We start from the raw sequence: 72089 nt of genomic DNA, 5'->3' as shown, positions 1-72089 counted from the left end.
ATCCACAAAGAAGCTCGATGATGTCCTTTCCTCTCAAAAATCTTTTTCTGACAGAACCGAATTAGGATACACCAGAGAAAGTAGCTCAACTGTGAATACCTCCAAAGAAGTGAAGTTTGTGAAGGCCAAAGAGCCGGCTGTAGTTGCCTCTGTTAGTATTAGTGCCCTTAAATCCTATTGTATGATGCTATGTATGATATTATGCATGACATTATGTATGACATGATGTATGACTTAATATTGTGGTTGATAAAGTTATTTTATTATTATCTAAAATAATGGTAACATGAATATGGGACATTATCATATAGTCCATGAGATGCATTGTATGTGATTTATGTGAAAAGTCATAGAAGATGTAAATCACAAGTTCTTTGTAAACTCAGAATTTATAGTTCGTAGTCGGTGATGAAATTGGGCATTTCATCTGCGAAGACTATAACGTGTCAACTAAGATGATTTGTCTTGATCATGGAAGTGGAGACTTCTAGTTGATATGTTGATATGTTTTAAGAGTTAAGACATATTGAACAGGACCGCTGTGAGATTTATTATTCTCCTAACGACTGTCAAATGAATAATAAATCTCACGACTTCTATTTGCATGAACTCTTAATCCTGAGAGAGTAATGGACATGATCATGAAGTGTAGGTTGCTTTGATATATCAAGAGTGAGATCTGAAGTGACGATCAAAACCTCAGTATGTTGGGCAACCACATTTAGTGTTGATGGAACATATATTCTCAAGATGGAATTCATAGTCTCTTGATGGAGATATAAAATATTCCCTTGAGATAAGTTTAATGGGTTCAGTTATTCAGAGAGTTAGGCCTAACCACTTTAGTAAGAAATTGCTAAAGTATATATTTATGAAATTGGATTTCATAAATATATAATGAATAACTTTAAAGAATTAAACCGGGTACTCAAGGATAAGATGTAGTAATTTACAAAGTGGCAGTCTACATTTATGACTTTGTGTTACTACAAATATTTTATGAAGGGGTTACGTGTATAATAAAGTCTTGGGATATAATTTATTAATAAGGCCTAGAGTGCAATTATATTTATATAGTGGTATTAAATATAATTAATGGTAACTTTGGACTTGTCAAGAGTTGACGGAAAAGCCCAAGGCCCATTGGAGCTAGTGTCTTATTGGTCCCTTTTGGTCCCACTCCAAGCCACACACTAAAGCCCAATTGGAAAGGCCCAATAGGCCAACCCAATTAGATAATCAGTTAGTTATAAAGGGAGAAACATACAGAATTTTTATAAGAAGAGATTAGAAAAGAAAAAGAAACGATGTGTGAGAAAGTGTGAGACACACTTTCATTCTCCCTTTTGAAAAACTAATTGAGAGACCACACATCTTGGGCGTAAAGTGGAATTGGAGTGAAGATTAAAAGTGTTCCCAAGTGCTTCTAATCTTTGTTTTGAAATTCTCCATACCAAGGTACGCTATCTTGTTCTTAAATTCTGAAATTTACATTGTGCATGTTATCAATCATGAATGAAATAGACCCTAGTTCGTTGCTTCCGCTGTGGGTTTTGCATGAGATGCAAAACCGGAATTTTTCCTTCAGCCCCAACTGTGGAGAAGGCAAAGGTTGAGAAGAAGAATAATGTAGTTGACTAATGGATGTTGAACAAGTCCCGTAATCAATCTGTGGTCAGGTCTGAAGCTAGAGCAAAATCTCTTCCACGATAGCAAAGAGGTCCTAGAACGAACCATCCATGTCATCGTTGCGGACTTCAAGGGCACACCCGACCCAATTGTCATAAGCTGAGAGCATTAAGGAATGCTAGTGATCAAAGGTCAAGAGGACCAAGAAATGACAAAAGAACTTGGGCTGTTGAGCCATCAAGAGGTCGAAATGGTAATCCCAGAATGATGGACATGATGAAGATGATTCGTGCATTCACCAACTACTTGGAAAGCTTCACAAGAAAGTTTGAAAGTCCTAACTCTCGTACCCAATTCTATAGGGATATCACCCCAAACGCACGTGTCGTGTGGGTGAAAAAGAGCACTCATGCATAAGCATTACAACATGTCCATGCATTAATACTTCCTATGTTGTGTGAATATGCTTAATTGTATGCTTATTGTTTGTGTTAGTTAAAAAATTGGTTGTTTGTTTGTTTTCGCTTTAAATGTTTTTACATTGCTGCTTTTGATCAATCTTTTCTTGTTTTTGTCAAAAATCCAAAAACACATAAAAAGTAGAAAATCCTAAAAGTTTGATCATCTTTGTTGAGTTTTGTCTCAAAACATGTTTTGCCTTGTACTTTTGTACTAATGGCCTTGTGCATCTACGAGCATAGCTTGTTCCCTATGCACTCATATCATTGAGGGAGAAATCTTGACATCTATGTGACTATTGTAAATAGATCTTCAAACTTGTCATGAATGATTAGTGAATTGTTTTGTCAATCTTAAGACATGCATAGACTTGTGCCTATATATCTTCCCACTCTTTTATTTATTTTTTTTGCTTAAAAGAGCTCACCAAATGTAAATCTCCAAATGAAAAGAGATATTGAGCTGCAAAAGCCTGTCGCACATACTAGTATTTGACTAGGAAAAAAGGAAAGAGACCTTTATAAAATTGTATGATGCCAAAAAAGCTAAAGGCTATCTCATCAATTGAAATATCAGAATTTCTCGCATCGATATCACAATGAGATGTATTGATTCAAAAAGATCAAATGATATGATGTATATGGAGCCAAATGAAAAGCTTCATCTTATGCTATCAAGTTTTGTGGGAGGTCATATATGCATACTTCTATAATTGAGATAGGTCACATTATCTAGTGCTAATTGTGTATGTCTTGGTTGAATTGATCATTGAAGCTTCATATTAGACTAAGGACTATCTCATTGTTGATATCCACACACATCACACAAGTCTATGATCAATGAATGGCATATTCATTTGTGTGATTGTACTTGCTTAAATGTGTTTTCACATGCTCAATCTTTGTTGATCAAACACAAAAATATTTTTGAGTGTTTTAAGTTGTGTTTGGAAAGTATTTTGTTCTTTTAAAAAGTGTCAAAATTTCAACAAAAAAAAAAAAACAGTGGTTCCCTGTTTTGGCGACTCAGTCGCAGGTTGGTCCAGTCGCATGCCCCAGTCGCGAGCCCATACAGAGATTTCTCGCAACTCACTGGCAGGTAAATGTCCCAGTCGCGAAAAATACTTAGAATATTTTTCAAAATTTGGGTCTTTATGTTTTTTGCGGCTTATAGTGGCAACTTGTTCGCAGGTGGAAGGTCCAGTCGCGGGGGGTACACAAAGATTTTTGTGGCTTACTTCGCGACTTCCTCGTGGGTAGAACTTCCAGTCGCAAAAAACACTTAAAAAAGTTTCAAAAATTTTGTTTTAAGTGTTCTAGCGACTGGCCCTAGCAACTTGCACCCAACTTGACTCAGTCGCGAAAAACACGTGTTTTTCGTTTTAAGGTCAGTTTTTAAACCTTTTTAGTTTTCCCTCGAACTTTTGTGACTTTTCATTATCTTCCTAACCTGAAACTCTCTCAAACTCACCGTGTCTCTATCGAAAAACTTCCATTTTTGTATCTGTTCAACTTCAAATCATCAAGAAAAAGGTAAGGGTTTTCTCTTTCTCACTACATATTTCATGTTTTAAGCTTTATTTTCTTGAATCTATGAGTTGTGGTTATGATTTGTGATATCTGTAATTTCGGATATAGGTTGGGTTCATGTGTGTTGTGTTTGGGTGTTTGGGTTTGGTTGATCTTGTTCCTAGGATACTAAATATGGTCGTTATCATGTTTTAGTTTCACTGTTTGAGTTTGTAAGTTGTTTTTGTGTTAGGTGGTAAATCTCAAACCCATGATAATATGTTTCATTGTCATATGCTATTTGTTTAGGTTTACTATGATATACTCTATTTGTGAGTATGGTTGGTTCAATATGGTTGAGTTTTGATAGTTGGGTTATAATGTTTTGACTTCAATTGCTATAGATTATTGTTATCATGTGTGTTGCTTCTGCCTTGAGGATATTGTCTGCTCTATGTTGGTTTGATCATCTCATACTCATTAAGATATGTCTCATAGACATATGCTTTTCTTATGGACTGAATGGTGGTATAGTTCTATGTTCTTTTCTATTATACTAACCTGTTACTAATGGTTGAATTTCCATCTATTGTGCTTTTTTTTTTTTGTGGCCCTTTCTGCTATGTTTGCAGATGACTCCTACCAAGAAGAAAACCACTGCCAAGAAGGGTGACAAAAGGTTGAAAATGGACAACACCAAGTTTAGATCACCTTAACACTTTGAGAGATATAGAGATTTCTACTTAAAGGCAACCATCATTCAAGAAAGATTTGTAGACTTGGTGGATTTGAAGGACACCTTCATTCCAAACTGTTTTGAGGGCAAAGGTTAGGATAAGTTGCCAAGTGACTTGCATGGAGTGTGTGAGCCTCTTATCAGAGAATTTTATGAAAATGTTGTGCTAAGAGAAGATGAGTTAAATTGTTGGATGAGAGGAAAGGAATTCACTATAGATGCAGGTGATATAGATAAGGTGCTAGGTCTGGAAGGTTTAGATGACCATGACTTCACCAACTTCAAGGACGGGATGTTGTCCATAGAAACTGTCCAATCTTGCATTGGTGGAGCAAGAAAGGGGAGATGCCTCAACACTACTACCTTCCCTGCTAACATGAGGTGTCTAACCACCATCATGATGTTCAATTTGTACCCAGTTAGGAAGCTGACTACAATCAATAATGCCAAAGCTATATTTCTCATGGAGCTCAAGGAAAACACCTTCATAGACATTAGCTCTCACATCTTTGACACCATTGTGGATGAGACTAGAACAACCTCTAGGGCCAAGCTGATTTTTCCTAGCCTTCTTATGAGGCTGTTCAGACTAAAAGGTGTTGTCATCCCTCAAGATATCAGTCCCATGCCTATATCGTCAGCCATCAACAAACTGACCATCACAAGGATACAAGTTCGTCTCCCAGGTGATGAAGAGGAAGGTGAACAAGCTAAAGGTGAACCCATGGACACTGAGACAGAGCTGCAGGACAAGCTTCAAGCTTAAGAGGCCACGACAAAAGGAGCAGAGCTTCATCTTCATCAGCAATACCTCCAGATGCATTCCAGATCATCCTAGAGATGATTGATGGACTCAAAGATGTCCAGAATGAACAATCTGACAGGCAAGCTGCAATACAAGATCAGATGAACATCCTCTCAGCAAAGTTTGATAGCTTCTCCGCTCATCAGTGACCCTTTGGCCATTCTGGTCAAAAAAGGGGAGAAATTTTTGAAGGGCAGCTCTTGAGGGGGAGCATGCCAAAAACTCATTTTAAGCTATTTAGTTTATGCTTTTGTTATCTATAGTTTCTGGTGGTGTGTTTTGGATAATGTTTTTAATTATGGATTTGCTGCATACTTTGTTAAATATTTTGGTTATTTTGCTGGTTTAAACTCATGGATGTTTTTAAAACTTTTGGATATATATATGTTCTGTTTGTACCCATGTTGCTTTTGTAAGCTTTTAGGGTTTGTTTTCTATGTTTTGTAGGCTTTTATGGTTTGTACCATGCTTATGCAGCCTTTATGTTTTTGTACCTATGCTTTGTAGCTTATGTACTTAATGTTATGCTATGCACTACTTTAAGTACACCACTCTTATGCTCTAGTAGGATCTTGTTCCTAGATGCATATACTTCATGTATTGTGCATTGGTTGAGTGTTGGACATGCAAATGATACTTTGCATTTAAGCTTATTAGCTTGCATGTCCGGATTTTCATTCCAAGTGTGAATGAGCACTGTGGTCACTATTTTATAGTGATTGCTTGTATGGTCAAGCTTTGGTTTATTACTTTACTCCATCTTACTTGATCACATTATGCTTGTCTCATATGCATTATAAGTTTTTTCCTGCATACAATGATCATATTATATTGTTGAGTTTCAAGAGACACTTGTACTTATGATTCAAGAGCTACATAGATTCTAGAGTTAGGTGTGAGTGAGTTTTGTTCAACTGTTCCTAACTCACATGTTAAGTCTAGAGTTTGTTTTAGGGTTTTGTCACGGAATAGCCAAAGGGGGAGATTGTAAAGTTGAAATTTATCAACCATTTTGTTGGTTTTATTCCGTGCCAATTTGCTTGTAATTCAGCACTTAGAAGCCCTATATTTAGGTGGGATTCATGTAAGGGTAGTGTGTGAGAGAGCGTGAAGAAATGCTCAAGACTGTGCAATGAAACAGGGACTCGCGGCTGGATCTTGCGGGTGGCTCGCGGCTTGCAAGCCGCTAGATGATGCACACAAGTGAAGCATGCAGATAAGATGAACAGTCACGCCAGCTGGAGCACTACAAGACAAAAAGTCCAATCTGGCCATTCTGTTTGCTCGTGGCTTGAACTTGCGACTCAGTCAAGTCGCGAGGCCACGTCACTAGACAGCTCTATTTTGGAAAAACTAACTCTTTGCATTCCTTTCTCTCTCCAGTATAAATACCCCTTATACCCACAAAATGTAGAGAGCTTCTAGAGAGAATTTTAAGAGAGAAACCCTCGAGAAAAACAAGATTGACTCATCCACAATCTTCACATAGAGACTCTTCAAATTCCTCCACTCTCTTCCTCTCCATTGTTACATCCTTGAGAGGTACATTACCAAAACCTTTTCTCACCATACCCATATCTATGAGAAAGTTGTTTGGTGCTTTGGGAAGCAGTTAGGAAGGGACCAATTTCATATTGGTTGATGCTATAAGCTATAGCGGAATCCAGTAAGCTAAAGAAGAAATAGGTTCGGTGCAACCTCGTTGGAGTAAGAGCTTTGAGGGCTTAGGTACACTAGGTAGATTAGGCTTGGAGGGTCTTCTGCTGTTCATGTACCCCAACTATATTCTTTAGTGGATTATTGACCGCTTAGAGGGCGGCGGAGAGGTTTTACACCGAGGGCTTCGGTTTCCTCTTCGATAACACATCGTTGTGTTGTCCTTGTGTTTGCATCTCTCTTTCCTTAATCTTTGCCATTTAATTTCTGTTGTGGATGTGATTTTATTTGGTTTAGATTGTTTATCAATTCTGTTATAAGCTTATATTCATTTTCCGCACATACTTTGTTTGATATTAAGCTTGAATTGGTAAATTGTAATTTGGGGGTCTAAACGTTCATAGGTATTTTATACACATTTTGAACTTTCAAACTAAACATTTGTGCTCGAAAGGTACAGGTGGATAAAGGCGTAAGGATTCGCATATCACTCCATGGAGATAAATTAGCTTACTTATTTCATCTATGTTAAAATCCTTCGACTTTCCGTTGTCCAACAAATGCTCCTTGATCTCTTCTAGTATTTTTGCTTCCACATGTGGGTGTGTTGCAACAATCCAAAAAAGCCAAGTGAGGCCTGCACTTATGGTATCTCTCCCGGCTACCATGAGATTAAATGCTATGTCCCTTAGAAACTTGTCGGATTTTATAATACCACCAATTTTTCTACTTGTTCCCCTAAAGCTGTCAACAAGTCAAATTTTTCTTCCTCGGTCTTTGGGGCTTTACTTTGGCTTAGTTCTTCTTGCCTAGATGAGATGCATTTGTATATAAATTGATTAAAAAAAAAATTCCAAGCACTGCTTAACTTCTTCTCAATTCCAATTTGAAGCCATCTTTGTTGCTTCCAACAGCTTTCTGGCACAATGTGCCGGTATAATAAACATTCCTCTAATTGATCAAAAGCTTTTGCATGGGAAACATCTGGGAATTCAATGGAGAGACAGTTTGGATCAAAACCCAAAACCACTAAGCAAGCAGTATCAAATGTGAACCGTTGAAAAATGTCTTGTAAATCCACCTCGATTCCAAAACTTGAGACATGATCAAGAGCAGGAATGAGGCTCTTTTCCACTTTTCCCTTGATAAATTGCTCAAAGAACAACTTAAACTTGTTGTCTTTTAACACTGTATGAAGTAGCTTCCTCTGATATGTTCACGAGTTAGAATCAGAATTGAAAATCCCATCTCCCAGAACATCAAAAATATCCTGGAACTTTTGCCCTTTTGGGTAGTTAGAAAATTTTTTGCTAAACATGTGGTGGATGTTCATGGGATCACTCGTGACCATGAAGGTCATGTTAGTGAGCCAAGGACCCTTAAACTTGAATGTGCCCCCATTTTGTTTTAGGAGCCAGGTAACATACTCGTACACATTGGATGCATTTTGAAGAAGGCCTGGGAGCATTCTGACAACACGCCAATTTGTTATGGTTCGGCTTTTGTTCCATCTCCTCAAATGACAAACAAAAAGGAGGCATAGAAATATTGCTACAAGTATCTCTGGGTACAAAAGTGTGGCCATCGGAGTTGTATGAAGTTTTCTTTAGGCCCCAAAGTTGTATGAAGTTTTTAGGCTTGCATAGAAGAGTCTTTGCCTACCCTTCTATTGAAGTAAAATATCAGTTAGGATATAAAGAAATAAGTCCACTTGTTTGTTATCTAGTTCAGATAAGGAAGAAATCTTCTACAAGATCAAGTCCAAATGGGGATTGGAGCAGGTCAAACTGTAGGTTGATATTTTAAGATAGGCTTGGCAGTGTTAAGATTCCTTATACTTGTAACCGCTTGTTCTTGCTTAGTGGATTCTTGGGAGTGGTGACCTGAAATTCACCCGGTAGGGTTTCGCGTTGCGAAAGATTTTCTCTCTATTCGTCAACAAATCATTGTGTCTATTTTATTTTCAATGCACTTAGTTTATTTGGTGATTTGTTGGTGCCCCACGATTTGCATATAATTTGATCTAATTAATCAACTTGAGTAATTGAATTAATTAACCAAGGTCAATCTACTATAACCTAACATAGACAAAAATAAAATAAAATAAAATAAAAAATAAAAAACCTCTTTCCGAAACCAACACTGAAACCATAAACTAGATTAATATTTGTTGTACAAGATGCACAATAAACCCTCCAAGCCTAACGCTATCCTCATACTTGAACTCTCCAAGTTCTAGCTAACAACCTATTATGCCGGGTCATTTCTTCATCTAGTTGCGAGATTTGCAAGTTAAGCCACCAACCGCAAGCAGCCAAGTCTCCTTGGATTTGTGGTATTGCTACAATGATTCCTAGTTTCAAAAAACTCTCAACACTCAAGTATGGTGAAGATAGTGATGAAAATAGTCTCCTCTCATTGATATGGAAATGGGGAGAGGGAAAGAGAAGAGAGAAAGGTTGTGCATGACTCTCTCTCTCTCTCTCTCTCTCTCTCTCTCTCTCTCTCTCTCTCTCTCTCTCTCTCTCTCTCTCTCTCTCTCTCAAATGGGAAATTTGAAAGGCTGTGTAAAAATCTAATATTGAACACTAGTACCAAATGAATAATGTAAAAATAAGGACTTGAGCACCAGATTCTTATTAAATTTAATCCATTTTTCCATCTCAATTTTTCGATTCAATTTCTTGGAAAATTCTTTATTGTTGTGAAAGGGTCATGACTCATGAGCATTGGCATTTATATAGGACTAATACATCACCTCGACTTATAGAAATTACAATGAAACATAAAACTAAATAAGGAAATACATATATAGCCGAAGTTGGTTTGAAGGGTCATGAGTGATCATTTCCCTAAATGCAACTTTAGCTAGTACTAAAATTTCTTTGTCAAACATATCTCTTGTTGATCCTCACCTTCAAACCATGTTTCATATGAAGAACAATGGAAATACTTGATGAAACAGGATGATCTTCAACCACATGAACATGGTATTTCCAAATGAAGGCACTTGTAATTATTTTCATTTGAACGAAAGCTATATCTTTACCTAAACAAGTCCTCGCTCCCGCATTAAATGCTATGAACTTGAAAGATGGTACATGCACTATTCCTCCAAACTCTGTAATCCATCTCTTTGGCTTGAAGTCCAAGCAATCTTCACCCCATATGCTTTCCATCCTTCCCATTGAGTATAAAGAGTATAACATTGTTGTATTTGGCCTCATAGAGTGACCACTAGGAAGAATGTTAGATTGAGCTGAACATTTGTGCTCAAAAGGTAAAGGTGGAAAAAGGCGTAAGGATTCGATTGTTGCTGCTCTTTTTAATTGGTAGGTATCTTAGGCTAGGGGTTCGCATTTTGTTTGAGGCATAGACTTCCAATTTTAAACACTATTAAAAAATTATATTGGGTTGGACAAATACTTATTAAATTAATGGTAATATACCAGCTGTATTCACCAATATCCACATTTTATTTTAGTAATCAATTCAAAAAAAAAAAATTTAAATAGCCCCAAATCTCTTATTCAACTTTCAAAAACTTTACCAATTGAGGTAACTGGAACCCACAAATGAAAATGAACTTTGATATGGTATTAACAACATTGCTTCAACTGAAAAAAGAATCAACTCCATTTGAAATGGATCTGTTTCATAATTTCAAATTAGATCTAAAATATACTTTCTTCAATCTAATAAAATAGAGAGGATCTTGTTTGGCTTCGACCATTTGAACATAACAGTCTTAAGTAATTGTTTCACCCTTTCGTAGGTAAAAGTTTCGCACAATGTTCATACATTCTCAACAAGTACCTAAAATCTAAACATAATTTAAAAGAATGTCGAAATGTTGTAAAAGAGTAATGTAAAACAATCAAAGCCCTTTTCATTTATTGAAATTACATCCAACCCAAATCATGTGGCTCCTATATATATATAGTAAATGCTTACATGAAGAATTGCAAGTGCACAATCCAAGTAAATCACACAACTATATTTATTCGGAAACAATACTTTCAACTATATTTATTGGGTGACAAGGTAAACTCCCTTGCCACCAATGAGCTTTAGCAAGTAGTACAATTTCTTTGTCAAGCAAATCTTTTGCGGATTCTCACCTTCAAACCATGCTTCATGTGAAGTATAACCGAGATACTAGGTGATACAGGATGACCTTCAACCACTTGAACACTGTAATTCCAAAGGATGGCAATTGCGATTATTTTCATTTGAATGAAGGTTATATCCTTAACTAGACAAGTTCTTGGCCCTGCATTAAATGCTATGAACTTGAAAGATGGTACATGCACTATTCCTCCACGCTCTGAAATCCATCTCTCTGGCTTGAAGCCCAAGCAATCTTGACCCCATATGCTCTCCATCCTTCCCATTGAGTATAAAGAGTATATCATTGTTGTATTTGGCCTGATAGAGTGACCACTAGGAAGAATATCAGATTGAACTGAACATTTGTGCTCGAAAGGTACAGGTGGATAAAGGCGTAAGGATTCACATATCGCTCCATGGAGATAAACTAGCTTACTTAGCTCATCTATGCTAAAATCTTTCAACTTTCCTTTGTCCAACAAATGCTCCTTGATCTCTCCTAGAATTTTAGCTTCCACAGAAGGGTGTGTTGCAACAATCCAAAAAAGCCAAGTGAGGCCTGCACTTACAGTATCTCTCCCAGCTGCCAAGAGATTAAATGCAATGTCCCTTAGAAACTTGTCAGATTTTATAATACCTCCAATTTCTTCTGCTTGTTCCCCAATAGCTGTCAACAAGTCGAACTTTTCTTCCTCAGCCTTTGGGACTCTACTTTGGCTTAGTTCTTCATGCCTGGATGAGATGCAATTGTATATAAATTGATCTAAAATTTTCCAAGCAATGCTGAACTTCTTCTCACTTCCGATTTGAAGCCATCTTTGTAGCTTCCAGTAGCTTTCTGGCACAATGTGTCGGTAGAACGCACCTTCCTCTAATTGATCAAACGCTTTTGCGTGGGAAACATGTGGGAATTCAATGGAGAGGCATTTTGGATCAAAACCCAAAGCCACTAAGCAAACACTATCGAAAGTGAACCGGTGAAAAATGTCTTGTAATTAATCCACCTCAATTCCGAAACTTGAGACATGATTAAGGACTGGAATGAGGCTCTTGTCCACAATTCCCTTGACAACTTGCTGAAAGAACAACTCAAACTTTCTGTGCTTTATCAATGACTGAAGTAGCTTCCTCTGATATCTCCACGAGTCTGACTCAGAATTGAAAATCCCATCTCCCAGAACATCAAAATTTCATGGAACTTCTGCCCTTTTATGTAGTTAGAGAAGTTTTTGCTCAACATGAGGTGGATGTTCATGGGATCACTCGTGACCATGAAGTTCATGTTAGTGAACCAAGGGCCCTTAAACTCGAAAGTGCCCCCATTTTGTTTTAGGACCCAAGTAACATACTCGTGCAAATTGTATGCATTTTGAAGTAGGCCCGTGAGCATTCCGACAACAGGCCAATTTGTGATGGCGCTTCGGGTTTTGCTCCATCTCCATTGACAAAGAAAAAGGAAGCATAGAAATATTACTACAAGTATCTCGGGGTACAAAAGTAGTATGGCCATTGGAGTTAATACAAGCTTTGTGGTTTCATAATAAGTCGCAGAGATCGATGGGTTTTTTTAATCAGTTTGATATTGAGAGCTACCCACCCTTGGTGGATGGAAGTACCCTTCAACCCATGGACACGGGGCAAGCATAGGGGGACAGATCAACAGCCACCTCTCCCACCTAGAGGTTCCACCATACATTCAACTACTTTAATGCCCTAATTTGATTACAAGCTTACGTACTAAGCTCGGCAGAGATGGATAGGTTTTATTACTGTAATTGTATAACACTAACATTATTCATTTTGCATTTAGTTTTTTTATTCTTTTTTTATGTATCCTAAGAGAAAAAGTATGTAAAATAGAGAAACAATTAATGAAAGGTATGGTTTATTGTAAAGTAAACAATTAATCAATGAAATGTATTATAAAATAAATAATCTAATGTGAGGTGTTTTAAAAAGTATGTAAAATATAAATAAATAAAAAAAGGTATGGTTTATTGTAAAGTAAACAAAAATTTTGTATTAACTGAGGTGAATACTCTTAAACTGGTTATATTTATTTACTGACAGAGTGTAGGATGGTTAGGCTTGTGGTTTGGTTTCAAAGCACACCTATTTCATAGGTAGAACTTTGTACTATTCGAGTTTTAAAGTATGTACTAACATTAATTTAAGTTTAAATTTGAATTTTGAAGTACGTACTAACATTAATTTAAGTTTGAAAACAATCTAGCGTAACAGAATTGAAATCCCACCACCATGTTTTAGAAGTCAAGCAAAGAAGGCCAAACACAAAAAAAAAAAAAAAAAAGATAACACAAGAACAAGGATGAACAAGGATAACACAAAAGACAAACAAAAATAGATAACTTGGAGGCACAAAATTGCTATCCTTATACAATATTTGCCCCCACACTCTTGTTACTAAATGGTTATCATAAACTTGCCCCCATAATATAACCAAGTTGTTGGGTTCTACAAATAGCAATTCTAGAGAATAATCATATGATTTCAAGTGAACATAAGCCTCTATTTATACCCATAAGGTTATTGTTGTTATTATTATTATTATTTTCAAACTTCGTTTTTTTTCTTTTTGAAAAACAATTTTTGGATTTAACTAACCAATCATGTGTTTGATATTGAAAATATAAGAAACTATTTTTCATTTTTCCTGATAAAAACTAGTTTTTGGAAACAAAAAATCATCCAATGAAACATATCATTTGAAATATTGGTCAATATCAAACTGTATTATAATTCATACATACCAAAAGATTCTACCAATACTCAATTGAGTTTGCCAGCAACGTCCACTTTTTTGACATTGCAAGTTCTTTATATTCTTAGCATACGTATCAAATTTCATGTAAATCAAATGTTATTTACTATTTAATCCATGAACTTATTTCTTATGTATAATTTTAAACTACAAAAATTTGAAATTTATATATTTGATTGATGATATAATTATTGATTTTTGATCTTCTTGAAATTTTGCAAATATGAAGGATATAAGAAGAAAACGTAATCTAATGGCGAATTTGTCAAAATTCATATCCAATAAAAAGATATTGAGTAGAATTATAGTATTAGGCTACAACCAAGTTTATTGTCAAATTTTATCCTTAACTAAATTAGTTAAAGTCACACCTCACAATTGTTAATGGGCTACCCCTCTACGGCACGATACTACATATATTCTACTTGGAAGTGTACTACTAATTCGGTTGCAAAAGAAATAATAAAAGCCACATTAGTGTCATTTATTTCAAGGAGACTTTTCTTAGGTGTGATGCATTTATTGATAGTTTAGGCAGGGACGGATTCAAGTGGGAGGCCAAGGGGTTCGAGCCTCCCTTGGTCTTTCTTTTTTTTTTTACTTATTATATATTTCATTTTTTGTAGTTGGGCCTCCCTCCTCCCCAATCAACCTATCTAGCCTAGCTCAACTAACAACTATCCAACTCAAAAAAAATTTTAAAAATAAATAATGATAAAAACATTCACAATGGTGATTGTATTTTAGCAAAAAAATTATTTTACTACCAAAAAACCATGTGTTACTTGAGAAGCTAAAACTAAATTTTTTGAAACTATCATATATTGGTATAAATACCAGTTGATTGTAGCAAGTTGTTAAAAATAAAATATAATATTTTAATTAAGATTATCTCTCTTCGATCAATTAAAAAACTCAAATTCTCTCTATTATTTTATTATTTTAATGAGTTATTTATATTATTTTAAATGAAGTGGTAAAAAAATAGAACATTTGATATTGAATGTATTATAAAATGAGGTGGTAAAATAGATAAAGTAGCTTTGTGAGGTGCTAAAAGCTAATTTTTTTAGCACCATTACTATAAATGCTCTAATTTCAAAATCAAAAATAAAAAATCCTAACCAACCTAATATTAAAAAAAAAAATTAGTTTTTGTTGGTAAATGATTGCATCTTAATGTATTAAGAAACAACGATTTTGTGTATTTATAGTTTGTTAATACTATATGGATGCTTAACTGGAGTTTTTTTTTTTTTTTTTCTTATATTCCAAGCCCCTTTAGCTTGAATTCTGGGTCCGTCCCTGAGTCTAGGATAGTACAAATGTAAAGGAATTCTTGTTTCCGAATTTATGAATTGATTTTCTTATTCGTTGAAAAAAGAAAGAATTCTTATACAAAGAGTATGTTTCATTAAGTGTGTTTAATTGAATAAAAATATGAGAAAATTAGAAACTTGGGAAATGATAGAAAAATGGGAGACCTAGATGAAAAACATTTAAATTTTTCTTTACATTTATTTAATTGAATTTATTTTTTATTTTTTTTATTTTATTGGAAGAAGGATAAAAATTCTATTCAAGAAAAGCCTTATCAGCTTGGATTACAACATTAAGATGTAATAGAACATTCTCCATCCATGCCAAAAAACTTATAACATGTTTAGCATATTTAGCAAAATTATGAAGAGTAGAATTTTCTTGGCAATGAAAACGAGAGAAGCTAACATGCTTAAAAGGAATCTACAAACAACATAGCCTCGGAAATCAAGTGACCAAATGAGTTCACAATGGACTATTAATCTCCTTCGGCCAAAATGGGTTTTTGCCCTTTACGCAAAAAAAAAATCAGCATGTTGCCCCCTTTCCCAAACTAATTAGGGAAATGCCCCTTTTTTGAAACTCGATTTTTTCAAAATCGAGTTAAGCCCTCTAGCGACGTTTTAAGGAGCCTATAGTAACATTTTTAAGGACCTATAGTGGCGTTTTGTAACTCGAGCTCCATGAAGTTGAGTTATAGGTATAAAAAAAATAAAATAAAAAATAAAAAAAACTTGCATGTAACTCGATTTCATGGAGGTCGAGTTACAAAATGCCGCTATAGGTCTTTAAAACATCACTATAGGCTCCTTAAAACGTCGCTATAGGGCTCCAAAAATTTTTTTTTTTTTTGAAACTTGATTTTGAGTAAATCGAGTTTCAAGAGAGGGGCATTTCCCTAATTAGTTTGGGAAATGGGGCATTTGCCCATTTGTTTTGTGCAAAATAGGCATTTGCCCATTTTCGCCAATCTCCTTCCATAATGGCCTTAGTAATTCCTATCTCCTCTGCTATTTTTCACATGAGGCCAAAATATTTCATCTTCCAAGGGAAATTAGCTAATAAGTGAGATATTCTTAATTTTCCTCCACTTATTTCCTTTAAATTGTAATATTTTTGTTCTTTTCTTAGCCTAAGTTAATTGATAGGTATCTTAGGCTATGGGTTGGCATTTTGGTTGAGTCATAGACTTTCAATTTTAAGCACTATTAACAAATTATTTTGGCTTGGGCAAATACTTATTAAATTAATGGTAATAAACCAACTATATTCAACAATATCCATATATTTTATTTTAGTTATCAATTCAAAATGAACTTTGATAAGGTATTAACAAGATTGCTTCAACTGAAAAAGAATCAACTCCATTTGAAATGGATCTAATTCATAATTTCAAATTAAATATTACAATTCTAAAAGTGTATGGACTTCTAGCTCAAATAAATCTTAATTCATTCTGAGATATACTTTCTTCAATTCTAATGAATAGAGTGGATCTTGTTTTGCTTCAACCATTTGAATATGATGGTCTTCTTTAGGCCCCAAAGTTGATACAAGTATCTTTGGGTACAAAAGTATGGCCATTGGAGTTGTATGAAGTTTTGTGGGCTTGCATAGAAGCCTCGCCTACTTTTCTATTGTGGAGGAATCGTGTAACATTAATTTGAAGTCCATTATCAGTTGGGATAGGGCGAAAATGGGCAAATGCCCATTTCGCGCAAAAAAATGGGCAAATGCCCCATTTTCCAAACTAATTAAAGAAATGCCCCTATTTTGAAACTCGATTTTCTCAAGCTGCAAATGCCCCACTTCCCAAACTAATTAGGGAAAAACCTCTCTGCCGCCCTCCAAGCTGTAAATGATCCACCAAAAAATCAATTGGGATACATGAATAGCAATAGACCGTCCAAGCCTAATCTACCTGATGCACCTCGTCTTCTCTAGCTTACCGAATCCCGCAATTAGCTCATTGCATCAACCAATATGAATTGGTTCTCTCTTGAACTGCTTCCCAAACATCAAGTACCTTCTCACTGCTCTGAATTTGGTGAGATAAGGATTTGGTTTATGATCCTCTCATGGGTATGACAATGGAGAGGATGAGAGTAGAGGAATTTGGAGAATCAAATGTATAAGATTATGGATGAATCAATCTTGTTGTTCTCTAGGGTTTCTCTCTCAAAATTCTCTTTGGAAGCTCTCTACGTTTCGTGGGTATAAGGGTATTTATAGTAGGGTATGAGATGGAATGTAAAAAGTCAGTTTTCAATAAAACAAGGTGCACTGACGAGTCACTCGCAACTGGGATGAGTCGTGAGTTCTAGTCGCCAAATAACAAAAAGGCTAGACTGTACTTTTTATCCTGTAGTGATCCAACTATCATGACCCTTTAACTTCTTGCATGCTTCACTCGTTGCCACATTTTGGTGAGTCACCACTCGCGAGTCATCGTGAGTTCCAGTCACCAGTTTTTCCTTGTTGCACACACTTGATCAATTCTTCACACTCTCTCACACACAACCCTTACATTATTCCCACCTAAATACAGGGTTTTTAAATGCTGAATTACAAGCAAATTTGACACCAAATAAAGCCAACACATAGTTGAATAAATTCAACTTTACAATCTCCCCCTTTGGCTATCCCGTAACAAAACCCTAAAACAGACTCTAGACTTGAAATATGAGTTGGAAACATTTGCCAAAACTCACTCACACCTAGTTTTAAATATGTGAAGCTCTTGAACCATACGAACAAGTCTCCTGAAAACAATATCACAAAATGCAACCATTAAGTTTATTGTAAGCTGTAAACTTAGAATGCATATAGAGCAAGCACAATGCGATCAAGCAAGTATGAATATGACAAATAAGCATAACTTGACCATATACGAACAATCACTATAAACAGTGACTACAATGAACATTTACAAAGTAAATGAAAATCCAAACATGCAAGCAAATAAGCTCAATGCAAAGAATCATTTGCATGTCCAGCATTCAACTGATGCAAGAACACTAAAGCACCAAGCATTAGGTTTGAATTGCATCAAAGATACAAGATCCAACAATGGTACAAGAGTGGAGTACTAAAGAAAATGCAAAACATTAACTAAAAGTACTAAGCTACATAAGCAAGGGTACATATAACATAGTCTAAAATATCCAAGTATCTATAACACAAAGTATCCAAGTATATTAAAACCAAAATACTATAACCATAAAGTACTAAAATAAAGTGCTATGAAAACCATAAGCTATAAAAACCATAAACCATAGTCTTACTATAAAAACCATAAACCATAGTCTTAAAACCAATGTTCTCCCCCTCAAGATAAGCACCCCCTCGAGAGCTACCGAATACTTCTCCCCCTTTTTTACTAGAATGGCCAAAGGGCTACAGCTGGTGAGTGAAGCTGTCAAACTTGGCTGCCAACAAGTTGATTTGGTCCTGGATTGCTACAAGGTTGTTGGAGTGCTCATTTGCCACATCTCGAAAACCATCAATCCTCTCAAGTATGATCTGAAAAGCATCGGGAGGGACTGATGACAATGATAATGCTCCACTCCTACCTCGACCACCACCATGTCTTAGGAGAGTTTGTTGTCCTTCTGCTTCAGTTTCTGTATTAGCTTGAGGTGCTTCTTTAGTCTCTTCAGCTTGTTCATCTCCAGGAAGTCGAACCCTACTTCTTGAGATGGTTTGAGAGTTAATGGAAGGAGCTTGAGACATTAGACTTATGGTTTGTGGAGTCTCCACACCATTTTCATGAAGAATCCTCATTATGAGACTTGGGACAACAAGCTTTGATCTTGAGGTTGTCTTTGTGGACTCGGCAATGATGCTATACATGTGTGCACCGATGTCAATGTAGGTTTTCTCACGAAGCTCCATGAGGAAGATGGCTCTCACATTGTTGCTTGATCAGATACAAGTTGAACAGCATGATGTATGCTAAGAATCTCAAATCCGGAGGAAAGGAGGTTGTGTTGAGGCTTCTTCCTTCCCTATAGCCACCAATGTGAAGTTGCACAGTTTCTAGAGAGATCATTCTATCCTTGAACGGAATGAACCCTTCATGATCTTGTTCTCCAAGTCCAAGTATCAATGTCATCAACATTAAGAGTGAATTGACAACCTCTAACCCAGCACTCTATGTGATCCTCTTTGAAGGACGCATTAGCATAGAACTCTCTGATCAATGGTTCACAAATATCGGGGAATCCACCAAGAAGAGTATCCCAGCCCCATCCTTCAAAATACCTAGGAATGAAGGAGTCCTTGAGATCAACAAGATTCACATGTCTCTCTTGAATGATAGGAGCTGTTTCGAATTGATTGGTATATCTCTCAAAGTGTTGAGAGGAACGAAACAAGCTGTTGTCAAGGTGCTTTCTCTTATCACCACGTTGAGCAACAGTTTTTCGTAGAGCTATCTACAAAATAGAGCAGCAAATTCCACAAAAACAGAGCACAATAAACGGCAACAAACTTAATTAGCAACACGTTAGTACCAAGAATTAAACCCTAAAAACTGAAATTTAAAGAGAAATTCAAAAAAATGACATGTGAAGATGCTAAACATCAAATCATGACAGAATCATGGCATTGTACACTCAGCATGTCAAAGATTGTATGTGTGTGTGCGCATCATATAAGAAAGTGTGCACATAAGAGGCATGAAAACATGCAAGGGGCAAAGTGTGAAACACATAACCATTATTTGTTCCAAACATGGAAACATGATTATCCCCAAATATTATACTCAACGGAGTCCAATATTGCACACAAAAACATCTAAATAGACATTTTCTCAACAAGATGATATGCACACCACAACACAAAACATTGTACAATGCATGAGCATGTAGTAAAAACATGCAAAACAAACATCATACCATCATTCTCAACAAAACCTACATGACAATTTCATCAAAACACAACAAAAACCCATGTTCATCATTAATATTTCAATATCTCAACAAATACAACAAATCCATGAAATATAATGCTTGAAACTTAAAATAAAGTGTAAAGGAGTGAAAACCCATACCATTTCTTAGATTTGGAGTGAAGATTGAAGAGAAAAATGGAGGTTTTTGGAGTGAAAATGGCGGTTTTAAGAGAGGGAGAGGTGGAGAAGACAAAGAGGCACACACATGATGCGAGGGAAAATGAAAAGTTTTGAAAAACAATCTAATTTTTAACCCTATTTTTGCAAAACACGCGTTTTTCGCAACTCAACTGACTCGCGAGTAAGTTGTCAAGTGAGTCGCTAAAATCCCTTAAACCCAAATTTTGAAAAATTTCTCCAAGTCTTTTTCACGACTGGGACTTCCACTTGCCAATGAGTCGTGAATGCTTCTAGATGACCTCATGACTCGCAAATAAGTCGCCAAAAATTCAAGTTTTTGAAAAAATTTCTAAGTATTTTTCGTGACTTGAGTTCTCACTCGCCAGAGAGTTGCGAAACCTTCTAGGTAAGCTCGCGACTGGAGCTTGAAAACTCGCAACTCGCAAGTGAGTGGCCAATATACAAAGTTACAAATTTTTGAATTTTTGTAAAATTTTTCAAAAAAAAAATACTTTCCAAAAATAAATAAAATACTCAAAAATCTTTTTTGGTTTGATCAACAAATGCTTGAGTATGTACATCACATGTAATCAAGTACAATCACACAAATGAATAAGGCATTCATTGAACATAGACACGTGTGATGTGGATGGGTATCAAACATGAGATAGTCCTTAGTCTAATGTGAAACTTTAATAATCGATTCAACCATGTCATACACAACTAGTACTAAGTAGAGTGGCCAATCTCAATTGTAAAAGTGAACATATATGACCTCCCACATAAACTTGATTACATTGAGTTATAGAAGCTTTTGATTTGGCTTCTTTTCTTTTGATCTTTACATCTCATTTGAGATTGATGCCTGAAATTTTTGATATTTCAATTTGATGAGTAAGCCTTTGGCTTTTGGCACCATACATTTTAAATACATGTCGCTTTCCCTTTTTCCTAGTCAAATACTAGTATGTGCAACAGCTTTTTCAGCTCCTTATCTCTTTTCGAGATTTGATATTGGTTGAGCTATTAAGCAAAAAATTAAATGAGTGGGAAGAGATATAGGCACAAGTTTATGCATGTCTCAAGATCAACAAAACTATTGACTAATCATTCATGAAAAGTTTGAAGATCTATTTACAACAATCACATAGATATCAAGATGTTTCCCACAAAGATACAAGTGCATAGAGAACAAGCTAAGCTCATTAATGCACAAAGCCATTAGTATGGAGGTACAAGGCTAAACATGCATGTGACAATGCACAACACCGCCAATCAGATTTTTTGGATTTTATACTTTTTATGTGTTTTTGAATTTTTGACACAAATTAAGTAAAGAATGATCAAAAACAAACAACAAACAACCAAAGCTTTTAAACATCAAAAACAATACAAACATGCTAGAATGTAAAATAAGCAAACAATCGACAATGTCACATTATATCAAAAAAATTAATGCATGGATATGTTATAATGCTTATGCATAAGTACCCTTCTTCGCCCACATAGCACGTGTGTTTGGGGTGATATCCTTTTAGGATTGCGTACTTAAGCCATGATTCTCAAACCTTAAGGTGAAGTTGGCCAAACAAGAGGTGATGGTGTTAATCATCTTCATCACATCACTCATAACGGGTTCTCCTTCCTGCCCTTTTGGTTGCTTGGATTTCTCATTGCCTTTTCCTTGTCTTCCTGGCTTTTGAAGATCCGCCTTCTTCAATGCTTGGAGCTTGTAGAAATTTGGTTCAGTGTGCCCTCGAATTCCACAATGATGGCAATAGTGTTGAGCTTGTGGACCTCTTTGTGTCTTAAGAAGAGACTTTCCCTTTGCCTTAGGCTTAGTGACAATTGGCTTGGGAGACTTCAACAAAACCATTTGATTCACCACATTTGGTTTCTTTTCAGATTTTGCATTGTCAACAAGAGGAGTTGATGGTTCTTTAGCCCTGACAAAATTCATTTCCTTAGACACTTTAGAGCTTGAGCTACTTTCTTTGATATACCCTAAGCCGCTTTTATCCGAAAAGGGCTTTTGATAGGCAAGCACTTCATCAAGTTTCTTGGAAGCAACCCACTCCACTTTGGCATTTGCTTGAAAAACTTCAAGCTCAAGAAGCTTTATCCTGGAATAGGTATTGATGAGTTCTTCATTTAACCCTTCAACTTCACACTTGGTCTATTTGTACCGCACGAGGATGCTTTTATAATCCTCTTCGGCTTTCTTCATCTTTCTAATGGCTGCCTTAGCCACTCTTGCATATTCTCCACGCTTTTCAAGAAGTGTATTGTAGCATTCTTGCAATCTATTTGTTCCTTCATAGACACACTCTTCTTCTTCATCATTGGATTCATCTCCAACGCCAATAGATTCCACTTTGGTATGCTTACCAAGCTCTTCCACTAGATTGCTTAAATCTTCCGAAGAATCTATGGGTGCAATGGCCATGAAAGCGGAGTAGTTTCCTTCCCCATCACAACTTTTTTCATAATCAAAGTTTGAGTTATCCGAATTACTAAGGGTTGTAGCAAGAGCTCTACCCTTTGCCTTCAAATAGGTGGGGCATTCTTTTTTCAAATGGTCATGCCCCGTTGCACTCGTAACAAGTCATTACTTAAGAAGAAAAGGAGTCTTTGGAATCCTTCCTCTTGAAATCCTTCTTTTCTTTCTTGAAATTGGAGAAATTTCCTTTCTCAAAGGACTTCCCATCCTTTTTGAATTTCAAGAACTTGCAAAAGTTCTTTGCAAGGTATGCCACCTTTTTTTCAACCTCGTCCTCATCCGAGGAATCTTAAGCTTCAATTCTCTCATTGATTGTCTTAAGAGCAAGGAATTTGCTCTTCCTATAAGATGGTAGAGATAGCTTATATGTTTAAAGGGAGCTGATAAGTTTTTGGACCATAATCTCATCAAGATCCTTGCTTTCCTCAATGGCGATCACCTTAGCTCGAAAGCTCTCCAGCAATGATCTGAGAATCTTTCTTACAACTTTGAATTCTTCCATCTTCTCACCCAAGTTCAATTTCCCAATTACCACTTCATTCAACTTTTCATAGAATGAGTCGAATGATTCATCTTCACTCGTCTTCAATTCTTCAAACCGAGTGGTAGGCATTTGAAGCTTGGTATTTTTCACCTTCTTAGTGCCTTCATAGGTAGTCTCCAAAATTTTTCATGCCTCCTTGGCAATGGACACATGAAATATCCTGTGAAATTCATTTGATGAGACACCACAAAATATAGCATTAAGTGCTTTGCTATTAGCATTAGCCGCTATGAGAGCTATCTTATCCCAAGTAGATTTGGCAGCCTTCGGCCTTGTCCAACCAATCTCAACAGTATCCTACACACTCTCATCAATGGAGCACAAAAATGCACGCATACACACTTTCCAAAATACATAATTACTCCCATCAAAGAAGGGAGGTGCATTGAGGGATTGAGACCTGTCCATCCTAGGGGTCAAGGATCACACTAAGGATATAAAAATCCGTCAAAGTATACCCACTCTGATACCAATTGAACTTCACTTAGTATATAAAACACTTGTGAATGTTTAGACTCCCAATTACAAAATTTCAAAGCAAGCTTATATTCAAACAATATATGTGTAGAAGATGAACTATAACCAATACCCAAATTATCAAACTACTCTAAGCCATATTTTAATCACAATACAGCAGTAAATAAAAACAAAGAGTAAGGGAAAGAGAGATGCAAACACAAGATAACACCAACACGTGTTATCGAAGAGGAAACCGAAGAACTCGACAAAAAACCTCTCCGCCGCCCTCCAAGCGGTAAATGATCCACTAGAAAATCAGTTGGGATACATGAATAGCAGTAGACCCTCCAAGCCTAATCTACCAGATGCATCTAAGCCCTCCAAGCTTTTTACTCCAACAGAGTTACGCCGAACCTTATCTTCTCTAGCTTACCGGATCCCGCAATTAGCCCATTGCATTAACCAATATGAATTGGTTCTCTCTTGAACTACTTCCCAAACACCAAGTACCTTCTCACTACTCTGAATTTGGTGAGTTAAGGATTTGGTTTATGATCCTCTCATGGGTATGACAATGGAGATGATGAGAGTAGAGGAATTTGGAGAATCAAATGTATAAGATTGGGGATGAATCAATCTTGTTGTTCTCTAGGGCTTTTCTCTCAAAATTCTCTCTGAAAGCTCTCTACATTTCGTGGGTATAAGGGTATTTATAGTAAGGTATAAGATGGAATGTGAAAAGTCTGTTTTCAGCAAAACAGGGTGCACAAACGAGTCACTCGCAATTGGGGTGAGTCGTGAGTTCTAGTTGCCAGATAACAAAAAGGTCAGACTATACTTTTTGTCCTGTAGTGATCCAGCTGTTGTGACCCTTTAACTTCCTGCATGCTTCATACGTGTGTCACATTTTGGCAGGTCACCACTCGCGAGTCAGTCGCGGTTCTAGTCGCCAGTTTTTTCTTGTTCCACACACTTGATCAATTGTTCACACTCTCTCACACGCAACCTTTACATTATTCCCACCTAAATACTGGGTTTCTAAATGCTGAATTACAAGCAAATTTGGCACAGAATAAAGCCAACACATAGTTGAATAAATTCAACTTTACAATATTTAACAAAGCTAAATAAATAAATCAAATTAAAATATGTTTATAAAATACACATTCAAGTTGATTAAACTCAAAAGTGATAATACATAATATATGAGCCAGAATAGTAATTTCTTTTTATAATCTTACCTAATCAACCCTATTTAAATCAATGTTATTATTATGTTCATCATCTTGTAAAATCATTTTTTCATTGACATTTTTTTCATCATCATCAATATTTACTATCTCTTTTCTTGTTCTTTTATTTAGTAATTTTTCCTTCATATTTCTTCCTGGCATTCTAGCTTCTTAGACTTATAAAATCACAAAAAAATAAAAAAATAATTATATTTTCTTTTAATACATTATTCATAGCATAGAAAAAGAATTTGCAAAAATGAAAGTGAAGTGTCAAGTGTGTAGTCCCAATTTTTTAGGAGAAAGGGAAGATGGGGGAAAAAAACTCATGTACATGTTATTTTATTAGACTCAATTAAGTATTTCAATAATTTTGTATTAAAAAAAGTCTAACAACTTGTTAAAATCAAATAAAACCGCAAATTTCAACCAAAAAAGTTCAATATTTGTCCCTAAAGTTTACCTTATGAGTGCAATTGATCCATTAAATTTCAAGTGAGCATTATTGGTCCCTTAAATTTTAAAACTTAGCGTTGGTAGTCCTTTTGTTAACTATCATTAGTGTTATTGTCTATGTGGCTAATGGAACAATGACGTCACCTCTTTTTACTACAACTGTTTTACAAAATTGTCGTGCCACGATATCACATTAGCTTTTTCAAAAACCAAAAAAAAAACTAACAGATCAGATTTCTTTTTTAAATAGATTTAAAATCAAAACGCCAAAACATCAAAACATCAAAATTCCCAAATGTAAGCCAATTGTTCATCTCCATTCTGCCTTTTATGCTTCGTCATAAATCATCCATTCTGCCATGAGTTGCATTTTCTTTATTTGAGATTTTATTGATCAAGTTTTTTTTTTTGTCTCTGGTTTTTTGTTATAGGATGAAGTAGGCGAGAGTGCATTTATTGATAATGTTGATTTTTTAATGGGTTTTTATTGCGTTCGACACCAAAGCAAGAGTGGGTCTTTGTTTGTTTGTTTGTTTTTTTTTTTTTTTTTTGGTGTTATTGAGCTTTCTTATACCAAATATGGGTTTAGTAATTGATCTTTCAAACATCATTCCTGGTTTTCTGTTTTAGTCCTTAACTATCATTGAATCTTCTTTCTATTTCTTTTTTCTATTTTTGTTGAAGCAATTGTATCTGAAACAATTGTGGTCCTTTAGTTCAAATAGGATCTATATTTGGATGAATATGCTTTGCTCCTTCTTTTTCCCATATGACTTCATCTGCCTTGTGAACACTTACATTTGGATTTGGGAAGAAGATTAAGGTTAGATTTAGATTAGAAACCCAGTGAAATTGAAACTAAAAGGGAGACTTAGATTAGATTCAAATTTGAGAAGAAGATATTTTGAAATTGAAACAATTGTATTCACTGCTTACTCAAAAGGAACTTTGGTACTATGCAAATGAACCAACCAGGTTTGAGTTTGATTTTGGGTATTGCCAACAGATGGCAGAGGAAGAAGGCGAGAGAGAAGGGGGGAGACTTATCTAGTTTTTATATTTAAGTTTTTAATAGAATAATGTATTAATTAATTAATTTAATTAAAGCATGTGTACGTGTATTTTAAAGTTAATTATGTGGCATAATACATGTAAAATATAATTTTCTTTTTTTTAATAAAAAGAAATGTCACCTCAGTAAAAAAAAATGTCACGTTATTGTTCTATTTGCCACATAAGCAATAACAACAACAATAGTTAACAAAAAAACTAACAATATTCATTTTTTAAAATTTGAGGGACTAATAGTACTCACTTGAAATTTAAGTAACTAATTACAATCACAATATAAACTTTAAGAACCAATAATGTAGTTTTATCTATGTTTATTCACCGTGCCACTGAGGAGGGTAGGACGGTTAGGCTTTTGGTTTGGTTTCAAAGCATGCGTATTTTATGGATAGAACTTGGTACTTTGAATTTTGAAGTGCATGCTAACATTAATTTTAACGGAACTGAAATCCACCACCACATTTACGCGTCATTTGGTACGGGGTAATGCTTTAGGATTCTCAGGAATATTTAAAGATTCTCATGTTTGGTTGCAAATCACGCTAAGAAATCAGATGTCAGGGGGAATCTGGATTCCCCTCTCAGTAGGAATGTGGATTCCCTTTAAATTTGGTGGGAATCCAGATTTCCAAGCTTAAAGGAAATTGTATTTTTTATAGATTGACAATTTTAACCATTTTTCATTATCATTTAATCAATTAAGATAAAATATAAAACAAATTATTATGGATTAAACTCTTTTAAAATTATTATTAAGAATAAAAGCATTTGAGAATTTAAATAGTTATTTTTGTATTATACCTGTCATTTTAAAATGTTAGACTATAATTTTAATGAATTTTTCATAATTAATTGTTTATATTTGGTTTTTCATTATTTATTTAGAGGAAGATTTTTTTTTAAGGACTTGGTAGTTCACATTCAAATCTAAGGATAGAATAGGAAAAATAAATAATTCATTTAAGATTCCTGTGAATAAACCAAACATTATCATCTCAAATTCCTAGGAATCTTAAGACATTCCTAGGAATCTTAAGACATTCACAATGAAACCAAACATAGGAATAGCGACATTCTTAGCAATATGATTCTTAAGAATCTAGATGCCAAGAGTAATGTGAATTCCCACATACCAAACGCCACATTAAAGGTTAAGCAAAGAAGGAATAAAAGAAAGAGGAAATTATTAGGTTCCCAGTATCAAATGTTGATAGGTTCGTCCATAATTGACAATACTGAATCATTTTGTGAATCAATTTTTTATTTTTTATTTTTTTTGTATGGTAAGAAATACAAACATATAATAAAATAATAAAAAATTATGGATATAAATATATAAAATTTATATTCATTATAAATTTGGTATATATTCAACTAATAGTTAATTTAATCTACATGAAATATTGCAAGTGCACAATCCAAGCATCTCACACAACTATATTTATTCGAAAACTATACTTTCAACTACATTTTATTCGGATGATGACAAGGACAATTACTTGACCACCAATGTGGTTTAGCTAATATTGTAATTTCTTTATCAAACAAATCTTTTGCTGATCCTCACTTTCAAACCATGTTTCATGTGAAGTACTACGGAGATACTAGGTGAAACAGGATGACCTTCAACCACTTGAATACGATAATTCCAAATGATGGCACTTGCAATTATTTTCATTTGAACAAAGGTTATATCCTTGCCTAAACAAGTCCTTGCCCCAGCATTAAATGCTATGAATTTGAAAGATGGTACATGCACTATTCCTCCATGCTCAGAAATCCATCTCTCTGGCTTGAACTCTAAGCAATCTGTGCCCCATATGCTTTCCATCCTTCCCATTGAGTATAAAGAGTATATAATTCTCGTTTTTGGTTTGATATAGTGGCCACTAGGAAGAATATCAGATTTAGCTGCACTTTTGTGTTCGAAAGGTACGGGTGGAAAAAGCCGCAAGGTCTCACATATTGCTCCATGTAGATAAACTAGCTTACTTAGCTCACCTATGTTTGAAACCCTACATTTGTCATTGTCCACCAGATGCTTTTTGATCTCTTCTAGAATTTTAGCTTCAACTGATGGGTGTGTTGCAACAAGCCAAAAAAACCAAGTTAGACCAGAACTTATGGTATCTCTCCCTGCGGCCAAGAGATTTATCGTTGTGTCCCTTAGAAACTTGTTGGATTGGGTAATATTACTACTCATTTCTCCTTCTTGTTCCTCCATTACTATAGCTGTAAACAAGTTGAATTTTAGTTCCTCCTTCTTCACGAGGTTCTGTTCTTCTCGCTTGGTTGAGATGCATTCATATACAAATTCATCAAAAACTTTCCATGCATGTAATAGCTTCTTCTCTGATCCAATCTGCAGCCTTCTTTGTAACTTCCACCATCTTTCTGGCACAAGGTGTCGATATAATAGACTTTCCTCCACTTCATCAAACGCATTTGAATGTGGTACTTTAGGTAATTCAATGGAGAGACAATTTGGATCATGACCTAAAACCATTAAGCAAACACTATCAAAGGTGAACCGTTGAAAAACGTCTTGTAAATCAACCTCAATTCCCAAACTTGAAACGTGATCAAGAACTGGAATGAGGCCCTTTTCCACCTTTCCCTTGACAATTTCCTCAAAGAACAACTTGAACTTGTTGTCCTTTAACAATGTCTGAAGTAGCTTCCTTTGATATTTCCACGAGTCATGATCAGAACTGAAAATCCCATCTCCCAGAACATCAAAAATCTCTCGAAACTTCCTCCCCTTTCCGTAGTTGGGAAAATTTTTGCTGCAAATGTGGTGGATGTTCATGTGATCACTAGTGATCAAAAGTCTAATGCCAGTTAACCAACCACCCTGAAACTCGAAAGTGCCACCATAAAATTTGAGAAGGGAAGTTAGGTACTCATGCACATGCCACGCATTGAAAAGAAAGCCCGGGAGCATTCCGATGATTGGCCAGTTTGTGATGAATGAGGTTTTGTTCCGTCTCCAATGGCAAAGGAAAAGGAAGCTTAAAAATATAGCTACGGGGTACAAAAGAACTATGGCCATTGGAGTTGATAGAACCTTCGTGATTTCCACAAAGTCGCAGATGTGGATGACTTTTATAGGATGTATGGTAAGTATATTTAGTGATATAAAAATCAATGTGTTTTCCATAATACTCTCTCTTTTTTCATATAAATTCCTTACATATAAATAGTTCATGCACCATCTATAGATAATTAAATGAAAATAAATGAATTTACCCATTTAACCGTGATAATTAATATATCCATTGACATAAATTTTGATGGGTTGGAATGCTAAATGAAGAAAATTTTAAGAAATGCATCACTGGGCAGAAATTTGGATGATTGATGTTTTTGCTTTTTTATTTGCTAGCCGATATTCCACTCAATAAGCATTTACGCCTTAAGTTCAATTTGAAAATTATAATAGGTACTTTTTACTCATTATGTATTATAATATTTTAAGAATTAATTTCAATTAAATCACACGCAATTGAAATAGAATAATGTAAATTACTAAGAATAATATGGTTAAGAGAATAATCGTATTTCTTAAGTGAATTGTCAAATATTTAATTATTTCCACTAATTTGAGCACACAATTTTTGAAATTATTAATTTCGTATGCTTTTAAAAATGCTTTTCTCCTTTGGGTTTGATTTTGTTTCCATTGTTGTCAAGGTAACTTAACTCAAACAAGAATATCATAATCGTAATCAATAGTTTCCCATAGAAATTTAAGAAAAAATAAATGTAGAAATTTCTTTTACATAAATAATTAAGGATTCAGATCCTCTAATTAGAGTACTCTATTAATAAATTTCCTTAAATCCTAACCACATTTTAATAATTTGATGGTTTAGATTCTGCCATATCAGCATTCCACTAACAATATTCTTAAAATAATAAAATAATATTGCAAACAAAACAATTAAGATTACTGTTAGTAGAATGCTAATATGGTAAAATCTAGACCATTAAAGCAATACAAAAATGGTTAAGATTTAAGAAAATTTATTTAGTAGAGTACCCTAGAAAATTTAGAAGATCTGAATCCAATAATTAATGTACCAACTATACATAATTAATCAAGAAAAAAAAAAAGATGCATTCACCCCAATAAACGTTTCTTAATGACATAGCACAAATTTAGGGTACCATAGTCATGGTTCAAATTACACCTCTTATAATTTTTAATAAAGTACACTTCTTAATAATTTTTTATTAGATCTGTTTTTTGATTTTGGACAAATCCACCTTTATACTTTATATTCATTTAAAACTTTTCTTGCATCTAAAATTTCAAGATAATCTAAGATCAATAGATATCTCATCTATTAAAAAATTTAAATTTAAAATTTTTTATATAATAAAATTATACATAAAAATGAGTTTATGGATTAAATATTAAATAATATCTTATTAACGTGAAATTTGGAGTGTACGTTACTCACATAGAGAACATGTAACCTAAAAGTGAGATTTTCAAATATTTTTTCCAATCAAAATTTATTATATAGTGTAACATTAAATTACACCATCTATACTTAATCATAACTCATAGATATATACTAGTCAGTAGCCCATGCAATACATGAGAAATTTTAACAAAATATAAAATTTTCTCCCTTTTATTTTTTCCCTTAAATATTAATTTAATAATTATGGTAGTTATTAATAGGCATATATTATGATCGATTTGTACGTGGAACTATTGATTCTACCATTTAAAGAACACATGATGTGGCAATATTCTAATTGGGGGATAAATATAGAATAAAATCAAAATTCAATTAAAAAAAATATAAATTAGAAGAATGATATGTAAAATTGTGAGTTCTTACTAACTTAGGTGGAAGACATTTATTATGTACATAGAAATGTTGATTCTACAAGCATATAATGTGACTACATTCTAATAGAGGGTGTAAAAAGAATAGAATCTAAATTCAATTAAATAATACTAAATTAGAATAATTATTTGTAAAATTGTGAAGCCTTGCAAACTAAGGTGGCAAGACAATTATTATGATTGATTTGTATATGGAACTATTATTTGATTATACCATTTATAGAACATATGATACAACAATATTAGAGGTCAAACATTGGTGTGATGACAAGTGTTGTCCACTAAAAGCGACCAGTCGTGAGATTAAGTGCGGGAACGATCATCTCCAATAAATTAAGAGTAAGGCTGTTTACCATAACCTCTTTTAAATTGCGCAAAAGTTGGAGTTTTGTGCAATGGATAAAACCTTTTATATGATGTGGCAATATTCTAATGGAGGGTATAAATACAAAATAAAATCTAAATTTATTTTTAAAATATATAAATTAAAAGAATGACATGTTAAATATTGTGAGTCTCAAAAACTTAGGTAGCAAAATATTATAAAGTCAGCCAAAAGTCAAGCGTCTTCAATTTTATATTTAGTAGTTGGTATCCCTTGAAATGCATTGAAAAGTTTAACATAATATCATTATTTTTGTGGGAGGTAAAAGCTCTTGAATAAACGTTTGGGCTTTGGGCCTGATTAGTTGGTATAAATCTGTTCAATCAGGGTCTCTAGGCCAACAGGTCAGTCCGCACTATAGTGATCCGAGGAGTTGTCCGAGGAGGAGTATCTCCTCGAACAAACCCAGCAAAGGCCCTAGGACTTGCTAAACGGTTTAAAGGCAAAATTTTGGAAGATCTATTGGGTAAATGTGTGATCCCAGCACCCTTTAGAAGCAAAAATGTGTGAGAAATATCTGAGGAAAAAGCTGCTACCACCGTGTTAAAGACCTTGCATCTACCTCCCTGGCCGCATTAATGAGGAAATGACCTCTGAACAGTAGAATTCAACATTTCTGCTATTATTTGAAGACTTCAAGAATGTGGTGAATGGGACAAGTATCTAGGGAGAAGATTTGTATGACACGTGGATAAAATAGGGAAGAAGAAGAAGTATATAGGAGAACGAGAGAGGAAATGAGAGGGGGTGGTTTCTTAGTTTAAAAAAGAACTAAGAAATGTAATTTTTGATATAGAAAGAGAAGGAATATATAACTCGTCATTGGCTTACGTTCGAGAAGGTTTCTTTGTTATATTTACTTATCATTTGCATAGATTGTGGCATTCGCATAGATTGTAGCATCCTAACCTGTTAATCAACTTCCAATACCCCAAAACTTAGGTTTCAAACTCATACTCTACAAATTTCATTGTATAAGGCTCATTAGGCCTGAGCCCATCACCTACTTTTGGGTCCGGGTACAATCGTGCGCTTACAATTTTCACTCTCTTTTTTTGTCTAAATATTAATTTATAGATATGGTAGTTATTTATAGACAGTATTATGATTGTGTTTATATGACTAAATATTTTGTTGTTGGGAATTTATTATAATTGTTTATGTATACGAAACTATATATTTCACTATTTAAAGAAAATAAAATGTGAATAAATTCTAATGGAAAGTTTATATATATAATGAAATTTGAATTTAATTTTATATATATAGTTATATGTGAAATTGTGAGTTCTCAAAAGTTTATATGGCACAATAATAATAATAATAATTTTTTTTATATCTATAGTTGAAAGAAAGTAATTTGAACCCTAGATGTCTTTAATAGAAATATCAATAAAATATGACACAATATTATGAGATCACTTAAAAGGTAAGTGTCCTTTGTTTTATATTTGGCTCATGCTAAAGGATACCCTTATGACAATAGTTAACAATCCATTTTAGGAAAGTTTTGATACCACTTTTATAAGAAATTGAAAAAATTGTCAAAATATTAATTTTTTTTTCATAAAAATTTTCTTTAAATAGATTATTAACCGTTATCCTAAGCATCTGTTACCATCTCTTTTTTATATACATAAATCTAATGCAATCTTTTTTGCACTTTGACTTTTTTCTAGTTAAATGAAAAGAGGAGCTATTCCTTAAAAAAAATTATATATATATATAGAGAGAGAGAGAGAGAGGGGGAGGGGGAATCTTTGCTTTTTTCCTGATATTAGTTCGTTAAGTTTTGTCATCTATATATATATATATATATATATATATAACCAAAATTCTGAAACTCTCACCATTTTTCATATCAGTACAATATTTAAAAAATAAAATTAAAAACACACTTTTTTCTCTCCAAGAACCCGATACTTATCTTTAATAAAAAATCAATACTTATCAAAACCCGATACACACAAACATAAATTCAGCCAGAACTGCTGAACACCCTAACCGCAGGTTTACTCTTCTCTCTTCACGCTTTCCCCTCATCCCTTTCTCTTTGGCTCAAACCCTTCACCTCTTCTCTCAGTCTCGCTCTCTCTGTTCGCCTCTACTGGCTCATGTCTTGGCCTCTAAAGCTTTGGTACGTTTTTGTAACCCTATTTGGTTCTGGAGAACATGTTGGTTTCATATGATTTTGTTTCTCTCTTTTCATAGTCAGGTCAAGCTATTTTATAGATTACGAAAATTACAAAAAAGATTGCTTACGGAAATTACTAATTTTCTGTTCCAATTTTGTTTTAGGCCCTTTTGCTCTGTTATGGTTTTTCAGCAATTTAATTTTGATTTTTTGTTTGCTCTGTAATGAATATGTTTTGTTCATTCTGTTATGCATGTTTAATTTTTGGTTGGTTCTGTTATGGTTTTATGGTGAGATTTAAGCTTTGTTGTAATTATCATTCAGCAACTACATCGCTATCCCGATTCCGACCTTTCTTAAACCAATAATCATAAGCGAAAGCTCCCCAAAACCCATAAATCAGACGCAAGAACTTCTCCTTAATTTCCTTCTCTCTAAGTCCCACCCATGACTATAGCTGCCACTGATAGTTTAGCTACCTTCACCCGCCTAAGTGCATCGAGCCCCAGCCCCCAATTCACACAGGTGAGGTGCTCTAATCATATTGTAGTCCTTTTGATTTCTACAATTTATAACTATTGGGTTTTGATTCAAATGACCCATTCAGCTATTGAATTTGAATGGTGGTTGTGCTTTTAATTGTGGCAAAAGTGAAAATTCAAATTATTGGAGATTACTCTTTATTCAACAAAATGATAAAAAGAGTCTCTATGGTAGTGCCTGTGAGGTGTTTGATGCTGGGTCTCAGTGGGATTCTGTGTATGGGGACTTTCACTATGAGCACACGGCCACACTACTGGTCAATCCCAAAGTATATTAAAAGATCAATTCTCAGCTTGCCTAGCTTTTACTTTAGAACCTATATGGAACTTAAGGAACCAGGTGGAACATTGATCAACATCCTAACCACCATTATATCAATTGAAAACAGGGCAGCCAAGTAAATGAATTTACAAGACAAGTCTGGAACTTTAGTAGAAGAAAGAGTGGTGAAAATGGACAAAGCCTACATGTTACAACAATCTGCCTATCTACCTATCAGTGGCTAGAGATGAACAACTTCAGAAACTGCTGCAAAATGAGAACAATCCAGATTTTGTGGTTGAGTTTCTATTTCCTTTAATAAGTTTGTGAAGCTCTTGAACAATATAGCCGAGGCTTTGTGAGTATTTGTTATCTATGTAATTGATTTTGGAAAAAAGTTTGTTTAATGATTTATTTTTGTTTATGGGTAAAACGAAATACTTCACTAAGTAGTTGCCTTTATGCTTCTTTATTGTTCATAAGTCACTGTTAAGAAAATTTTAGCTTCACAACTATGACATTGATTTAGGGGCATCTTTGTAAGTATGCATTTCCACGTTCTTACCATGACAAATACTTTACATGGTAAGAAATCAATAAATGAGGGATATAACATTTTTGTTTCTTAGAATGTACTGACTTCCTTGGAAGAAGGATTTGCTTGCGGGGCCCCCTACCCATGATTGGTTTCCTAAAAGAACTATATGTATCATGGTAAGTTTCTTATGAACATAGGTGCATTAGATTTTTCTTAACAATGATTTATGAACATTATAAGTCATGTTAAGTTTACGTTGCATGATATTTTTTAAAATATGCAAATTGATGATTGTTGAAGTACTGCTAAGTGCTCACATCTCTTAACAGTTACTTTTGAAGCAGACATCATATTCAAGGGGAGTCACTATCCAATGTAGAAACAAAAGGAGTGCAAGAATTGATAGCCTAAGACTAGATTAAAACTAAAATATTTACATAGAATTGAAGTAATGAACTGGTCTAAGACTTAAACCAGAAAATGCACATTAGCCATTTTCTTCTGCTACCAACAAAGTTTTTTATATGATTCACCATGTACAAGTAATTGTTTTTGCTTTTCAAATAACATGCATAAGTTACAATTTGATTCTGCTTTATCCTAGAAAGAGTTGTAATAGTTCAAGTTCACAATTGATTATGGCAAATTCTAATTGTATAAAAGTTATCATATGATATATTCATAATATGCTATATCTCTGTATATAAATCATTTTGAGGTCTTGGTATGATAGATGTTCATGTGATTATAGCATTTTGTCTTTGATTTATATATTTGGGTTATTGGGTTGATTTTCTTTGATTTAGATATTTGGATTATTGGTTTTGATTAAGGTTGAATGATGATGAAAAATGAAAAGAATGGCACAATCAATGAGATCTACAAACCCACTTATAGAAGAAGCAGTGAAGGCAAATAAAGACTGGAATGGGTTTTTTGGTATTGGTTTCTTTTGAATTGTGTGTATATTGAATTTTGGTTTGTGTATGTGATTCAAATTTGAGAAAATTTTTAGTTGAAATTTCAGATACAGTAGGTTTGGATAAATTGGATTATGATTTATGTAGATACAAGGATTCATAAAAATCCTATTTTGTTGCGTAGGACTTGAATTCTCTGAAACTTTTGTTCAATGGTTGATAGTGAGAACTGAGGTGTCTCGAAGCCAGCCATACAGTAGACCAACTTTTCAACAAACCTCTTTTGCATATTATGATTAAATTTCTTAGTGAATAAAATCTATGCGTTTTACATCTAAAATCTTCAGGTTTTTACAACCAAAATCTACATTACACTGCACTATTACAAACTGTTTACACTACACTATTTCTCTTCTATTAATGTTATTAATGTTTCTTAAATATTGGCTTTGGATTCTTATTGTTTTGCAGATAAGGATTTGGCATTTTGTTATCTAGGTTATTTGGAATTGTGGATCTTTATCTGTGTAGGACTCTTAAAACTACTGCAAGATGAGAACAGTCAGGTATTTACCAGTCTTCTCCTTTATTCTATAATGTTTCTTGCATATTTATTGGTAATATGTTTCTAGAAAGAATTTGAAATTTGAATGTGATTGCATATTTAATTTTCTTGGTTATCTCAAACTTGGTTTTATGTACAAATTTGATATTTAACTTGTATATATTGTAACAACAACTTATCAAGTGAACAAGGTGGTGATTCTACAAAGTTTCAAAAAGTTGATGTTGAAAGCAATGTACAACTCACACCAACATTTGTAATCAAAGAAAACAAAAGGAGTTGTTCAATGACTTCTACGAAGCAACAAGGAAGAAGATACAAAGATTAATTTAAAGTTTTTTTTCAATTTATTTGAAATATCGATTAATTAGTTCTTTAAATTTTTGTTTCGTACATTTAATGGATAATTGATGAAGTTAAGGATTGGAAACCTAATTTTAATTTTAATTTTAGTTTGATTTCTATTTTTCATTATGTAATTCAATTTTTCATATCAAGGATAGGAAACTTTGAGACTGAAATCTTAATGTACAATTAAAAATAAAGAGACAAAATTATTTACATCTTCATAAGCAATAGATTTTCCATGCATCACACAGGTTAGCGACTAGTTGTAATTTATTTTTGTTATTTTTATTTATACTTGTGAAGCTATTTCAAACGTGAAGTAACACTGAACTCAGTGGCACAATTGCACTCTCATACCCTCAAAGCTTGCCTTTTTCACACGACAGATTTTTTGCCACCAAACTCATCTCTCATTTTGCTAAATATACTTCTCTTCAGCATGCGCGCAAACTGTTCGACGAAATGCCTCACAGAACTGTTTATCTCTGGAACGCTATACTTGGGAGCTATTCGAAAGAGAAACAATGAGAAGAGACTTTCGCATTGTATCTTGTGGAATTTCCACTGATGACAAACCTGATCATTCTACAACACCCATTGCTCTTAAGGCTTGCACCAGGTTGCAGGCGCTAGAGTATGGCAAGGTGATTCATGGGTTTGTGAAGAATTATCGTAGGATTGGAATGAACATGTTTGTGGGTTCTGTGTTGATTGAGTTTTATTCGAAGTGTGGACAAATGGGTGAAGCTTTAAGAGTGTTTAAGGAATTTTCTGGACCGGACGTCATTATGTGGACTTTAATGGCTGGGCATGAGCAGAATGGTTGTCCTGAAGAAGCCGTTGCACTTTTCTCTCAAATAGAGATGGCAGAGCACGTTAATCCTGATCTGGTGATGCTTGTCAGTATTGTTTCTGCTTGTGCTCAATTGCGTAATTGTAAGCTTGGAAGCTGTGTACATGGTTTTATGATTAGAAGGGAGTTTGATATTGACTTATCTTAGGTGAACTCATTGTTGAATCTATATGCAAAGACAGGATCTGCTGAAATTGCAGCTAAATTGTATAGGAAGATGCCAAAAAAAAGATGTTATATCATGAAGCTCAATGGTTGCTTGTTATACTCATAATGAGGCTGCTGTGCCTTAGATCTATTCAACGAGATGATTGATGGGGGATTTGAGCCAAACCTTCTCTTAAGGTGGTGACTCCTCGGGTGATAATCTCGCCTAGTAGGTTAGCATTTAAACCTTTCTTGAACCTATTGAGTGTGACAACCTCTTCCTCAACGATTCGAATTCACCTCTGGAATTCCTTAAATTTCTCTATGTATTCGGTTACAGGAGCAGTGCCTTGTCTTAGGCGATCCCATTCCTCAAGGAGGGAGCTCCTATAAGTTGGAGGAAGATAATTCCTCGAGAGGGCGTCCTTCATCTCCATCCAATCAATAATGGGGGGCTCACGTCGTCGCCTAAGGGTTTCCTCAAGGTCCTCCCAGAAAAGATCAGCTCTACCAATTAACTTCATCCTAGCATACCTCACCTTCCTATTCTCAGCCCAATGGTAATAGTCAAAGAATTTCTCCATTTGATGTAACCAATCAGTAAAAACCCATGGGTCTAGGCAGCCATCAAAGGTGGGTGCTTCTATCCTTTCCTTAGACATCCTATCATCATAATCCCTAGGACCATAGTGATTATAGTGATCATGTTCAAAGTGTGGAGCTCTATTAAAGTGACCATTATTATTTTGCCCATGCATGTTATCTTCTTCATGGTTAGTGGTCTCTCTTTGAGATGTTTCAATTCGCTCTACCCTATCCAGCAAATCACGGACACTCTTAGCTAGGTCTCCTATAGTTTGCTCTAAAGAGGGCCTAGATTCGGAAGTGGAGTGATGTTCAGGGTTTGACATGACGCGACCACTACGCAGATGCATGCAACACAATATTTATGAGTGCAGTTGAGATTCCCAAAAAATTCAAGTAATCAATTCTCAATGTAAAATTAAAAGTCAAACAAGAGTGCATGTAGAGACTAGATCGATGAATCAAATGAAGCAATTGCAGACAAATAGTGACAGTGTTCACAATATTAAAAGATAGCCCAAATAAACGTCAAATTCCAAGAAGCTCCACAATTAATAATAAGAATCAGAGATTTCAAAGAAATTGGTTTTTTTTTTTTTTTTTTTTTGGAATTTTAGAGTGGGTACTAAAAGAGGACACAAACAGTAAAACGATTAATTTGAGCACAAATTGGATAGGATAATGGAGTATGGTGGGATATGCACATAAAAAACATAAAGATAATATTTTTTTAATGAGATAAAATTGAATCCACCAAAAAAATGGAGTCAGAATTGTACCCTAGTCAGTGGCTCCACGTATTGCATTAGGTAGCCACGGTCTGCTCTTCAAGTAATGAATTGACTTGGACTGAGGAACAATTAAAGCCCAATACAAGCAATGGGCTGTCACACCAATAGTGTCTATTTTTTTTTTTTTTTTAAATACAATAAAATAGCTGTAGCTTAAATCAAGAGTCTGCTAACCCAACTCCCAAACATAAACACTGAACTAAGGAAACTGCTAGAAACAAAAAAAAAAACTAAAAGGGAAAGAAAAGAAACGGTGGAGCCATCGACGGAGGCAGCGGCTGGAATCGCCGGAGTTGTCGGCGGAACTGGAGGCTGCTCGTCTCGATCTTGGCATCGGCGGTGGTCGAAGTCCTCAGCAGCGGTGACGGCTGGGCTTCGCGGCGGTTGGTGAAGCGCTGTGTTTCGCGGCGGCTGGCGGCTGGTGGCTGGTGACGGTTGGGCTTCGCGGCGGTTGGTGGCTATGGTGGTGGTTGGACTTCGCGGCGGCTGGTGGTTGTTGGGCTTCGCAGCGGTGGGTGTCGGCGGCTGGGTCCGTGGGTCTCTGCTTCTTCCTCTCTTTTTTTTTTATTTTTTTTTATTTTGTGGGTGTGGGTTCTAAGATCAAAGGCGGGCACGGATGGTGGTCACCGGCTTGGGAGGCGCTGCTGGCTTCTCTGTTGGTTTGGGGGTGAGAAACTCATGTGGGGCTTGGGGGAATACACGGATTGCAGGGGCTGGCTTGGGCTTGTTTAAAATCTCATGGGGCAAAAACTTGAAAGGTACTGTCATTGTTGGCTTGCTCTTTTGTTTTTGATGGTTTTGCTTTGACGTGGTTGTCTACGGTTGTGTTGAACGGACCGGAAATCTGCTCTGATACCAAAACTGTCGTAGGACAACCACAATAGTATAAGAGAACAGAAAATTGACAGAGTAAACCCTAGGAGTTAGCACCTAAGGGCTGCTTGGAGTCAGCACCAAGCAAACTGGAGTCGGCACCAGTGTAAAAGAAAACAAACGTTTTTTTTTATTTCTCAAAAGCTGTGTTACAATAATCAAAAAAGTGTTTAAATAGCTACAACACAAAACCCTAATTATTAAATGTTCGGGCTTGCTTAATCTCAAGCCCAATAACTAATAGGCTCCATCCATAAGGCCACAGGTTGGGCCGTCTTCTTTTTGCTCTTCCTCCCATACGTGTGTGTAATTGGGGGCCTATATCTCGTGTCCGCACCAAGAGTGTAAGAAGATCCATGAATTTGCTGCTTGGAAAGGTTTTGAGTTAGATGTCCACTGCTTTAATTGATAAGTTTATGAAGTGCTTATTTGACAAATCAATTGATCACTTTGAAAGATGCCCAGGAAAGATGTCGTTTCATGGGCTGCTTTGTTATGTGTGTATGCTCAAAATGGATGGCACATAGGTCAATGGAAGTCTTTCGTAACATGCTATCAAATGAAATGCATTCCGATGCTGTTGCTATGGTGAAGATTCTTGCAGCTTGTTCAGAATTAGGGATTCTTCAACAAGCTGTTTGCCTTTATGGATATATAATTTTAAGCGGCTTCACCAACAACATTTTTGTTAGTGCTTCACTCATAGAGTTGTATTCAAAATGTTGTAGCATAGATAATGCTTCAAAAGTATTTGAAGAGATCATGCACAAAGATTTTATTTGGAGTGCAATGATTGCAGGATATGGAATTCATGGGCAAGGGGAAATTAAAAAAAAAATATCTGGTCAGATGGTTAAGATTGCAATAGTTATGCCGAATAATGTAACATTTCTCTCAATCCTTTCTGCTTGTAGCCATGCAGGTTTGGTTGAAGAAGGGATAGAGATATTTAATATGATGTCACATGAATACCAAGGCCTGAGTCAGAACATTGTGGGATTTGGCAGGACTGGATAGCTTGATAAAGCCATCGACATTATTAACTAAATGACAAATCCAGCTGAGCCCCATGTTTGGGGAGCTCTACTAGGTCCTTGTAGAATCCGTCATAATATGGAGATGGGAGAGATTGCTGCAAAGAATCTTTTTCCAGTTAGATCCCAATCACGTGGGGTATTATGCACTGCTATCACATATTTATGCTGTGGAGAAGAAATGGAACAATGTGGATAAAGTTAGACCTTAAATAAACGAGAAGGGGTTGAAGAAGACTTTTGGCTCACAGTACGGTTGAGATAAGGAATGAGGTCCATAGTTTTGTAGCTGATGACAGATTCTACCCAGCCTCTGAGCAGATTTATGGTTTTCTGAGAAATTTGGAGTTGAAAATAAGAGAGGAAGGCTATGTTCCTAATATAGAATTTCTGTTACATGAAATGAAGGAAGATTTATTGTGCCGATGAATCAATGTATGGACATCTCAATTTTACTCAGGGAGCTGAATCCATCTAGTGTTTAAGGACTTAAGTTAATAATCAGATATATGGCTATTTGTCAGATTAGCTTGAAAATATCTCACACTGGTAGGAAATATACGAATTGAGCTTTGTTACTTTCGAAATTATCTGATTCTTGGATTTGGATGCTAAGGAGCTGGGTATGTTCCTAGGTATCTGTTGGATGGTTCTCAGCATTCAAAGTCAGAACCATGGAAGGATTTTTATCTCCCTTGGCTCTTACTGGATATCTCCTAATCTCACTGCAATGGACAGTGGAATAGACTTGGACATCATGCCCAGGTGGTTGCAAATGAAATTATTTTTTAGTTGTTCTATTAGCTCTGGTTCTAGCATCTAAAAAAATCTTCATATATGTGCCATTCCATGGACCTTGGAAACCTGTAATCTTGGAATGGCCAAGTTCATCTTTGCAAAGTCTGTTTTAATTGCTTTGCCTACATGAACCTGTAGCAGCCTCCAGATCATTTGAGCACTCAGTGCTGTAAGAAATTACTATTAGAGATGCAGCTTTGAGCATATACCTAGTGAAATAAGAAATCACTATTATCACGAATACTAGGAACTTTAAAAATATATATATATATATATGAAATTGAATGCAAATCAGATTAGGAATATGATGTCAAAATTTGTGACTCATCAATAGTTCAAGTTTCTCCTCTAATGTTAAGATGGCTGTAGAAATTTTCCTTGTGCTTCTCAGTGACTATATGTTTGATTATGTTCAAATGCAGGAATTTGCCTTTGTTTCTCAGAGACCTCTCTCTCTCTCTCTCTCTCTCTCTCTCTCTCTCTCACACACACACTCACAATTTGTAGTAATGTCATTAATGTTTTTGGCAACCTCAATGGACATTGAGGGACTGTTAAGGATAAGGCTGCCAGCCAAAATAGTGGTGCCATGTAGCTGTGATGTAGCTGCAGAATTTCAAATGCCGTGTAGCTGTAGCTGCATAATTTCAAATTGAAATCAGATCCGTGTGACCAGCTGTATATAGATATTTCAGTTCTTGATTGAAATTGTAACAAAGTTCTAGTTTGAGATATGATAAGATAGGATAGGGTAGAGTTATCTATATTTTGAACTTTCTTTGTATTTGAATTTGTATAGTTGTAGAACTCTATAAATAATAAGTCCCAAATCAGATTGGATTGGGTTTTGCAAATTATATCAGATAATATTGATCTTACATCAGAGCTATTTGTAACTCACGTTTAATTTTTTTTCTCATGGCCTCTTCCTCAACGTCCACTACCTCTACCCTAAACACAATGACTACACCTTCTCCCACCATACTCGCTCCCATTCATCACCTCATTACCATCAAATATACCGTAAGAACTACCTATTATGGAAAGCTCAAATTGTTCCATATCTCAAGGGGCAACATCTCTATGGCTATCTCGATGGAAGCACTCCTACTTCACCTCAATCTCTCACTATTGAAGCCGATGGTGACATACAAATCATCCAAAATCCGGACTTCGGTCACTGGTATTTACAAGACCAGATGATCCTCAGTGCCATAATCTCGTCCCTCTCTAAGCAAATTTTGGCTCACGTGGTCAAATTCAACACATCAAGGGACGTGTGGTAAGCCTTAGAGAAAATGTTTACCTCTCAGTCTATGAAGCAAGGGTGCATTTTCATATTCGAGTTCAAGTGCGGGACTCGAAAATTTTTGAAAAAATAGAGTGCAGGTGCGGCGATTAAAAAATTATTAAAAATATTTTTATTTATATATTTTATATAGTGCTAAGTATGCTTTTTTATACAATAATAATAGAATACTCATATAATTATAAAATAAATAGGTAGTAGTAAGTACACAAAAGTTTTTGACACTTAAATTATTGACAAAGGTATTAAAATAGATGAGGCTTCCCATAAATAAATAAATAATGAAAAGATGTGGCTTAGTGGCTCACATTTTTTTTTTCGAGAAACAAACACACACACATATATATAGGAGAAGGGAGATGAGATAAGGGAATACATAGTGGCTCACGTATTTGATTAGCCTAAAAGATATATGCGACAGGTATTAAAATAGGTGTAGCTTCCCATTAAAAAAAATAAAAATAAAAATAAGGGAAGATGTGGACCATGTGGCTCACGTGTTTGGTTAGGCAAAACAAAACAAAATAAAGCCTTTTATGCTAAGGCATTTAACAAAACTGATCCAAAAAAGAAACAGCGGCTCAGGCGAAAAAAAAAAAGAAAAAAAAAAGGGTTAAGGCCAGTGAAATTGTGACGGCGACAGCGGCTATTTCCACTGGTATTTTTAGTTTAAGTTTTTTTTTCTTACCGGCCGATTTCATTTTTCCGGCCGAAACACACCGATATTTGGCCCATACGATCCGATTCAGCCTGAATTGGCGCGAATCCAAAAAAAAAAAAAAACTCAAACACGACACCGATACACGGGCAGCGGAGTCAGTGGTCGTGTCGGACGCCGGTGCAGCACCCTCCTAGTCGCGTTGGTGCTTCCCAACTCTTAGTCAAGGGCTTGAACAATGCAAATCCACTATCAGCTCGCCACTTTGAAGAAAGGCAATTCCTCCATTGCTGATTATTTTCACCTGTTTACAACACTGATTGATACACTTGCTACTACTGCTCATGCCTTGAATGATTTTGAAATCATCTCATTTCTTCTAGCTGGTCTGGGATCTGAATATGATTCCTTTGTTACATTTGTGACCACGAGAGTGGATCCTCTCACCATTGATGAATTATATGGGCATCTAAGTGTAGCTTCCCATTAAAATAAAAAATTTAAAAAAAATAAGCGAAGATGTGGACCATGTGGGTCACGTGTTTGGTCAGGCAAAACAAAACAAAGTAAAGCCTTTTATGTTAAGGCATTTAACAAAACTGATCCAAAAAAGAAACAGCGACTCAGGCGAAGAAAAAAAAAACAATGAAGAAGAAGAAGAAGAAGAAGAAGAAGAAAGGGGTTAAGGCCAGTGAAATTGTGACGGCAACAGCGGCTATTTCTATTGGTATTTTCAATTTAAGTTTTTTTTTTCTTATCGGCCGATTTCCTTTTTTCGGCCGAAACACACTGATATTTGGCCAATACGATCTGATTCGACCTGAATTGGCGCAAATCCAAAAAAAAAAAAAAAACTCACACACGACACCGACACGCGAGCAGCGGCATCAATGGCCGCGTCGGATGCCGGTGTTGCACCCTCCTAGCCGCATCGATGCTTCCCAGCTCTCAATCAAGGGCTCGAACAATGCAAATCCACTATCAGCTCGCCACTTTGAAGAAAGGCAATTCCTCCATTGCTGATTATTTTCACCTATTTACAACACTAGTTGATACACTTGCTACTACTGCTCATGCCTTGAATGATTTTGAAATCATCTCCTTTCTTCTAACTAGTCTAGGATCTAAATATGATTCCTTTATTACATTTATGACCACGAGAGTGGATCCTCTCACCGTTGATGAATTATATGGGCATCTAGGTGTAGCTTCCCAATTTAAAAAAAAAAAAAAAATAAGGGAGGATGCGGACCATGTGGCTCACGTGTTTGGTCAGGCAAAACAAAACAAAATAAAGCCTTTTATGTTAAGGCATTTAACAAAACTGATCCAAAAAAGAAACAACAGCTTAGGCGAAGAAAAAAAAAGCAATGAAGAAGAAGAAGAAGAAAGGGGTTAAGGCCGGTGAGATTGTGACGGTGACAACGGTTATTTCCACTGGTATTTTCAGTTTAAGTTTTTTTTCTTACCTGCCGAAATCCTTTTTTCGGCCGAAACACACCGATATTTGGCCAATATGATCTAATTCGGCCCAAATTGGTGCGAATCCAAAAAAAGAAACTCAGACACGGCACCGACACTCAAGCAGCGACGTCAGTGTCCGCGTCGGACGCCGGTGCGGCACCCTCCTAGCCGCGTCGGTGCTTCCCAGCTTTCAGTCAATTGCTCGAACAATGCAAATCCACTATCAGCTCGCCATTTTGAAGAAAGGCAATTCCTCCATTGCTGATTATTTTCACCTGTTTACAACACTGGTTAATACACTTGCTGCTACTGCTCATGCCTCGAATGATTTTGAAATCATCTCCTTTCTTCTAGCTGGTCTGGATCTGAATATGATTCCTTTGTTACATCTGTGACCACGAGAGTGGATCCTTTCACCGTTGATGAATTATATGGGCATCAGTTAGCTCCTAAATTACGGCTTGAACATCAACAGCCAACTATTGACCTTCAACTTGCCGAAGCAAATTTTGCAGCGGGATGTGGAAACTCCCTCGGTGGTCGTGGCGGCGGCAATTCTTTTCAATCTGGTCGTGGGTCTTCTGCTAGCAATCAGAAAAATTCTTGAGGTTGTGGGCGTGGAAATGGTTCTCCAACAAATCATCCTGTGTGTCAAGTTTGCCACAAACCTGGTCATACGGCTTTGAAGTGCTATCACAGGTTTGGTAATTCTTATTCTGCCAATCCTAGCAGCAACATGCATGCCTTGCTCATCACTCCCCAGACAGCTCCTGATCTCAATTGGTAGCTGGATTCTAGAGCCACTCATCATCTCACTGCTGATCTTGCAAAACCCTTCTCATCCCATGACTACTCGCTCCAAGAATCACATCTCCAAGCCTAAGTCCTTCACTGATGGGACTGTGCAATACCCATTGCCTTGTGCTCTCCTTGCAGATGGTGTTGATGTGAATGTCTCGGCTGAACCAACTTGCTACACCTCAGCAATGAAGGATCCAAAATGGCGTGCTACAATGAATCTTGAATTTGATGCATTACTCAAGAATCAAACTTGGGATCTTGTTCCTTCTCATCTTGCTCGAAATATTGTTGGCTGCAAGTGGGTGTTTCGAATTAAGAGGCTTGTTGATGGCTCAATTGACCAATACAAAGCCTGACTCGTTGCCAAGGGCTTCCATCAAGTTCCTAGTGTTGATTATGGTGAGACTTTCAGTCCTGTGATCAAGCCCATTACGATATGCACCTTGTTGTCTCTTGTTGTGTCTAGAGGTTGGGTTTTACGTCAATTTGATGTTCAAAATGCCTTTTTACATGGAGAACTGTATGAGGATGTTTACATGTCTCAACCTCTGGGGTTTTCTCATCCTCAATTCCCTAATCATGTCTACAAATTGAAAAAGGCGCTCTATGAGTTGAAGCAATCTCCTCGGACTTGGTTTTCTCACCTCAGTTCTCAGCTACTTGCATTGGGTTTTCATAGTTCACGGTCTGATTCATCTCTATTTATTTATCATAGTGCTGATGTCACTATTTATTTTCTAATATATGTGGATGATTTAATTGTTACTGCATCTCACCCTTCAGCCATTAATACTCTGCTTCGTCACTTGCAACTTGATTTTGCCATTAAAGATTTGGGCAATTTGAATTTCTTTCTTGGTGTTGAAGTCTTGCCTAGTACCAATGGATTGTTGTTATCTCAGAAACGATATATTCTGGATCTTTTAGGCAAAACAAAGATGCTAGAAGCAAAGCCCCTTAGTTCTCCAATGGCTTCCTCCACTAACCTCTCTGCCTTTGAAGGGGATCCTCTTCCTGATGCTACCTTATACAGAAGCACTATTGGAGCCTGACAATACTTGTCTCTCACTCGCCCTAACTTTAATTTCACTGTCAACGAACTTTCTCAATTTATGCATCGTCCAACTATTCACTAGCAAGCTGTCAAGCAACTTCTACGTTACCTCAAGCAAACCATTCATTTTGGTTTACAGTTGAAGTGATCAAAATCTCACTCTCTTTAGGTTTACTCTAACGCCGATTGGGCTGGATGCCGCGATGATCGACGTTCAACTGGGGGCTTCTGTGTATTTCTTGGTGAAAATCTCATTTCTTGGGGCTGCAAAAAGCAAAAGACCGTTGCTCGGTCTAGTATAGAGGTAGAATATAAAGCTCTTGCTAATGCTGCTGCAGAAACTAAGTGGCTGTGTGCTCCTGTTTGAGCTTGTTGCTCCTGTTACTTGCTCTCCGGTGCTATGGTGTGACAACATTGGTGCCACTTATTTGCCGTCAAATCCGGTTTTCCATGCTCGTACAAAGCATGTTGAGATTGATTTTCATTTTGTTCGAGATATGGTTGGTGATGGTTCTCTTGTGGTTCGCTTTCTGTCCAGCAAAGATCAATTAGCTGACATCTTTACAAAGCCTCTCTCTTCTTCACGGTTTGCTATGCTTCGGACCAATCTCAACGTTCTTCCAGCACGGTTGAGCTTGCGGGGGGTGTTAAGGATAAGGCTGCCAGCCAAAATAGTGGTGCCGTGTAGCTGTAGCTGCATAATTTCAAATTGAAATCAGATCCGTGTGACCAGCTGTAGATAGATAATTCAGTTCTTAATTCAAATTGTTCTAGTTTGAGATATGATAAGATAGGATAGGGTAGAGTTATCTATATTTTGAACTTCCTTTGTATTTGAATAATTTGTATGGTTGTATAACTCTATAAATGATAAGTCCCAAATCAGATTGGATTGGGTTTTGCAAATTATATCAGATAATATTGCTCTTACAGGGACACTATTGTTTGAAACTTTGAGGAGATCGCAAACATCAAATTGAGAACTATTTCGAACATAAGCGGTGCCCATTTCAGGATCTTATGAGCATGTCATAGCAATTTGCAGGCACTATCCTATCTCTTTAATCTTTCTCAACTCAAGCTGGAGTCTTGTTTATTGATATGGTTGACTTGCTTTTACATTTCAATTCTGGTGCTCGTTCTTTTTTAAATGGAAATGAGATACAACGAATGGAATAAGTGGAATTTGAAGTTCTTCTATCATTTGACCAAAAACAATTGGGGAGGGGGGGGGGGGGGGTGGGGGGCGCGGGGGGTGTTAAAAAAAAGGCCTCCCATAATATTTCTGAGTGCAAACAGTGTTGCCCCTTTTGCTGAGTAAATAAAAGTTCGTTTTATGCTTTATCCAACACCAAAAAAAAAAATCCGAACATCTGCATCCAATATTTCAATAAATTTTCCAAAAAAAAATCCAAACAAAATAAACTCATCCAACCCAACCTTCAATATTATATATATATATATATATATAGAGTTAAAATTACATAAATTAACATACTGTTAACCTTATAGTTAGAATAAATCTCTCCCTTACTCCTATGCCCAAATATTTTATCTATAAAAATATGTTAATTGAATTACAAAATTTTTTACTAATATTATACAATTTAGATATTACTCATATTGAGTAAATAGATGAGATATGGTCCATATGGCTCATATAAAGAAAAAATTAATGGCCCCAAACAAATATCATAATACCAGGTGTATTAGTGTATACAATATGGACCCTACAGATTTTTTTTTTTTTTCCCCTTTAATATAAATATCCTTTTGGATTAGTGGACCCTTCAGATTCTATTTCAATATTCAGTCAATTGAGTTTTTTATAAAAAAAATATTTATTTATTGAAAAAAACACCAATTTTCATAGGTTAGTGGGTCTACTTTTTCACAAAGTGGAGTCTGATTGTATGAGTTCTCACTACTGATTGCGAAAGGAAAAGGGCAACTAAGATCATATTTCAGTAAACAAAGTTCGAAACCACCAAACAACAGTCATTTTCACACCACTTTCATTTTTCACCCCATCACAAATTTAAGGTATTCATTTCCGTTGCCAAATGGACTCTTTGACAATATGAGTTACAGGATATGAAAATTTGTGAACAAATTTTTCATCCAATGCAAACCATGATACATTTAAAGAGATTTTATATACATACACTAGTGGCAGAGTCAGAAAAGTTGATGACCCTAAACAAATATTTTATTTCCTAAATTAATAAAATTATGTCTTACGCTCTTTCATTGTACTAAAATAATTTATAATTGATTCTAAATCAAACTTTTTAACCATCTCTTTAAGTACATAGTTAAAAAAATCACTCAAAAACTTATTTAATAATCTTGAATTCTGTATTTATATGGCCTAATTTTGAGATAAACTCGACCGATTTTTAATTGGTAGTCATAATTTAGGATCACATTGGGTAGTAGCTTCTAAGTTTGAATATTTTTTTCTCTTAAAATATTCATCAATAATGGATTATATTCCCATAAATCATCCACATTTTAGAACTTAAATATTCAGTACATCACACAATATATTACAATTTACAACACTATTATATCTTATCACAACCAGCTCTACCATATAAGCAAGAGAGACAATTGCCTAAGGCCCTAAGTAAAAAAAGGCCTTCAAATTTTAACCAATAGAGCTATTTCTTTTATTGTAATAGTATTGATTAAGCCCAAATATTAGCCAATAAATAAAATGATATTTTTTATTAAAAGGGAAATTCCACGTTCACAATATTTTTAACAATATGTTTACAATATATTCTAAGCTGCAGGTTGTTACTTACTAGTTGTTATTGGTAGTTAAAAAAAGTAATTTCAATGATAAATTCAAATTAGAACTAGTAACAACTTAACACATAAAATTTATTGTGAAAATATTGTGAATGTAACAATAACACTTCTAAAAAAATAGCAATACACAAAAAAAATTTCACAACATTTTTTACACCAGTTGAGTTGACAAACTTTTACTAGTTCTCATCTAGATCTACCACTAATATCACTTTTTTAATTACCACTATTAATCTGCCACATCAACAGATGTGAAAATTTTTGTCAAATTTTGTATCTATAGACTTTCTCAAAAACAAATTCTAGATAGTTCATGTTAATTAGTAATTTTGCATCTAAAACAAAATAATAAAATTTAAGCAATATTTAAAAACCATTTTTAAATATATAAAATGTCTCAATTTATTATTCACGTTAGGCCCTAAATGCATAAACCCGCCCGAGTATCTTATATTATATATTATTCTTATTACATAAACTCAACCACTCTATTATTACTATTATATATAATATATTACATATTATATAATTAAAGTCATATACAATTACATAAATATCCATTCACCTGAAGTGTTGAACAGCACTAAAAAAAGTAACTCGCTTGTTAACCACACATTCACCTAATTGCTTTTATTATCAAAAACAATAACAGTACAAAACAACACAAAACTGAGAGATAACAAGAAAGAGGGAGAAAGAGAAAGAAATTAAGATACTTGTTTTTATTTTCATTTTTTAATTTGGGGTTTTGCAAATATTTGGGGAGGCATGGGCTGAGGAACGGGCAATGGGGATTTTTTTTGGTACCAAAATTATTGTTATTATTATTATTATTATTATTATTATTATTATTATTATTATTATTATTATTATTATTATAGTTTCTTGTATTAATTTAATTTTGTTGGATTTTACTTTTAGAGTAGTATTTATTGTGACACAATGTGTAAAAATACACACTACCTAAATACACTAAAAATGTAATTTTTTTTTTAGTCACATTTTCAGTATATATTAACACACTCTGTGCATTAGCTTTTTCCCTTACTTTTATTAGACTAATTCAAGAAGACTAGTTCTAAAATTTGAGGTGCCCATGGCCCCGGCTTGACTTCACCGCTAATAAATACTATAGTATTTCAACTTTATTGTGTCCATTCTATAATAATTACTCTTTATCATTATACTAAGATATATTAATTTTCTGTATAGATAGGAATTGAGCTCCTAATATTTTATTCGACAAAAAAATATGTTATGAGTTGTGCCATATAAAACCCACAAAAGAAAGAGATCATTTTTAGTCATGCAATTGAGTTAATTTGGCTATTTGCTTACTTAATATAGAGCATACGACAGACCGAAAGTAAATAAGTTAGGTGCTTGATGACAAGAGCACTTAGTCATTGTCATTGAAATTTTAGTAGTCACCACTCACCACCTTTTCTCTTATCATGATAATAGCTGATTGCCTATTATTACTCTACTATATACAATGTCATTTTCTGTTTCTCCATTTTCCATATAAGGTTACTGAACCGAAAGTGGAAGGAACGCTAGAGAATCACGTTATGTCGTTTTTCCTTGATGCCCACTCTAACCAGCGTCGAGCAAAAGCGACTTGTAATAAGCCTAAATAAGCTTACTGGTCAATACCTACTTGAACTTGTAGTTGTATTTGTATATACAGTCTAGTAGTTTCATGGCAAATATACAATCTTGATCTTCCAATTAGGCCAATCAATTCATGGTCCTGTAATAACAAGTGGTTTTTGTCTCTCTTTTTTTCCTTTTTTTGATTGCACTATATCTTGTAATTATTGTAAGGACACAATTTTCAGACCAAGCTCAAAATGTAAGGGATCTTGGCCCAGTGAACCCAGTACAATAAATTTGTAGAGAGTGGGTCAAAGAGCTAAGTTTTAGTGCTTGGATAACAGTTAATATGATTTTGGATGATAAGCCAACAAGAATTGAACCCGGTTTGGCGAGAAAGTTGGTTCTCGGCACAGTCCGAGGAGCTCTGTTCTAGCATATATTGGATGACAATGGTTACATGAGTTGTTGAGATTGCTATAGTGCTTTCTCTTCTCCTTTTTTCATCCTCTCTTCTCTGGGATCTCTACCTTTATTTACATTACATCTCTCCCTTCATCCTTACCCTACACGTAGACCACATGTGGACAGTTGATGGTTGTCCCATCAGCCCCCTCTAAAAGTCTTCTGGGATGGCTATAAGGCTGCCATAATACTGTTTAAAGGTCACTTCCTCATTAATGCGGTGGTAGCAGTTTTCTCTTAGATATTTTTTGAGTCCTTATCCCTCTTGTACGTTCATGATGCTCATTGCTATCATTAGAACTTCCTAGAAGGTCATCCTTGATCATTAGGATCTATACCAGATTTGCGTTTGGCTTTATCCGAGGAAATAGTACTCTTCGGACTCGGACCACTCATGCTTCTCGGCCAAAACCACATGCTCTCGGCCAAATCCCAAAATCCATAACCCCACAATTATAGTGCAATTACAATCTTCTCTCAAACTTCAAAACTAAACAATGTCATCATAAACTTCAAAATTGAGCATTATTGCCCTTGTCCATTGTTAATAAGCCCTTTTCTCCAAAAGTAAATTTCCCTCGAAAGGTTGTCTAATAGAAATTTGAAGTTTCTGTTATATTTGATGGAACTCCTAATGACATGGAACAAGGCACTTCTTCCTTTATTAGTTTTTTTTTTTTTTTTTTTTGGTAATAGGGAAATATATAGAAAGAGAAAACTATACCGCCATAATAACATAGTCAATTACAACCAAGACCAAAAAGGTCATGTAACAAATGGGAAAACAACTCCACAGGCGGAGTGTCCAAAATAATAAAGTCTTGTTGCAGGTGAACTGCCATCTTCGCAAAGGCATCAGTGCAAGAGTTAGCTTCCCTATGACAGTGGTTAAACTTCCGCCGGGGGATTCGGTTCATCAAGTTTTTGTAATCATCAACAATAGGTGCATATGAGGCTTCATAATTGGTGAGAAAGACAATAACAAAATTAGCCTCAATTTCAATTTCAATTTCAATTGCTTGAAATTGAAGGAGAATACATAAAGTAAAGCCACCCCTCACGGCCCGCAAAGCTCAGCTTCTAAGCTATTTGACTAGCCTATAGCTCTAGTGAAGCCTTTCAAGTTTCACCCATCTTCCTTGGTGGTTCCTAATGAGACCACATCCACCTACAAAACAAAGGCAGCCACGAGCTGATCCATAGTATTTAACTCATGCCAATGTTGCTGAGGAGATCTCCAAATCACATTAGTGGGGATTTTTTGTCTAAAAACAGGAAGGTTAAGGGCAATACAATAGTGTTCTGTGGAGAGGTATCAACCTCATCAAGGAGGACAGTACTTATTACTAATAGATAATGATAAAGATTTCTTGTGGGTTAGGATGACATTGCAATAAGTTACACTATTGTTTATGATGAAAAATGCTAAATAAGTTGAAAAGGAAGAAGGAGGTTAAAATCTTTCTCTGGCTACTTTATTGTAAGAAAAACTAAAGTTAATTTAAACAAAAACAATGGATTAGACCCGTGTCGAAAGATTCCATGTGTAGGTCTAACTCTATACGTCATTAGACCAGAATTTCTCAGCATAATGGAAAAACAAAACAAAAAAAAATACTTATCTGTTTTGTGTTCAATTGATGAGAACCGTTGATTTGTTGTGTCCTTTGAAAAATGCACTATCTTTGTAGCATGGGAAGAGATATGCGTCATCTTGGGAGTTTTGCTTACCTGCCCTCACTTATTAGTTATTACATGCACTACAAGCAAAATACCAAAGCAAAATACCAAAGTGAATCAATCACACGGCTAAAATTTGTCATATCAAAATGATTGCTAATATAATTAGATATAACAAGTAGGACCCATCACAAGTAGGTCCCAAATTCACAAAACTGACGTGGAAAATTGTTGAGGTTCCACGTGAACAAGGTGGACACAACCATAGGTGATTGAGATCTTTAACTGAAAGAGACAGAACGAGCAGAGCATCCAATGACACAATGAAAAGTACATCATAGTTGGATTTCTTTTCCTTTGGTATCCTTCTATCTGTAACCCATGTCTCTATCTCTCTCTCTCCAATATAATATATATTTATATAATCTATATATGTGTATCATGGACTTGTCACAAACTCAGAGTTGTTGAATGGTTTTTTTTCTTTAAACTCGAAGCCGATATACACAATCTTATAATTATATACTATCATTTTATAAAAGATAATAATAATAGCAATAAAAGTAAGCTAACCCATCTCTTTCTTTTACGTAGTAATCTTATTATTATGTGTTTCTTTCTAGTTAATATAGTTGGTTTTTTTTTTTTTTTTAATTGGTTCTCAAACTTGATGGTTCTTATTTTCTGACAAAGGGTGTTTAGAGATTATGTTTTTATGTGACTATTTTGGTTTAGTACATATATACATGGATGTTTGTGGTACTGAAGTACATGTTTGCTATGTTGTTTGGATTTTGTTGGTTTGGTTTGTGTGCAGCTGGAGTGGAGGAAAGGAAAAGTGAACCCATTTGTGAGTAGCATAAGGGCGAGGTTGAAGCCAAGGCCGATGCCACTCAATATAATTCATGATGCAAATGGGTTGCCCCGGATTATTCTGACTGAGCCAAATGGGTCCTCGGCAGAGGTTAGTTTTTTGCTGTATGTTTGATTGATTTAATGCTGTGAAACTTAGAAGATGATGAATGATATAACATATGGGATGCAAAATTTTGAGTGATATAATTGGATCATGAGTAGTTGTTATGTTATTTTTGTGTATTATATTGTTGTTCAAATTAATTGATTGTATGAAAAAAAAAATGTGGTAGAATGAATAGTAATTATAGCATAAATGAAGAATAAATGGTAATTTACACTTAAATTATAGGCATATTGTTACAGTGATGAGTAGAACCCTTCCGAATTCTTTTGAAGTAGGGGAAACAAGGCCATTTTTGGAGGATTATACTTGGAGATGCCTATGTAGTTTAAATAGTCAGTCCTCAACATGTTGAACTCTGTGAATTCAAAAGGTGGAACTGATGGTTCAATCTAAATCACTTGAATGATCAAGAAAATTAAGAGTTACTTGATATTGTTTAACATATATAAATCACTTAGTTTTTTTTTTTTTTTTAATTTGTCCCATCCTGTACAATTTAACCATGTTTATAAAACGATTATAATAAGGTGATCTCAACTTTAGTTATCAATGGTTTGACATAGAATGGTTTCAGGTGCTTCTTTATGGAGGACAGGTTGTTTCTTGGAAGAATGAACGAAAAGAAGAACTGTTTTTTATGAGCAGCAAGGTAAAGAAAATTTATTTTTATGTTTGATTTTAGAAATACCTAGTTGGATTACTGAACATGGTTGTATTTGATGCTCAAATGAAAATTTTTGCACTCTGCAAATATGAAATTGCTTTCAATGGACAATCCTCTAGAATAATCTGTCGGGTAAAGCTTAGCTTTTCTGATGTTCACCTTCTCTTCTATATTTCGTCTTATACATGGCCAGATGGCCTCAAGTAGTTCTTTCTTCACAATTTGCCGCAGTTTAGAATCCAATGCTTACTAGCAAAGTAGTTAAGGGGACATAAAATATGGCTAATTGATTCAAAAAGTTTGCATTTTTAATAATAAAAAATCAACCAAATTGTAATTTCCTGAAGTTCAGAATCCAATGCTTACTAGCAAAATGGTTAAGGGTCATAAACCATGGCTACTTGATTGACCAAGCTTTCGTTTTCACTAAATAATCAAGAAAATGATACTAAAAGAAACTTTTATGCACAAGGCAACTGTGTCAACATGAGCACAAACAACTGCAATGCCAATGATCCTAATTGTGTAAGCATGCAGCAAAGTGTTTCATAAAAAGAACTTCTACTTAGAGAAGTTTTTTTTTCATTTTTCATATTATCTCATCTTTATTCAATTAATATCAGCTCCGCTGCAGACACAATTCACGCTTGTCTTTACTATTACTCAATACAATACTGGACTTGTCATAAAGAACATGTACTTGTGCTTCAAATATAATTGCCCTTGTTTGAGTTGTTTACTTTTGCTGAAGCAACCGTTTGAACCAGTCTTTTTTTTTTCCACATATTTATATCGGGGCTTTCCCTATTCTGCAGGCTATATGGAAGCCACCTAAAGCCATTAGGGGAGGAATACCTGTCTGCTTCCCACAGGTCTGTCAGTAGGAAACTAGCAGAAACTTATTTACCTTTTTTTCTACTTGTTGGAAAATAGTCATTCTTAGCTGCTATTGCCTGTTGTAGTTTGGAAATCTTGGTTCACTAGAGCAACATGGGTTTGCAAGGAACAGAATGTGGTCATTAGATGGTGACGCTTCGTCTTTGCCTCCAGCTAACAATCAATCATCAGTGGATCTGATACTGAAATCCACAGAAGAAGATCTAAAGACATGGCCACGTAGGTATGCCCTTGAATTATGAGACAACTTATTTTGGGTAGATAATTATATGACATTGTCATATGTTATGGACTGATTTGAAAGAACACAGCCACCTATCTGGACCTTTAAATATTTGAATGTTGGTTTTTTTGCAGCTTTGAGCTGAGGCTTCGTATTTCTCTTAGTGCGGGAAAGCTAACCTTAATCCCCCGTGTTAGAAATACAGACAATAAGCCCTTCTCATTTACATTTGCACTGCGCAACTACTTATCTGTATCAGATATCAGGTGAGCCTAGTAAAAGTAGAAGCTATATGTTTTGAATGCATTATTTATTTTGTGCGTGTGTGTTTGGGGAAGGGGGGGGGGGGTGTGGGTTGTGATTTGAATGCAATGATCATGACCAGATGTAGTGCACTAGTAATTGCATGTCCCCTACTAATAGCTGAGTTTGGAAGCATACTTCATTGTTATCCTTTTTCAGAGGGTTGCATGATGCTGTTTGATTTGCAGTGAAGTGCGCGTTGAGGGCTTGGAGACACTTGATTACTTAGATAATCTGGAGCGCAGAAAAAGGTTCACAGAGCAGGCAGATGCTGTTACCTTTGATGGCGAGGTACTAAAATTTTCTATTCCACTTTACCTTTCACTCTGGGTGTGAATTTGATGTACACAAACTAAATTTAACCTGCCAATTCTCTCATGTGAACTCTCTAAGGATAAATCATGATTCCCCTGTAGATTGACAGAGTTTATTTGACAACCCCAGCAAAGATTGCTATCATTGACCATGAGAAGAAAAGAACCTTTGTACTACGAAAAGAGAGCATGCCAGATGCAGGTTTTTATAATTAATGTTAAAAATTCCATATTAGCGTTCTATCTCATCATTCTTCAATATATCAAAATGCTTTCCTTGCACGATCTTGAAAATCAAGAGTTTGTGGTTTATATGATTTCCTTATCTTTTTTCCCAGAAGTCACTTTAAAGCTTTAAACTTTTGTGCTTTGCAGTTGTTTGGAATCCTTGGGACAAAAAGGCCAAGGCTCTTCCTGATTTGGGGGATGTGGACTACAAAACCATGTTATGTGTGGACTCTGCAGCTGTTGAAACCCCAATTGTCTTAAAACCTTTGGAAGAGTGGAAGGGCTATCAAGAACTCTCAACTGTGTCATCAAGCTATTGCAGTGGACAGTTGGACCCTTGGAAGGTTCTTTATGGCTATCACTCACCTCATCCAGTCAATCATTAAAGGTTTTTATGTCAACTTTATTATGTACTGTACAATAAAAAAGCCCTTGCTTGTCCGTGTTTATCATTGTGGAGGCACTTGGGCTTCCCAGAGAGGACTAAATCAACTGCATGTAAAACTTGACAGTATACATGTCTAGGTCAGATTCAAGTTTAAGCAATAGGACCATTTGTATATTTCCAGGAATGGAAGTGTAGACAACTGGTTTCCACTACCATTTTGTATATTGCCACTTTGAAATGGTGAGAAATGTCCTTTCGTATGAAGTGTAAACAATTTATTTCCATTATGTTGTAACTATTTTATTTATTTGTCTATTGGTTCATTCTTTGAAGGAACCACACAAGTTACTGTAAACTTTTGGCTGTTTGGAATCCTAATAATGTATCTAATGCATGAGCAAGTTCCATTTGTGACAGTTGGATTCTACAGTAGAAAGCAGAACACATTCTCATTATCATACTTCTTATTTAGCAATTTCCTAATCTCTAGGGGATAGAATCTTCTGGCATTGCCATCTCAATGTTTTTCTCTTTGTCCCATATGCTATATTTAAAAAATCAATTGGGAGCACTTATAGCACCAGTCTCAAAGTGCTTTTCATATATGGTATTTGATACTGCCTACCAATGCAATTTTTTTTTAAAGAAAAATTGAGGCATTTCTACAATTTCCTTAGGAGGCTCTACTTCTGACGAGACCTTGAGAACATTTGCAAGGAGCAATGTTTATCCCCCAATAGTTTCCAAAACCATAAGGCTTTTTGTTGTATTTCTTTCTATTGAGACGATATTGCAAGCTAGTGGTGATAGTGTTCCTTTTGAGAACTTTTTCCTTATAAGTTGTGTTAGAAACCTAGGATTCTACTTAGGGAAAAGATAGTCATTCACCCAGCCTGTCATCGACCTAGTTATTGCCAATGCAGTTAGTATAGTCGTTATTGCTTAACAAAAAAAGCTGCAGCAAACTGCTAATTCAAACTGAGGAAACAATTGGCAAGCATGATGTTTAAGATGTCTTACAAGAAATCACTCTATCATAGGCAACATATTGGAAAATTGGAAATGAATACCCACAATTTTGTGAGGTCCTACCTATAAGATTTCTTATGTCAAGAAATTCTACAATCGCTACATAACCTCACCCACGTGATTTTAAGATCAACAACTCAAGGTGAGTTTAAATACTCAAAATAAACATAACATCTAACAGGACAGGACCATTCCTTAAAGGTCTCCAAGCCAACTCAAGGTGGACATGTCAAAACTTCTTTTAGTACTTTTCATCATATAGAGAATAAAGTTGCATATACTCTAAGGCCAGCCACAGGTGATTAAAAGAATATTTGTCCATGAAATTGCCAGACCTCAAATGAGGATGTTTATAGATGAGTGGCAAGGGGAAAAGTTAAAAATAAAGACCACTAAACCTAAGTGCCAAGTTTTCTTGGCAACACATTTGGAAAAAAATTCGATATAACTAAAGAAAATTAGAACACACAAAGATCAGGAAAAAAAAAATGAAAAAAAAAAATGAAACTCACATAGGAACATAATCAGGGTGATTACATTCACTGGTAAAAGGGTTCATGAGTTTTCATTAATTTGTGACCGTTAAAATAGAAGGTTTATGGTGTGAATGGGAGAGCAAAAGCAAGGGATTTACGTACTGATGGGCAGAAAACCTTAGTAAACATTTCAATTGACAAAATTTAGCTAAAAAATTAGTCTATAACTTTACTCAATAAAATAAATATTACTATATACTTTGAAAATTCATTAAATTGTATGTTCTTTACGTTTTTAATACATATTTCAAATTTTATGTCAATTAGATATTATTTACTATATCATCTATAAACTTATATTTTATGCAGAATTTTAAATTACAAAAACTTGCAATTTAAATAATTTATTGATGACACATCTATTTATATTTAATTTTCTAGAAATTTTGCAAGCATGGAGGATATAAGAAGAAGATGTAATTTAATGGTGGATTTGTAAAAATTCACTTCTAATAAAAAGATATTGAGTAAGATGTAATCTAGTATTGGTTGTATGGGGGGTAAAATGACCCAAGTGGGCATATGGGCCTTTGGACTGTAGCATTGAGGGCCGACCTACTCCAGAATTAAACTCTACGAATTGGCCCATACGCCGAGGATCCGAGGATACAGCCGAGAACGAGCTTCTCCGCAGACAAATCCAAGAGAACTCAAAACTTCATTATGAAGGTCAAGGTATAACTCTGGAAAGACTAATGGTTAAAAGGGGATACCCTGAACCTTCTAGATGTACCAGTGCTGGAGAAAATATCAAGTGCAAAGGCTGCCACCTCCGCATTAAAGGCTCTGCATCTACCTCCCTGGCCGCATTAATGGGGAAGTGACCCCTGAACAGTAGGGCTGAAACTTCTAGTCACTGTCCAAAAAAGCATCAGGGAAGGAAGTATTTAAGGGGGTGAAGGCCAAAGGGAAGAGGGGGGGAACTAAGAAAGAAATTAAGAATTGTAACCTTTAAAGAAAGAAAGAGAAAAAACACAGAAGTAGTCCTCGGCTCACGTCCGAGGAGGTCTATTTGCAATTATCGTTTATTGTTTACAAGTGTTTGTAACTTTTAGTCTGTCATCAAGTTCTCAGTACTTCAAACCTAGGTTTCAAGCCCACACTATACAAATTTCATTGTTTAAGGCTCATTGGGCCTGAGCCATAGTTGTTTTTGGGTCCAGGTGCAATTGTGCACTTACAATTGGCGCCGTCTGTGGGGAATCTAGTCTGGAAGGAGTTGGGATACTATGGCAGGCTTGGGTTCTCACCATGCAGAGTCACAGGGATCACAGCCGGAGGATCTTTTCGAGCGTCTCGAGCATCGAAGGGATCGTGAGGGAAGTGTCCATACAGAACACCCCGAGGCTAGCCATACTCATGGTGGGGGTAGCACCACCTATGAGGATGGTGCTAAAGCCATGCAGAAGGAAATTAATCTTTTGAAGAGAAAGCTACGCCGCGCCAGACGCAGGTCTTCACCATCCTCATCTGATCCTTCCTCAGAGGAGGTACGGGGAGGTAGCTACAGCTCAAGGTCATGCTCACCCTCCGATGTAATGTCCTCTAGTGAGGAGGACGACCAGCCAGCTCGCAGACGCAAGAAGCTTCCTTCTAGGGGCTCAGGGAACGATGCTATGAGTCGGACGTTGCACCAACTCTCCAAATCTCCGTTTTCACGGAGGATTGAGAAGGGGAGGCTTCCCAGGAGGTTTACTCAACCCACATTTACCATCTACAATGGCCGGACTGATCCGGTGGAGCACGTGAGTCACTTTAACCAAAGGATGGCGGTGCACTCTCACAACGAGACCCTGATGTGTAAAGTTTTCCCCTCTAGCTTGGGACCTGTTGCTATGAGGTGGTTCAATGGACTTAAATCGGGGTCTATAGGTTCGTTCGGGGAGCTTACTAGAGCATTCGCTTCGCGGTTCATTACGTGTAGCAGAGTACCTCGGCCATTGGACTCGCTGTTATCCATGACCATGAGGGAGGGGGAGACGTTGAAAGCATACTCCGACCGTTACTGGGAGATGTTTAATGAAATAGATGGCGACTTTGATGAGGTGGAGCTCAATACCTTTAAAGTAGGTCTTCCTACTGATCACGACCTGAGAAAGCCTTTGACTAAAAAGCCCGTCTGCAGCGTACGTCGCCTCATGGACCGTATTGACGAGTACAAGAGGGTGGAGGAAGACCAACAGCAAGGAAAGGGTAAGAAGAAGGTTATCCCGCAGGAGGGAAGGGATTTCAGGTCGGACAGGTACCACAATAACAAGCCGAGGAGAGATTACGTTGGGCAACCCGGCTCGGCAGCACCTCAGGCCGTGAACACTGTGTTCCGAGAACCAGTACATCAGTTGCTGGAAAAAGTTCGTAAGGAGCCCTTCTTCAAATGGCCTAGCAAGATGGCAGGAGATCCCACAAAGAGGAATCAGAACCTCTTCTGCCAATACCATCAGGATATGGGCCACACTTGTGCCATCCTAGCAGGCAGGGCAGTCAATCTGGCTCGCACAATCAGAGGAATATTTCATCTCGGTCAGTGTTAGGAACAATTAATGTTATTTTTGCTGCACCTGGCAGGACCGGCTCGGGTCCCACCAGGGTGATGGCAGTTTCACATCCTCAGACCGAGGAGTCGGGCTGCAGGCCGAAGAGGTTGAAGCTAAATTTGCCCGTCTTGGGATTTTCCGAGGAGGATAAGGTAGGGACTATCCAACCCCATGACGATGCTCTTGTAGTTACGCTTAGGATAGGGAACTATGATGTGAGGAGGGTGATGATAGATCAGGGCAGCGGTGCAGATATCATGTACCCTGATCTATTTAAGGGGTTAAGATTGAAGCTGGAAGATCTTACTCCTTATGACTCGCCACTTATAAGCTTCGAAGGGAGAGCCGTTGTGCCGAAGGGACAGATCCGTTTGCCCGTTCAATCCGGCTCAGAAACGGTTAAGGTGGATTTTATTGTGGTTGACGCGTACTCTCCATATACAGCCATCCTCGCCAGGCCATGGCTGCACGCTCTTGGAGCTGTCTCCTCTACCTTGCATGTTAAGGTTAAGTTCCCCTCAGGGGAATGTGTTGAAGAGGTCCTCGGCAGCCAATCGGTGGCCAGGCAATGCATATCAGCTGCAGTGCTGCACCAGACGGAAGCCGAATCTTGGGCTCTGATCAGCAAAGACTTATAGCAATTAACAGCTCCTGATGCACCTGGAATGGTGACAGGAGAGGAGGTTTATTGTGAGGAGTTAGAGAAGTTTCTGATATCCGATGATCCAAAGAGGTTCTTCCAAGTAGGCATACGTTTACCACACCAAGAGAAGATGGAGTTGTTGGAATTTCTGAAGGACAATATTGATGTTTTTGCATGGGACCATTATGAGGCTCCAGGCGTAGATCCGAACTTCATTTGTCATCGTTTGAATGTCAACCCTGCCATTGTGCCGAGAAGGCAACCACCTCGACGTTCGTCCAAAGAGCATGCCGAGGCTGTAAAGGAAGAGGTGCTCAAACTCAAGAGGGATGGGGCTATTAAAGAAATTTTCTACCCCGAATGGTTGGCGCATACGGTTATGGTTAAAAAGAAGAATGGAATGTGGAGAGTATGTGTGGACTTCACAGATTTGAACAAGGCCTGCCCCAAGGATTCGTTCCCAATGCCGCGTATTGATCAACTGGTGGATGCCACTGTCGGACATCCTCGAATGAGTGTTTTGGACGCCTTCCAGGGTTACCATCAGATTCCACTAGCATTGGAGGATCAGGAGAAAACTGCTTTCATTACTCCAACAGGGAACTACCACTATAAGGTCATGCCATTCGGATTGAAGAATGCTGGGGCTACCTACCAGAGAATGATGACTAGAATGTTTGAACAGCAACTAGGGAAGACCATTGAGGTGTATGTAGATGATATGGTGGTGAAGAGTAAAACAATACCTTCACACGTCAAAGATCTGGCCGACACCTTCCAGGTGCTAAGAAAGTACAAGCTGCGCCTTAACGCCTCAAAGTGCTCTTTTGGCGTGGGGTCCGGAAAGTTTTTGGGGTACATGATTACTCACAGAGGCATAGAGGTGAACCCAGCGCAGGTCAAGGCTATTCAGGATTTGCAGCCGCCTCGGAACTCAAAAGAGATCCAAAAATTGACCGGAATGATTGCCGCATTGAATAGGTTTATTTCTCGGTCCACTGACCGATGCCGTCCTTTCTTCCAATTTTTGAATAAATGGAAAGGGTTTCAATGGACCGAGGATTGTGTGTTAGCTTTTCAGCAGCTTAAGCAATATCTTTCTCGGCCACCCATCTTGTCTCGCCCCGAGGCGGACGAGGTCTTGTTTGCTTATCTGGCAGTGGCCGTCCACGCGGTCAGCCTGGTCCTTATAAGGAATGAAAGCGGGGTGCAAAGACCGGTCTACTACGTCAATAAGTCTTTAAATGAGGCCGAAGTGCGCTATCTGCTCTTGGAGAAAGCGCTTCTGGCCATTGTTCACGCCACGCGCAAGCTTCCTCATTATTTCCAGTCTCACACCGTAGTGGTTCTGACCCAATTGCCTCTCAAGGCGGTGTTACGCAGCGTCGATTACTCTGGTAGGGTGGCAAAGTGGGGAACCATTTTAGGGGCTTTTGACGTTAAATACAAGCCACACACCTCGGTGAAGGGCTAGGTCCTCGCTGACTTGGTGGCAGAGTTTACTGAACCATTGCTAGAAGAAACTCTAAAAGAAGCACACATGGATGGAAAATCAGTTGGTGTGATCACGGCCGCAGTACCTTCGACTTGGAAAGTGTATGTGGATGGGGCTGCTAATCAGAGAGGGTCTGGTGTTGGACTTGTTCTAATGTCCCCTGAAGGAGTTGTCTTCGAAAAATCTTTGAGATTGGCATTCTCGGCTACTAATAATGAGGCCGAGTATGAAGCAGTCTTGGTGGGCATGCAGATGGTACGTAGGATGGGTGGAAAGGAAATCCATGTGTTCTCGGACTCTCAGTTAGTGGTCGGCCAAGTCATGGGGACCATGGAGGCTAGAGACCCCAGAATGAGGAATATTTGGCTCTAGTCAAGCGTCAGCAAGCTGAATTTGACTCCTTTGTCCTAACTCACATCTCCAGAAGTGGAAACACCCATGCCGATTCTTTGGCTACGTTAGCAACGTCCTCGGCTCAGGGTCTGCCCAGGATCGTCCTTGTGGAGGATTTGCTAGAGCCAACTCTTACCCCCGTCAAGGCGGCCCGCATCCATCTAATAAGGCCGGGACCTAGTTGGATTGACCCGGTCATATCTTTTCTTAGGAATGATATCCTTCCTGAAGACAAGTCAGAAGCAGATAAGATACGTCGAAAGGCGCCACGTTTTTGGTTGTCCAAGGACCAAAAACTGTATAAACGATCCTTCTCAGGACCGTACTTGTTGTGTATGCACCCTGAATCAACGGAAGCACTTCTGGAGGAACTGCATGAAGGGATTTGTGGAAGCCACACTAAGGGAAGGTCCTTAGCCCATAGGGCCTTGACTCAGGGTTATTGGTAGCCCAATATGCAGAGAGAGGCTCAGGACTATGCCAGAAAATGTGATCAATGCCAGAGGTTCGCCCCTAATATCCATCAACCTGGAGGGGTTCTCAACCCTCTCTCCAGTCCTTGGCCTTTTACGCAGTGGGGATTGGACATTATGGGGCCATTTCCGAGAGCTGCAGGAAAAAAAAGATGGCTTCTTGTGGGAACAGACTATTTCACTAAATGGGTTGAGGCCGAGCCCTTAGCAAATATCAGGGATGTTGATTCCAAGAAGTTTGTCTGGAAAAATATTGTCACCAGATTCGGTATACCACACACACTTATCTCAGACAATGGCGTTCAATTTGACAGCAAGGCCTTTAGGCAATATTGTGGTGACATGGGTATCATGAATAGATACTCCACCCCAGCTTATCCTCAGGGGAATGGGCAAGCCGAGGCCGTTAACAAGGTCATAGTCAGTGGGCTCAAGAAAAGGTTGGACGATGCGAAAGGCAAATGGGTGGAAGAGCTCCCTCATGTTCTGTGGACGTATCGGACCACATCGCGCAGGTCCACGGGAGAAACGCCATTCTCCATGACTTATGGAGCCGAGGCGGTGATACCTCTGGAATCTGGTTTTTCCACCCTAAAGACGAGCTCTTTTAGCCCGGAGAATAACAATGGACTCCTGGAGAAAGGTCTTGATTTACTCGAGGAATGACGCGAGGCAGCTATGGTCCAAATGGCTTATTATCAACAGAAACTAAAACGGGGATATGATGCCCACGTGAAGCTAAGGCCACTTGCACCTGGTGATCTTGTACTAAGAAAAGTTGTAGGCACTTCTAAGAACCCAGCTTGGGGTAAGCTAGGACCCAACTGGGAAGGCCCCTATCGCATTGTTTTAGTAGCGGGCATAGGGTCATATCGGCTAGCTGACTTAGATGAAAGAATTGTACCACGCCCATGGAATGTAAATAACCTTAGAAGGTATTATTATTAATAAAATGTGCTTTTATTAATTAACATTTCAAGGTTACAAGTACCTCTCACGTTTGAAATTACTATTCTTAAGAATCAAACAGAAACTTGGTTAAGTGTAGTCCTCGGACCACAAACCTTGTGGAAATTGATGTCTTGTCATTTGTTAAACAGAACCTTAGTTATGTCGGGTCCTCGGACCTCCTACTTTGGGGAAATTAACATTTGAAATTACTATTCTTAAGAATCAAACAAAAACTTGGTTAAGTGTAGTCCTCGGACCACAAACCTTGTGGAAATTGATGTCTTGTCATTTGTTAAACAGAACCTTAGTTATGCCGGGTCCTCGGACCTCCTACTTTGGGGAAATTAACATTTAAAATTACTATTCTTAAGAATCAAACAGAAACTTGGTTAAGTGTAGTCCTCGGACCACAAACCTTGTGGAAATTGATGTCTTGTCATTTGTTAAACAGAACCTTAGTTATGCCGGGTCCTCGGACCTCCTACTTTGGGGAAATTAACATTTGAAACTACTATTCTTAAGAATCAAACAGAAACTTGGTTAAGTGTAGTCCTCGGACCACAAACCTTGTGGAAATTGATGTCTTGTCATTTGTTAAACAGAACCTTAGTTATGCCGGGTCCTCGAACCTCCTACTTTGGGGAAATTAACATTTGAAATTACTATTCTTAAGAATCAAACAGAAACTTGGTTAAGTGTAGTCCTCGGACCACAAACCTTATGGAAATTGATGTCTTGTCATTTGTTAAACAGAACCTTAGTTATGCCGGATCCTCGGACCTCCTACTTTGGGGAAATTAACATTTGAAATTACTATTCTTAAGAATCAAACAGAAACTTGGTGAAGTATAGTCCTCGGACCACAAACCTTGTCACTGTTCTTAATATCATGTCATTGTTCTTATTCTTATCACCCGTTTTATGGAAATCATTATCTCACCATTCGTTAATTTGGATCTCAAGTTCTTCATTTTTAGGTGTTAAACAAATTTTTGTAAGGAATGGTGTTCGGACCTTACATCCTACTGAAAGCATTATGTCAGGATACAAAGGTTTAACCGTCATGTGAGTTGTTCGACTGTGACATTATTTGATATCTAAATTAAGTTATGTGGTTGTTTTGAAGTCATAGTTGTTTGTATGGTGGAGCTATACTTGTTTATTCTGTTTTCCCTTTAACTACTTGTTACTGAAACTTTCATGGCAAGCACAAAAAGAATAAAGTAAAACAAAGACAACATGAACGAAAGTTGAATAAAAATTCGCTTCATTAATTATATATAAAGAAGGGGAGTACAGAAAGTTCCTATACTAGGCCCTAAACTAGGGAAGGGGGGGTCTTGAAGGGAGCTGCTGCCAGCCTCAGTACTCTTCAATTCCAGCTCAAAGGTGGACAAGGCTTGTTTCCCTTTGTCTGTTGAAGGAATGGGGGGCTCCACGCTTTGAATCTGCTCCTTCTCGGCACCACTGCACTCGTCCTTCTCTTTATGGGAACCTTCGGGTTCTGTAGGAGCAGGAACAAGCTCTTGCACCACAGGAGGAAGGGAAGGAGAGGCAGCAACAGGAGGGTCTTCCATCTCCTGTATATCTAGGGGAAGCCAGATGTTCTCGGGCTTCCTCAGCTCGGAAGCTTGAGGAACCTCTGCTGCATTTATGGCCTCTCCCCAGACCTGCTGACAGTACTCTCGGCACAAGGCCGCGAAGGCCTCTGTCAGCTCTTCTTGTGTTCTAGTCACCCCCTCTTGATAACTGGCCTTCTTCGCGGCCTCCAGGGTGTGCTTGTGGGCGCGAGCTTCCTCCTTTGCCCGCGTAAGCTCCTTTTCCAAATCAGAGCGTGCCTGTTGGACTTGGGCAAGCTCGTCATCCTTTTGGCGGAGAAGCTTACACTGCCCCTCCACTTGGCTCTCCATCGTCTTCAAGCTGGCCTTGTCACCATCTCTTTCTCTTTTCAAGTCGGCCAGCTGTGACGTGAGCTTCCCATTTTCTGCTAGGGCCTGGCCTAGGGACCTTTCTGCCTCTTGTCTAAGCTCCTGCTCCATCCCAGCGCGCTTCCGAAAGTCATCCACGAACTTCTCGGCCGCGAAAACCTCTTGGGTAGACTGCAAAAATGTTAGGAGGTTAAATGCAGTGAAGTGTTTACAAATAAATGCAGAATATAAGTGTAAGACGGAACTTACCAGAGCTAAACCCCTTTTTAACGAGAGGAACAGCTGTGGCTGGCCCATCTTCTCCAAGGACTCCATGTCCTTGGGCAGCAGAAGAGGACGCTCCAACACCTCGGCTGGGTGATGGGCGTGGCCTTGTTGGACTGCCTTAATGCTGGAGTGGCAGGGAATAGGGGCGCCGTCCAGCCTCAAGTCAGGAGACCAGCTGGCTGGTGCTCGGCGCACCTCGGCCACGTCCCTGATCTCCCCACTTTCAATTGAGCGGGCGCGCCCTTTACCCTTGTCCAGCTTCTGCTGCTAGGCCGGCGGCGGCTGCTGTTTCAGCTTCTTTGTCTTCTCGCCACCAGCCCCCTCGGCATCCACTTTTCTTTTCTTCTTAGAATCGTCTGTTGGAGGTTTTGGCTCGGCTGGAGGAGGGGGTGGTGGCAAGGCAGGGGGAGCTTGGGACCCTCTTGCTCCCTTCTTTGCCACTCGGGCGCCTCTATCGGTCATAAGGTCCTTTAGCTTGTCCATTTCTTCTTCAGTGGAACTGTCGTCTGGACGCGCTATCACTAGACCCGCGACCCCAGAGGCCTCAGCTTCTTCTTCTTCCTCGTCGGAAAGGATAACAAACGGGTTTCCGCGAGGTCGTGGGGAGTCCTCAGGCTGAAACTGGTCTATCTCCTCGTCCAATATGTTCGAAGAAGACACTCGCTCCTTTAGGACAGCAATTGCCTGAGAGTGCACGACGAGTGGGATGGCCGCGATGGGTTGTGCGTACAATACGGGGTGAGGGGCGTCAGGGATGTCGTGATCGGCCAAAAAGTGAGGTCTGGCTACGTTGATTTTCCTACGCCTTCGGTCACCCGCGATTATTGCGTTCTCGATCTCCTGGAAGTCCGAGGAGACGGGATCGTACCCCAAAACCAAGTGGGCAGCCTTAAGTTGTAAGTCTCTGCTTACAAACATCTCGGAACGTAGCACTCTATTCAAATCTGCAATGTTGCAGTGGCTTAAGCGAGGGCGTACGTTTTGCTTATCTGCAAAGAAAAACATCCAAATAAACAAACATGGTCAGAGGCGCAGAACATATAATAAAGTAAAGGTAGACGCTCAAGTAAATGCAAATGCACATTCCTAGATGATTTAGGGAGTTATGGGATGGGAAGTTAAATCCTAAGGTGTTGCACCTGGAACTCCCTACTCAACTGGACAGTGGGGGCCGTCATGCCAATTGCCAGAGACGATGAGGTAATCATCCTTCATGCCTTTATTGGACTTGGGTAAACAGGAGATCAACCTAACTACACTAGAGCGGGATTTGATGTAGTAACCTACTCCAGTGAGTTTGTGGCATTTATACATGAAGACGACATCATACCAGGTGAGGTTCAGACCCATTTGCTCGTTTAGAGCGTCGACGCTGCCCAAAACTCTAAAAACGTTTGGGGCGCACTGGTCGGGACATAATCGGTGGTTGCGGAGGTACTCCTTAGTTACAGGCTTCATTGGGAGGGTCATCCCACCTTCTACGAAGGCTACCATTGGGATGATAACCTCTCCAGCCTTCCTAGAACCGGCCACGGCTTCCACCGGGTAATATTCTAAACCTACGTCGCTGGGAATACGATACTTGGCTCTAAAACCTGCCATCCCAGTGGCGGTATCAACTAAACATTTAAACTTTCCCATCAAAAAGAAACGAAAAACTAAGTTCTAAGAGGGAGAACTGTTATAAGGGGAGCCAAGGACAGGGTCCGAGGAGAAAGGGTTAAGAGAAAAGAAATGAGAACTTACAAATTTCAAGTTGTGCAAATTTCCACGGATTTCTGCAGACAAAAGGTGATTGCTGATGTTTTGATGGGATCAGCCTCTGGAGAAATAAATGAAGGCGTAAGTTCCCGAAGCGTCACGACGTGCGGGAAGCAGCCTCGAAATTGTATTCGTCCCGCCCAAATTTTCATGGAGTAACAAGGACCGTTGGATGCTCATCTCACCGTTGAACGTGAGGGACAAGTTATAACTTACGGTAATAAATGCGCGCGTTTTTGAAAATAAAACCGCCAAGTGGCATCCTCTGGAACGCGAAACGGTCTTCACACGCGTAGTTATTTGCTGAACGTGTGGGGAAAGTTTTCGTCGGATCAAAACCCTATTTTTCTCCTCGGATGATGAAAAATAGAGTTTTGAGGGGCTATTGTGGGGGGTAAAAGGACCCAAGTGGACATATGGGCCTTTGGACTGTAGCATTGAGGGCCGACCTACTCCAGAATTAAACTCTACAAATTGGCCCATACGCCGAGGATCCGAGGATACAGCCGAGAACGAGCTTCTCCGCGGACAAATCCAAGAGAACTCAAAACTTCATTATGAAGGTCAAGGTATAACTCTGGAAAGACTAATGGTTAAAAGGGGATACCCTGAACCTTCTAGATGTACCAGTGCTGGAGAAAATATCAAGTGCAAAGGCTGCCACCTCCGCATTAAAGGCTCTGCATCTACCTCCCTGGCCGCATTAATGAGGAAGTGACCCCTGAACAGTAGGGCTGAAACTTCTAGTCACTGTCCAAAAAAGTATTAGGGAAGGAAGTATTTAAGGGGGGTGAAGGCCAAAGGGAAGAGGGGGGGGAACTAAGAAAGAAATTAAGAATTGTAACCTTTAAAGAAAGAAAGAGAAAAAACACAGAAGTAGTCCTCGGCTCACGTCCGAGGAGGTCTATTTGCAATTATCGTTTATTGTTTACAAGTGTTTGTAACTTTTAGTCTGTCATCAAGTTCTCAGTACTTCAAACCTAGGTTTCAAGCCCACACTCTACAAATTTCATTGTTTAAGGCTCATTGGGCCTGAGCCCGTAGTTGTTTTTGGGTCCAGGTGCAATTGTGCACTTACAGGTTGTAGTTTAAAATTCACCTCCAATAAAAAGATCTAATATTGGTTGTAGCATAAGGCTGCAACCAATTTTTTAGCTAAACTCTGTCAGTTTTTAATATTCTAAATTGTGTCTTACAACAATCCACTATAGGGCATATATATATATAGTTGTAAGGACCAAAAATCATATAACACACTACAACACGTTGTATGACTAAAGATCCAAATACAATGAATTTGTAGAGAGGGTAGCAACAACAAAGCTTTTTTCTGTCCCCCTTTTCTGTGTCTCTCCTCTCTTATTTATACCCTTTGCCTTTATTATCTCAACCCTACACCTCTCCATCTACTCAACCCCTTCTATTGACACCTGTCCATTCCTTTGTAGTCAGTAATGGAGAAAAACTTTAGCTCTGTGCTTTGTACTATTCAGGTCATGTCTACATTAATGCAGCGGACAAAACTAGTATTCCATATTCAATGCGGCCAGAATGGTTGGTACAGAACATTCAATGCAATGCTCATAGTTATCCAACCCCACCCGGATATTTGCAATATGTCCCATACATCATCAATCTCTCTTTCGTCCTTTGCCCAGCCATCCCACTTCATCCTCGGGCAGATTACTTTTATTCTCCTCTGCTCATTATACCTTTCAATATGTCTCCGGATCTTCAGTTCTTTAGATCCTCGAATCCTCGGATCTTCAAGTCCTCACAAGAGTAATTACACTAAACCAACATGTGGTTTGGCCCGAAATCACTTTACCAACCCACGGTTTAAAAAATGTCATTTTATCCGCCTGAGATATGTTTTGTTTGTTTTCCGTAACTCGCTTCTGTTAAAATCAGGAGTAAATAGGTATTTTTGCTCAAATTCTATGTCTCTCTCTTCTCAAAACAAAAAATAGCACAAAAATATAAGAGAACAAAATCAAAAAGTGGTAACGGCCTCTCTCTCAATTCACCTAAATTTTGAACATGAAGACCCTATCCAAAAAGCTAGAACTTCCATTACTAGAGACATGACTTTATTAGTATCTTCTGTACCAATCTTCCCTGTTCTACTACCCAGAAATCACCATCACCTTGATAATCAAAATCAAATTCACCACCTTATCCCCCTTAAAATAAAACCCAAAAATCTTAAACCCCTCCACGAAACCAAACTAACCAGGAACTCCAAAATTAGAGACT

At 37.1% G+C, this 72089-nt stretch overlaps 2 protein-coding genes, 2 non-coding genes and 4 pseudogenes across 5 annotated transcripts; 5 read left to right on the top strand and 3 right to left on the bottom strand.

The window, feature by feature from the left end:
- Positions 1–8378, bottom strand: part of LOC142642397 (alkane hydroxylase MAH1-like) — an 11191-nt pseudogene extending 2813 nt beyond the window's left edge.
- A 2426-nt stretch (positions 8379–10804) lies between these two features.
- On the bottom strand, positions 10805–12575 carry LOC142631393 (alkane hydroxylase MAH1-like; annotated as a pseudogene).
- Positions 12576–27881: 15306 nt separating this feature from the next.
- Positions 27882–29408, bottom strand: LOC142640744 (alkane hydroxylase MAH1-like). Its single transcript, XM_075814980.1, has one exon. It carries the CDS (start codon positions 29391–29393, stop codon positions 27882–27884), a length of 1512 nt encoding a protein of 503 aa, XP_075671095.1. The 5' UTR covers positions 29394–29408.
- A 4119-nt stretch (positions 29409–33527) lies between these two features.
- Positions 33528–40667, top strand: LOC142613314 (putative pentatricopeptide repeat-containing protein At3g01580; annotated as a pseudogene).
- On the top strand, positions 39892–41611 carry LOC142632411 (putative pentatricopeptide repeat-containing protein At3g01580; annotated as a pseudogene).
- Positions 41612–44293: 2682 nt separating this feature from the next.
- LOC142622960 (small nucleolar RNA Z247) lies at positions 44294–44427 on the top strand. Its single transcript, XR_012841997.1, has one exon. It is a non-coding gene; the product is annotated as a small nucleolar RNA Z247 (small nucleolar RNA).
- Positions 44428–45728: 1301 nt separating this feature from the next.
- On the top strand, positions 45729–45864 carry LOC142622961 (small nucleolar RNA Z247). The gene has a single exon (XR_012841998.1). It is a non-coding gene; the product is annotated as a small nucleolar RNA Z247 (small nucleolar RNA).
- Positions 45865–54191: 8327 nt separating this feature from the next.
- On the top strand, positions 54192–58239 carry LOC142641995 (putative glucose-6-phosphate 1-epimerase). Of its 2 annotated transcripts, XM_075816337.1 has the most exons (9): positions 54192–54387; positions 54642–54788; positions 55381–55455; positions 56286–56342; positions 56433–56590; positions 56725–56856; positions 57082–57184; positions 57310–57409; positions 57583–58239. In XM_075816337.1, exons 2-9 carry the CDS (start codon positions 54711–54713, stop codon positions 57819–57821), a joined length of 942 nt encoding a protein of 313 aa, XP_075672452.1. In that variant the 5' UTR covers positions 54192–54387; positions 54642–54710; the 3' UTR covers positions 57822–58239. The 2 variants fall into 2 exon arrangements, with proteins under 2 accessions (XP_075672452.1, XP_075672461.1); XM_075816346.1 differs by lacking the exon at positions 54192–54387 and having other exon boundaries at positions 54571–54788.
- The last annotated feature ends 13850 nt before the right edge of the window (positions 58240–72089 follow it).

This window comes from Castanea sativa, chromosome 1 (assembly GCF_040712315.1).
Source record: "Castanea sativa cultivar Marrone di Chiusa Pesio chromosome 1, ASM4071231v1".
Lineage (NCBI taxonomy): Eukaryota > Viridiplantae > Streptophyta > Magnoliopsida > Fagales > Fagaceae > Castanea > Castanea sativa.
The sequence above is the reverse complement of the archived record's forward strand: the minus strand, read 5'-3'. Positions and strand labels throughout refer to the sequence as shown.

Bases quoted from the DNA above. Each gene is read 5' to 3' on its own strand.
- LOC142641995 (XM_075816337.1), top strand. From the start codon at position 54,711: ATGCCACTCAATATAATTCATGATGCAAATGGGTTGCCCCGGATTATT. The intron at 56,591-56,724 runs GTATGCCCTTGA...GTTTTTTTGCAG, and splicing joins CTAAAGACATGGCCACGTAG to CTTTGAGCTGAGGCTTCGTA. The intron at 56,857-57,081 runs GTGAGCCTAGTA...TTTGATTTGCAG, and splicing joins TTATCTGTATCAGATATCAG to TGAAGTGCGCGTTGAGGGCT.
- LOC142640744 (XM_075814980.1), bottom strand. From the start codon at position 29,393: ATGGCCATAGTTCTTTTGTACCCCGTAGCTATATTTTTAAGCTTCCTT.